The sequence below is a fragment of the Brachypodium distachyon genome, chromosome 2 (assembly GCF_000005505.3).
Source record: "Brachypodium distachyon strain Bd21 chromosome 2, Brachypodium_distachyon_v3.0, whole genome shotgun sequence".
NCBI lineage: Eukaryota > Viridiplantae > Streptophyta > Magnoliopsida > Poales > Poaceae > Brachypodium > Brachypodium distachyon.
In genome coordinates, this window is record NC_016132.3 from 13,415,993 (window position 1) to 13,485,273 (window position 69,281).

The 69,281-nt window shown below is 44.6% G+C and overlaps 6 protein-coding genes across 14 annotated transcripts; 2 read left to right on the forward strand and 4 right to left on the reverse strand.

Moving 5' to 3' along the window:
- Positions 1-5,315: 5,315 nt before the first annotated feature.
- Positions 5,316-12,679, forward strand: LOC100829893 (auxilin-like protein 1). The gene is made up of 8 exons (XM_010232671.3): positions 5,316-5,957; positions 7,697-11,033; positions 11,149-11,194; positions 11,416-11,486; positions 11,567-11,632; positions 11,721-11,810; positions 11,920-12,096; positions 12,260-12,679. Exons 1-8 carry the CDS (start codon positions 5,527-5,529, stop codon positions 12,293-12,295), a joined length of 4,254 nt encoding a protein of 1,417 aa, XP_010230973.1. The 5' UTR covers positions 5,316-5,526; the 3' UTR covers positions 12,296-12,679.
- A 977-nt stretch (positions 12,680-13,656) lies between these two features.
- LOC100824186 (glucose-1-phosphate adenylyltransferase large subunit 3, chloroplastic/amyloplastic) lies at positions 13,657-18,760 on the reverse strand. Of its 2 annotated transcripts, none has more exons than XM_003567769.4 (16): positions 18,605-18,760; positions 17,083-17,308; positions 16,859-16,978; positions 16,304-16,474; positions 16,120-16,209; positions 15,907-15,993; positions 15,774-15,829; positions 15,582-15,675; positions 15,362-15,474; positions 15,219-15,291; positions 15,010-15,090; positions 14,772-14,858; positions 14,583-14,687; positions 14,377-14,483; positions 14,226-14,286; positions 13,657-14,129 (listed from the first exon to the last, which is right to left on the reverse strand). In XM_003567769.4, exons 2-16 carry the CDS (start codon positions 17,302-17,304, stop codon positions 14,028-14,030), a joined length of 1,569 nt encoding a protein of 522 aa, XP_003567817.1. In that variant the 5' UTR covers positions 17,305-17,308; positions 18,605-18,760; the 3' UTR covers positions 13,657-14,027. The 2 variants fall into 2 exon arrangements, with proteins under 2 accessions (XP_003567817.1, XP_024313995.1); XM_024458227.1 differs by lacking the exon at positions 18,605-18,760 and adding an exon at positions 17,471-17,812.
- Positions 18,761-21,412: 2,652 nt separating this feature from the next.
- On the reverse strand, positions 21,413-24,971 carry LOC104582581. Of its 5 annotated transcripts, none has more exons than XR_002962801.1 (5): positions 24,354-24,958; positions 23,373-24,225; positions 23,020-23,299; positions 22,019-22,120; positions 21,413-21,937 (listed from the first exon to the last, which is right to left on the reverse strand). XR_002962801.1 is itself a non-coding variant. In XM_010232673.3 (5 exons), the coding sequence occupies exons 1-3, from the start codon at positions 24,676-24,678 to the stop codon at positions 23,021-23,023; spliced, it is 501 nt and encodes a 166-aa protein (XP_010230975.1). In that variant the 5' UTR covers positions 24,679-24,971; the 3' UTR covers positions 21,413-21,937; positions 22,019-22,120; position 23,020. The 5 variants fall into 5 exon arrangements, 1 of the variants encoding a protein (XP_010230975.1); XR_001405847.2 differs by having other exon boundaries at positions 23,373-23,503; positions 24,354-24,950; XR_002962802.1 differs by lacking the exon at positions 24,354-24,958 and adding an exon at positions 22,513-22,685 and having other exon boundaries at positions 23,373-24,347.
- A 6,829-nt stretch (positions 24,972-31,800) lies between these two features.
- Positions 31,801-38,253, reverse strand: LOC100830197. 4 transcript variants are annotated; one of them, XM_024460277.1, is made up of 9 exons: positions 38,008-38,253; positions 37,883-37,924; positions 37,299-37,433; positions 37,062-37,142; positions 36,555-36,801; positions 36,116-36,265; positions 35,724-36,070; positions 35,472-35,644; positions 31,801-32,198 (listed from the first exon to the last, which is right to left on the reverse strand). In XM_024460277.1, exons 1-7 carry the CDS (start codon positions 38,013-38,015, stop codon positions 35,843-35,845), a joined length of 891 nt encoding a protein of 296 aa, XP_024316045.1. In that variant the 5' UTR covers positions 38,016-38,253; the 3' UTR covers positions 31,801-32,198; positions 35,472-35,644; positions 35,724-35,842. The 4 variants fall into 4 exon arrangements, with proteins under 4 accessions (XP_024316045.1, XP_024316047.1, XP_024316044.1 ...); XM_024460279.1 differs by adding an exon at positions 37,521-37,652 and having other exon boundaries at positions 35,724-36,265; XM_024460276.1 differs by having other exon boundaries at positions 35,724-36,265.
- A 4,524-nt stretch (positions 38,254-42,777) lies between these two features.
- LOC100824495 lies at positions 42,778-44,185 on the reverse strand. The gene is made up of 4 exons (XM_003567770.4): positions 44,043-44,185; positions 43,770-43,929; positions 43,335-43,528; positions 42,778-43,238 (listed from the first exon to the last, which is right to left on the reverse strand). Exons 2-4 carry the CDS (start codon positions 43,917-43,919, stop codon positions 43,040-43,042), a joined length of 543 nt encoding a protein of 180 aa, XP_003567818.1. The 5' UTR covers positions 43,920-43,929; positions 44,043-44,185; the 3' UTR covers positions 42,778-43,039.
- Positions 44,186-45,254: 1,069 nt separating this feature from the next.
- Positions 45,255-54,641, forward strand: LOC100824802 (sister chromatid cohesion 1 protein 1). The gene is made up of 20 exons (XM_003567771.4): positions 45,255-45,419; positions 45,620-45,688; positions 45,786-45,844; positions 45,937-45,981; positions 46,077-46,096; positions 46,206-46,282; positions 49,492-49,588; positions 49,746-49,827; positions 49,911-49,989; positions 50,106-50,266; positions 50,978-51,015; positions 51,116-51,268; positions 51,368-51,536; positions 51,623-51,675; positions 51,770-51,917; positions 51,984-52,080; positions 53,335-53,465; positions 53,579-53,663; positions 53,754-53,866; positions 54,221-54,641. The coding sequence occupies exons 1-20, from the start codon at positions 45,367-45,369 to the stop codon at positions 54,301-54,303; spliced, it is 1,812 nt and encodes a 603-aa protein (XP_003567819.1). The 5' UTR covers positions 45,255-45,366; the 3' UTR covers positions 54,304-54,641.
- Positions 54,642-69,281: the final 14,640 nt, after the last annotated feature.

Genomic DNA, 69,281 nt, shown 5'->3' on the forward strand with positions numbered 1-69,281 from the left:
ACTAGCTAGCTTAGTATAAACAAGACGAAGACATGTTTGTTGTGGAATACTACTTTGTTTGCTCGCACGTCATCAAGAACCGAACATATATTTTATTTCAGCCGAGTCATAAACAAATTAACCTGACAAGGAGGAGGAGTAGGAGTAGAAGAGGAATTACGTATAGGTCAGCATGAGACCAGAGATAGGTAGGTGGTCACTTGAATAAGCTAGCCAGGGAAGAAGCATGTGTAGGGCCTTGAATGATTAGGAGTGGTGGGCTGCCTGCTTAATTATTACTCTCGTCGTCCTTAGCCTTTAAGCATAAGATGTTTTAAGTTTGTATGAAGTCTAATTTCTTGAAGTTTCAATAAGTCTGTAGTAAAATCTATCAACATCTATAATTTTAAATCAGTTTTCTTTAATCCATCATGATATATACATTCACAGTGTATTTATGTGATATTGTAGATATTAATACGTTTCTTTATAAATTTGGTCAAACTTGGGAATTTTGACTTAAAACAAAGCTAAAATACATCTTCTTTAGGAACTCAGGTAGTATTAATCTCAATGCAAAGACGTCATTGGAATTCATTTGCAATCCATAGTTATCCGTTAACCTCCGTGGTAAGAAAAAGTGAAAGCCCAAAACCAGGGTCTTTCTCCCGGTTACTTTTGAAGAGCTTCATGCGTTAGCCAACGCAATCAAAAGATCGATCTGATAAAAGAGGTTAAACAATTCACTTATATTTCAACACTTCCCCTCACGTGTGGCTCCCTCAGGTCTAAACATGGATCGAAAGTGCGGCGCAATTTAATTGCGGCAACCGGGTCTCGAACTCGAGAAGAGTTTCATGCGCTAGCCAACGCAACCAAAAGACCAATCTGATGAAAGAAGTTAGGCAATCCATTCATACTTCAACAACTTTAAGAAGAATGATCAGATTAAAGGAGGAAATAAACACGTAAAATCCATCCAGATTCGACATCAGATGATCTCCCTTTATCGATTGATCTCCCTCCTGTCTTTGCTTTCCGTATTCTTTGTATCTAAGGCATATGTAGATTTCTGTAAAGCGACGAGGTTTATATACTATGCCAAAGGTGATTAATGCGCAGCAGGAATCTCAAGCTTTTGATCAAATCAGTGTACAAGTGAACTCACAAGAGATCAATCAAGCCGGTGCTAAAGATTAGTTTCCAGCTCGACCCTTTCACTTTTCCAATACCCATTTACACACCAGAGGGGACGGCATGATAATTAAAGTACTATAATATGATTTTGTCATGTTGATTTTCTTTCAAAGATAATATTAATTATAGCCCAGTTCTGCATGCAAAACTTACTTTTAGCTGGACATACTTTTCAAAGAGTTCTGTAGTGAGACAGGTGCGACGCAGTACATATAGCTCAAGGAAATTAAGGCAGTTAACCGTGACACTAGCCAAGGTAGGTCACTGTCGAGTCGATCATCCTTTTGTCGGTTGATGGATGGAATGAGCTAAACTGGCATGTGTAGGAGGAGAGAATTCGCTCACATGACATGCTGACAAAATTTGGGGCTAGCTCCATCACTGGTTGAGACAATTCTTGGTCCCTAGACATATAGACATAGACATGACAAGAGCAGTAGCTAGGGGAAGATTGATCTGATGATTAGCTAGGGCTGCTAGGCAGCAAGCTAGCTCCATTCCAAGGTGAAATGGTTGGTCCAATATATCCATCATGCATGCCAAGGCTATATATGCCTTTCCCGCGAGTAGACGTAGGCACGTTGTCCGGACAAAACTAAACTAAACTAAACTAAACTAAACTGATCCAGATCGAGGAGGCTAGCCCAAGAGACGTACGGTTAGGTGCCAACCAATAAGAACCAACCAACGAGCCTAACTGAAGCCATAAATAAATAACCTAAAAATAATCATGGCACAAATTTATCTTGGCCCCAAACAAACCACTCTACTATACATGAAGAATACTCTCTCCGTTTCATAATTCTTGTCGAAATATTACGTGTATGCAGACAATTTTTTTGATACATTTATTTTGAGCAAATTTGAGACAAGAATTATGAAACGGACGAAGTACATGCCATTGGATAACCATTGGCTCATACTATTGCTACGTATCATATTATACATTATACATGTATGTCTTGGAGCACATGGATACGCGTATAAGCTAGTCTTATATATATATCGATGACACACGCTATTTTGCCCACACGCACGGACAATAAATTAATACATGGACCGACAGCGATTGCATGTTTGTTTTTGTTTTGTTTGGAGAGACATGCATAAATTGGAAATAGCTGGATTGGATGGAAGGACAGATGGACACAGAAACAGCTAGCGACTGTTAACTAATCAACGGAGAGAGGAGGACGACAGGGACATCATGGGCGTGGTAGCTAGCAGAAACACATGTATAATAAGAGCTTGCTGCTAGTTCGTGTTGTCCTGGCCGGAGAGTGGGAATTGAAGGGAATGATGGGGAAGGGACAGCGGAAAATTTGGAAAGGGGCAGCAGCCAAGGGGGTGGTGGCCAGTGTTGGGCAGGGCAAATCATTTCTGCCGGGGAAAACTAAGACACACTTGACAATGGCCAATGAGATCGATCACCAATGAGATAGTGTCCACCGTACGTTCTCTGGCCTCTGGGGCCGGCCGGGGCTTGATCTTTGGCATGCGAAAAGTGTCATAGCGCTAATTATCAGTGTTCTTGTCTCATCTCCATCTGATCCAGAATTACCATGATATCTTGTCTAAAAAATAATAATTCACTACTACAAAACAGTGCATATGTGATGAGTCATCAGTGACGGGCGGCCCGTCACTGATGCACATCATCAGTAACGGGCGTACTCACGCCCATCATTGATGATGTGTCATCAGTGACGGATCACTGTCGGTTGCCCCGCCCGCCAGTGATGTACAATACATCACTAGCAATCAACTAGTGGCGGGCGGCCCACCGTGCTCTTGGCCTTTTTCGCCCGCCGCTGATATGATTTTTTTTAGCAGTGATTTACCGGGATATTTATTTGCAAGAGTGATCCGACATGTTGCGTTGCGTGCATGCATGCATGGCCAGGTCGCTTGCTTTGCTTGCTTCCGTTGCATGCATGGCCGGCCATGCCTGAAAGCAGCTGGTTAATTTCTGTCTCTGGTTTTTCTTTATTTCCAGGAAGCACGACTAGTATAAGGCTGCACACTGTAAAATACTCGCGCGTGCGACTTCTTGTTTTCTTTTCTTCTTCTGTTTTCCCTGAATAATGGCTCTTTCACTTGCTGTCAGATGGAGTCAGGCTGTCGCTTGGACGCGAGGTTAGTTTAGTTTTAGCGTGCAAGTGATATCCATCTCATGTGTCCCGTCGAGTGCAGGTACGTACGCGATCGATCGACCCACCACCGGATTCAGCAGCTCGCATGTACATTTGCCCCTGCACAAAAATATTTGGTCTATTTTGATGCGCAAATATTTACAAAATGATCGAGAAAGCATTTTGGTGTGATCCTGTGTATACGCAAAAGAGAGGGCGTGACTCCTGAGTTTTAAAATAAAATGTTAAATCTCAGTCGACGGTATTAGAGCCGTCGGATTTGTATATGGACACCGTTTCTACACTCTCATCTCCAAATCTTAAACCACAAGCTAGATCCACGGCTGAGCAATCGACTAGTCTCTGACCTAAACAGATGATCAGATATAGCAAAACCGAAAAAGAAAAATTGACCCTGTCGGTGTATAAAGCTCAACAGTTACGATTGGCTGGATCCTTTAATGTTGAGTAGCTGCATGCCGTATGTCCCATTTAAGTTGCACACACCTCGACTGCATGTGCATATCCGACCGATCGAGCGAGCGATTACCTGCATCCTAATTGGATCGATCGCGTGCATAACCGGGAGACAGATCATGCAAGTACGACCATGCGAAAATAGTTGTTAATTCTCCATCATCGATCATCGAACGATTAGGGAAGATTACGTGTTATAATTAAATTAATAATTCGTTTCGGCGATCAAATGGATCGGTATATACAATAGTATATGCATGATCGAGCATTCGAGATAGCTAGCGTTTCTTGTACAATCGAACGCGGATCCCCGCACGTATTGCACCCTAACATACATATACATGCATGGGGTGTTAACATGCCGGTGACCCACACGTTAAGGTGCAATGCGTCAGGGACCCTTTCCTTATAGGGTCATAGCCGACATAAGTTGTTTAGATTGAACGAAGGAATCGGTGATACGGACCTACGCTGACATCGAGCAAAAAATAAAATAAATGAAATGTCGACTTTCTTATCCATTGTGAAAATACCTCTCTTCCAAATAGGGTTGTCTAGTGGGTTCAAGTGGTAAGTGGTGCACGGTGTTTCATTTGGCACACCGAACCGGTAGACGAGAATCCCTAGCTCCGAGTGCATGTCCACTCTTGTGGACCGTGTAGGCAGAGTCGAAATGGGCCACAAGATGATATCTTCATGCACATACATACGTGATACACGTCGTGTTATCTCTAGCATGCACTTGTTTCCATAGACCGCGAATAGGAAAAAAAACCCACAAAGCCATCTTCGTCGTAGAAAACCTCGAACGTTAACAATTTAATAAATGTAGCAACTCGTGCACGCCGTGGCTCCAACACTTCATGTGAACCGGCTATATATAGCGAGAGCCGTACGTACGTAGTGCGTCGCAAACCTAACCTTGTTTCGTCGTATTAGGGTTTATATATATTTGTCCGCGAGCATGCGACATCTACGACACTAAATGAATTCCATTAAATCCGTCACTACATATATCTTGACAGTGCATTTATTTTGATGTAGTGTTTTTTTTAGAAACAAGTAGAAGCATACTTATTTGACATGTTACTGATGTTAGCACTCCACTGGTACATTTTAGGAGCAAAAAAGGAAGGCAGTAACTAGCGGAGTGAGTGTTCCGTGTTTACCGAAAGACGAAGCATATCATCCGTTGTGAGTGTTTGGTGTTTAACCGAAGGAAAGACGGTGGTTTAAGTTAAAGCGGGCGCGGTGGGAAGGCGGCTGTTGCGTTCATGCTGCTGTGGGCAGGAAGCGACAAACCGCCGACGACGCGCTTCCGTTTCCGTTTCCGTTCCAGCCAAGCCAGGCTCACGACACTCTTTTTCCTTTGCTGTCAGTCACGCGCTCCCGCACTCTACCCTCGCTAGCCCCTCGGTCCCATCGCCTGCATACCCCACGCCCACAGCGACCCTTTCCATTCCATCCGCACTTCCGCAGCCCGCAGGAAGAAGAAAAGAGAAAACAAAAACCATTTTCTTTCTTTCTTTGAGCCTCGCCCTCGTCTCGCTCGCACTCCCCCACCTCCTCGGTCTCTCTGCCTGTCTGTCGTCTCGTCCCGTCGACCCCCCAAACCCAAACCCCTACCACCCGACCTCCCGCCGTCCCGCGCCGCGAAAACCGAGAGCGTCTGTGTGTTCGGGTGCCTGGGTGGTGGAACCAACCCTAGACGCCCGGCGGCGGGTGTCAGGCTGCGGCGGCCATGGACGGGCCGCGGAGGGAGCGGAGGCACCACAGGAAGCAGCCGGGGTCCTCGTCCGGGGACGGGGGACCGGCCACGACGGCGGCGTCACGGGCGGCATCGTACGGGGACGTCTTCGGCGGGCCGCCGCGGTTCGGGAGCTCTAGCCCGCCGCTGGACTACGCCGAGGTGTTCGGGGGCGTCGCCGCCACCTGCTCCATCCCCTACCTCGACCTGCCCCCCGTCTCCCCCGCCGCAGCCGGCTTCTTCTCATCCTCCTCCTCCTCCTCCGGCGGTGGCGGCGGCCGCGCCAAGGCGGCGGACTACGGGGAGATCTTCGGCCGCTTCGACTTCGGGGATTTCGCCGTGCCGTACGAGGACCTCTTCGCCCAACCGCCCCCGCCCGCTCCCGAGATCGCCGCCGCCGCATCCTCGTCCAACGGCAGCTCCAGGTTCGTCCGCCCTTCTGCCTGCACTACCCCGCTTCCTCATCCGCACTCGTTTTAATTTCCTTGCGCTGGTGCTGGCTCGGCTGCTTGTTTTCCGACACCCACGCCCCGTTCCGGCACGGGGATCGGGAGATAGAGAGCGCCGCCGCAATTTCCGATTCTGTCCGTCTCGACGAAATGTATTTTACTGTGATGGCATGTTATTCCTCCTGGTCTGATTGATTTTTTTGGTGTGGGAGGATTTCTCAACTTCTTATTTTATTTCCCCTTCTTCCTCCCTTTTCTGCTCGTAAAGGTTTTTTTTAGTCTGCGCTGTTAGCTTTGCTCATTATTCTGAGCTTTGGAGGTTGGAGATGCTACTTATGGAGCATCAAGAATTTCCCAAAGTACTATGGAATCTCTTGCCTGATTCCTAAAGGTGGGTTCTAATGCGGAGAAAGTGGCGTATAATGGTGAGCTTTATTTAGACATGGTGGCATTATAGATTAGCACATTTGCTTCCCTCCTGTGCTTATAGGGTATTCAGGGTATGCTATCACTATCATGTACATTCCCTCTGTTGGGATTAGGATATCTCCCTGTGTTGATTGGAATGCATATTCGTGAACCATCATGCCCTGGTGATGTTAGGTGGCAATATTTTCCTAATCGAGGTTCTCTTATGGTTTCAGGAATTTACTTGTCTTATTTGTTTACGTCTATAAATATAGCTGTATCCTCAGTAAGTTTGATGAGCTGACAGAAATATTGACTGGTCACTGAGGATGGCACTGGTCGGATTCGAAAGGTTCTTAGGGAACAAGCTTGCTGCATGTAATTGGGCCTCTGCTTGTCGCAAGCGTATGCTTCAGATTGATGTCAGCCTGGCATGTTGTCGTGGAGCAAGTGTATGCATCGGATATGTGACAGCTAGGCCCTAGTGACAGCATCACAGCATAACTTCGAGGGCTAAAAAGATGACGTCCCCCCATCTGTCGTTTTGTGATACATCTGACTCTGCAGCCAGTATCCAGGAGTCCCTTCAGCTTCCTGCGGTCGGTTAGATGGTCTACTAGTAATATTGTAACCGACGATGTCCGTATTCGATCTATATTTGTAACCGACACTATCCGCATTCGTATCTAGTACTATCAGAGTCCGACTCAGACTCCGAGAAAAAAAGTGGTTTAGGGTAAATGATATCCGTTTGGTTTTGTTGCTGTTTTCTTTAAGCTAACTGAGTTGTGGAATTTATGGCATTGGCTATCTTGGGGAATATGCGATTATCGCATTAGTTGGACATATTGTCTTAACATGGAATGCATTTACTGGTCATGGAGCTCTACGTATTGAAGTCGGTGGACTATATGCTGTAACGTTAATCTGGATGGGATGCTAATGAAGTTGTGAATAACATTTTATGTTATGGTTGTCATGTTCGCTATATCTGCTCTCTGCAATCAACCTATGCATGTGCATTCTACTTTTGAAGTTTCAGTTAATTTTTTATGCTAGTTTCTTTCATTCATGGCATGCTATAAGTGACTTATAGATGTACATTCTTTACATGCATTTGTAGTCCCTTTTCTCAAGTGCAGTTCTCTGCTACTTTGGCAGTCCCTTTGGTTATCACTTATTTTTTTGGTGTACTTGTTCTACATTTATTCATATTTGATAATCTGGAACTTGCTTTGATAGTTAAATTAAGTACATAATTCATTTTCATCTCTATAGTAACAAATCACCGATTTCATATTTAACAGATCATCGATGAAAAATGAATCTAGTCGATTGGATGCTGAGTTACCTACACTTCATCAGCACTTCAAACAGCCTGAGTGTTCTCCAACCTCCGCCACTCCAGACAGTCAGGAATTCAGCATGTCATATTACAAGACTAACCAGACGAGACCAAATGATCTAGTTGAGATGACTACAGTTGATTCTTTGACGGATGATGTGGTCGATCCTTGCAATCTGTCACATATCCCAGCAACTAATCATATTTTGAAAATGAATAGTGGTGTAATGGCTAATGGAGACAAAGGGAAGAAGTCCCCCTCAACCACTTTTACTGCTAATATGAAGAGTCCTGAGAGTGACTTCATTGTTAATCAAAGGCAGCACATGCCAGCATGTCCACCTCTTTCCGGAAATGTTTCCGCAAATGAAAATAACCAGAACTCTGGCTGTCATGCAATGCCCAGTAATGGAAAACCTTCTCCAGATTATGCATTTATGAGGGTATCTAATGGTAATATGCAAACACAGCCGAAAGTATCACTACCACCTTTGGGGCAGCAACCTAAAGTGCTTAACAAGAGAGAAAGTGCAGCAAAAGGAGAGAGCAATATGCCTCGTGCTGAAAAGAGAGCTGATGCTACTTCGTCTAACGCTGAGACCAGTATCAGTTCTGCTGCAGCTGCTATGAAGGAGGCAATGGAATATGCCGACGCTAGGTTAAAAGCTGCAAAGGAACTGATGGAGAGAAAAGGTGATAGTTTTAGAATTCGGAAGAAGCCAAGTCATCATAGCAACTCAAGATCTGTAGAAATCAAGGCTCCCATAGAAGCATATACATTTGAAGAAAAGCTGCCAGTGAAAAAGCCAGCAAAAGAAAACAACTCTGAAAATTTTATGTTGGACAAGCACCAACAAGTTAGTGCAGTTAGATCAAATCATTGTGATGACACTGAAAAGAAGGCACTGCCATTGGAAAAGCCTCAGCGGACGAGGCAAACCTGGACTGTGCCCTGTCAAACCTCTAGTAAAGTAGAGAAACTAGGCAAGTGGAGGTCAGGTGAGGAATTTTATGAGCTTACTGAAGATGATCAGAAATGCCCTACTGATACAGCCACAGGAGAGGAAGATGGCTGTGGGAGATCAAAGCCTGTCACCAAGTCCAGCAAGGGCCAAAAAGGTAGAGTTGAAGTTACCGCACTAGACTCTGACCTGGAAAGATATGAAGAAGTGTTGGATGTTAAAGATAGCAGGGACATGGGAGTGAAAGATATAGATCAGAGAGAAGATAATACAGTTCCAGTTGAGAAAGAGGAAGATAGGATGTCTACAATTCTGGAAGTTCCTACAGAAGCTATGGCACGCAAAGAAAATGATAACTCCCATTTTGATGGGCTTGTGACCACCAAAGGAAGCCATGATGATGATGGAAGTGTCGAGCTTCCTTCTATAAGTGAAATTTCTGCAGCACCAGACTTCATCAAGGATGTTCCTAGTTCATTCTCAGTGGCTTACTCATCTGAAGACCATGCCAATGATCTTAGAGATCTTGGTAATAGTAATACGAGGGGAAAATCAGTAGCAGGAACGTCAGAGGAGCCCAAAATCAGTGAACTGAATGAAGGACATGAAGGACTTGAGGCAGCCTGTGTTGATGAGATGCAATACACTTCAGGGAGTAGTAACAAATTACAGGAACTTCCAGAAGTTGCTAATGTTGGTAATGTCCAGGCAAGTCAAATTAAATCATTAATTTCAGAGGAACTTGAAGGATCTTATCCAACCGAAGCTTTCCCAAGGGTCAAGAATACAGCTGGGCTCGATGATGAAACCTATGGAAGGGAAAAGTTTAGTTTTATCGGTGAATCGTACCTGCATAATGAAAATGATAAGGTATTTGAAGTGACGTGTGAATCACTAATTTCTGAAGTAGCTAAAGTTGGAAATGAGGTCGAAGTTGGTCCTGTCACACATTCTGAAAAGTTAGTTCCAGGCCAGGAGGCTGAGCATCCTGAGGAGATTGATATTGCTTCGCGAAACAATAATTTGGTAGATCATGACGTATCAACTGTACTGAACGTATTTGAGGTAGCCAGCAAGTTGATTAAAAGAGACCTTGATCAAGAAATTCAAGGTTCATTAGGGCCCAGCGAAGTGGAAAATAGAACAGAAGCGACTGATATACTTGTCTCCGATAATAAAGGCAAAGAAGCAGAAGATACCCCTTCAGAAAATAATGAGAAGACAGATACTGAGGAAGAATCAGCTCATGGTAACCAGGATGATCAAACAACAACCCCTTCAGAAAATAATGAGAAGATAGATACTGAGGAAGAATCAGCTCATGGTAACCAGCATGATCAAACAACATCTGCATCTGATGTTGACAAAGGTCAAAGTGATTTAGGTGCACAGGGTAGTATAGCAGTTGATGAAATGGGCACTGCAATATGTTCTGGCAACGAAGTTACCATCGAATCTGCTGATGATCGTCCCACCAGATTAACCATAAATTCAAAGGATGAGCCTGTTCCTTGTCCAGAAATGAGTCCTGGCATGCAGCACTTACCTCAAAATGCTGAATCTGCTACTTCGCAGACATGTAATGAAAATATTTCTTGTGTTAATAAGACTAAAGGGGGTGGCAAAGAAGCAGAAAGAGAATTACCAGCAGAAAGATCTACAACATTTGAAGAAGAGAAAAGTGGGATCATCAAAATGGGAAGAAAAGACCCCAGAGAAAGCATATCAAAGGCAGAACAAAAACATGATCAGCCACATTTGGAGAAGACTGGTAGTGTACCTAACTCTGTAGAAAGGCCATTCCCAGTTTACGCTGAGGTACCAAGAAAACAGGCACCTGCGGTTCAGAACACCAAAGATAGGGGAAACATAAACAAAACAGAGAAGGAAAGAGAGAACGGCAAAGAGGCTTCTCAAAGGCTGGAAGAAGCAAAACAAAGGGCAAAGCTACTTGAGAAACAAAGAGAAGACAGTGAAAGAAAAGAAATGGAAGAGCAGGAAAGGGAGAGGGAAAGGAAAAAGGATAAACTTGCTGTTGAAAGAGCTACAAGAGAAGCTCACGAGAGGGCATTTGCTGATGCTCGTGAAAAGGCAGAAAAAATGGCGTTGGAAAGGATTGCGGCAGCACGCCAAAGGGCTTCTGCAGAGGCACGACAAAAAGAAGAGAGAGCAAGTGCTGAAGCTAGGATAAAAGCAGAACGGGCTGCAGTTGAGCGAGCAACTGCAGAAGCTCGGGAGAGGGCAATTGAAAAGGCTAAGGCTGAGAAGGCCGCTGCAGAGGTAAGAGAACGGAGGGAACGATACAGATCCTCTTCCAAGGATAAGTCCGGCAATCTGGTAAGTGATTGTTTATTGGTATGGTACATTATCTGATATAATGCAGGAACTATATTTGTATCTGATTTTTTAATTCAAAATGCTGACTAGATTTAAATCCTTGTTCTGGATGCAGGATATTCGACAGGACAGTCAGTTTCACAGGGCCATTGCTAGCAAAGGTACTTATTTTCCACAAGTATTTTATTAAATGCATGCGGTATTATTCTTTTCTACTAAGAGAAGTGCATGGAAGTCCTAGTATCCTTTCTCTTATGGAATGGTGATGTAAGGGGTTTTGCATTTATGTTTCTAAAAATAAACACCGTTTTCATTGCATGACTTGGTGAGTCAACAACAGCTGCTCTTCTAGTTTTTTGCTTATGGTTTTTGTTGGCTGTAGTTGGCGAGACTGAGTCGGCTTTACGTCATAAAGCAAGAATAGAGAGGCATCAACGCACCACTGAGCGTGTGGTATACCCACTATTCTTTTATTCCTTTTACTTTAGTTCCTTATAGTAGTTATCTTGCTGATGGTCATTGCCAATTTGCAGTCAAAAGCACTTGCTGAGAAGAACATGCGCGACCTGATGGCTCAAAGAGAGCAGGCAGAGAAACATGTAAGACATTCCAGGCACTAACACAACCATCTTCTCACCACATCTACATTTTATTCATTGCATCTGGCGTTTATTTTTCATGTTCCAGAGGTTGTCTGATTTCCTGGATCCTGAGATTAAGAGGTGGTCAAATGGAAAGGAAGGAAATCTGCGAGCCTTGTTGTCGACATTGCAATATGTAAGCCATTTATTTCGAGTGCCACACATTTGGAAATCTTTTTATTCAGATAGGTAATTGAATGCAGAACTATTTTTTTTTCATTTTGCCTCTTATCTTTCCCTGGCAGATTCTTGGACCTGACAGTGGTTGGCAGCCAGTGCCACTTACAGATCTCATTACAGCTGTTGCCGTGAAGAAAGCCTACAGGAAGGCAACACTTTGTGTTCATCCAGATAAATTACAGCAAAGGGGCGCTACAATCAGACAGAAATACATCTGTGAGAAGGTTTTTGATCTTCTCAAGGTTTGTGCTCTCGACGCACTTTTAGTAGACTATCTGGTGCCTCGGTCCAGTTTTGAATCCATCTTTCAATTGCATAGTGCAAAGTATCCAAAGAGTGCTTTACTTTGCATAGTTGTAAAATCGAGCAAAACGTGCTCACCGGCTGCTCCTCCTACTGTTGCAGGACGCTTGGAACAAGTTCACCTCGGAGGAACGCTAGGGTAGTTGGAGGAAAGCGTGAAGCAGCCAGTTCATTTTGCTAGTCGATCAATTGCATAGTAGCCCATTATCATTAGTTCCTTCATTCAAAATATATTGGTGTACATAAGCAGTTGTAGGGTAATGATGCCATGGTGGATGGTATCTTGTGCATGCGAGATGAGATGACAGTGCATGCCTCTCCTTAATTAGTCCGTCCGTACCTTAGACTCCAAGCTAGTGATTCAAATTGAAAGAGCTCCGTTATTCCTGTGTTACCGTTTGGGAATCAGCTGTTTATCCAGTAGTTCCTGGGATCCAGATGCTGCCGATGTGTTTGTTCTCCTGGAGGTCGTATGACATGATGCCCGTGTGGGGATGAATGTGAAAAATGAGGCTCTGTGAACTCCGCGTTTTTCTCCTGCGATTTGTGCTGACTGAATTTGAGATGAGTGGTTGTGCCATTTAGTCGTTGCGGCAGTCGTTGCAGCGCAGGCCTGCATGGACAACTCAGCCGCTGGTCTTCACGCAGTCTCATCGGCCCCAAGTCGTTGCGGCAGGCGGGGGCCTTGCTGCTGCTCGACGGGACGGTGCCGTCGTTGATGTTCGCGTTCTCCGGAATCACCGGCGACCACTGATATCTGATGTAGCATCCGACCGATGAGAACTCAGAAACATCCCAATGGCCAGGCCAAGGCCATCGCGAGGGAGAAGGGAAGAGGAACGACTGGAAAAGGGACAATTCTGCGTCTCAAATGTGTATTCCGCCATGGCTCTCTCCAAACCGCCGCACTCTTCCTCTTTCCTCCCCCGTCCCTTCCCGGCTCCGTCGAGCCCCTAGCTCCCTTCTACCCTCCTCTTCAGAGTGTTCTTCTCTCGCCCTACACACACAGCCACACCGGCCGCTGGCAATGGAGATCGAGGATGGCGGTGCTACAAAACGGAAGGGCACGGCCCCATAGTCCCAAACCTACAGCGGAAGAGAAGGACACGCCATTGCCCGTTGCCGCCACCGGCAGCTGCCTTCGGCTTCTCTGCTGCAGCCACTGTATCTTCGAAGGCCAGCGGCCGAACTTTATTAAGATTGGAAAGAGAGTACAGAGACAGGTCGAGTCCGAAGTGCAGGAAAGAGCCCCACACAAACAGCAACTAAAACTGCACAATGCAGCCAGCAGATCTCCAGGCCTGAAGGTCTTCAAGGATGAGCTGGAAGACTCTGCCAATCGAATTCGCCTCCTGCTGGAAGATCCTGGCGTTCCTCTCCTTCCAAATCCTCCAATGGAACTGCTGCAGCCATTGATTGTATCGTTCTCCTGAGCCTGGATTCTCCTGTTCTGACCATTGACTGAATTTGACATGGGAGGTTTGCAGACAGACTCGACGAGAATAAACAAACCATGTTTTTCTTTTGTTTGAAGATCTCAAGGTTTATTTACACGACAAACCGACGATCCCCTGAGGGTTTTGGCTGCGACAATTTACCTCAAACACGCAGCTTATTATTAAAGGGGAATTTAGGACAACAACAACAACAACAACTGGTTCTCTCTACTTGCCACTACTGAATTACTAATGCAGCCTCCGCCACCTCTCTATCATCCTAAGCTCCCAACGTCTCCGGGGGTCCTTCCTCTTCTGAAGACTCAGTTCAGTTCGGTGCAGCGCATCTCCGGAACCTTTCGAGAAGACGGTGCTGCTGCGGTGCAGGTGCGGAACTTTGTCGTTGCAACGGGGTCATGCCACCGGCCACGGCTCTACACGACGGTGCCGTCCTTGATAGTCGCGTTCTTCAGTATCACCACGATTCCTGACCTGATGTAGTACCCTTCCTCTGCCCTATCGGCTTCTTCGACGCCCTGTTTGAAGCAGCCCAGATGACTTGGTTTTGTGAGCAGTGTTGGTGATCAATTTGTGACAAAAGAGTTTAACTCCGGAGAAGATGTTTATCTTACCTCGCTGTTTGCGATGATCACGTCCCTTCCGATCCTCGCGTTCATGTCGATGATGCAGTTGCTACAATGTATCCACAGAAGGTCTTTAGATTAAGTGCTGTCTGTGTCAGACAGTACATATTGTTTCAAGATCAAGGCCAATCTCTCTCACCTGATCTTTGCGTTCTCCCCTACACCAATGGGGACCTTGCCCTCAGACAGTAGCCTTGAGATCTCGTCTTCTGTCTCGTACAGATCCGCACCCATCATCATCGCATTCTGCAAACAAACACCATTTGGAAGAATGACAGTTATTCTAACAGGACTTGAAGTTCAGTACACACATGACTTCAGTGGCTGGTGAAAGTGAGGATATACCTTAAGCTCGCACCCAGAGTTTAGGCGTGAACGGACACCGACGATGGAATGCTCGATGGTACATTCGCGCAAGAAGCATCCGTGCGAAATGATTGCTTCTTTGATCTGCACAAATGAGCCCAGAGCTCAGATAGGTGTGGCTTATATGTAAATAGTTTGAATAGCGGGTTCATTCCATTTGACACGTACCCTGCACTTGTCTGACTTGGTTGGCGGTAAGTATCTAGGAGAAGTGAAGAAGGGAGTTTTTGGATCATAAAACTCAAACTTTGGAGGCTGCAATGAAGAAATATGTCAGAGAAGATTGAAATTGTATTAATTGAACAGTCTGCAATGGAACTTTATCATTCATCAGATGATTCGAGTCCAATTACTTCTACAGCTACAGCATGTCAAAATGTGGAAGCAGCCTAAAATTGAATGTCACCTGCTCGCAGAGGGCCATGTTTGCATCAAAGAACGATCTGATTGTTCCAATGTCCTCCCAGTAATCAGTAAAGACATATGCCTGACAACAATAGAGTCAAATGAATTGTCAGTTCGTGCCTCACAGAGGATATAGAAACTGAAATAGTGCGAAATCTGAATATTGGGGGCAACATTTAAGAACGAATGGAGCTCAAATAGCAATTTCACCTGTACATTGTGCTCATGTAGAGCTCTCGGGAGGATTTCAGACCCAAAGTCATGTAGTTCTGCATATCTTGACCTAAGAATGCCAACATTAGAATACAGAGCTACAGGAGGAGAACCGTATCACCACAAGAGCAGGTACTTACTTTAGAAGGTTTAAAAGAACATCTCTTTTGAAGACATAAACTCCCATGGAAGCAATGTAGGGGAACTTAGCTGGATCGTCTATGGCAAAATTGAGAAAGCTGGTATCCACTTTCTGCAATGAACAATGGCTTAAATCTCAGATACTGAACTTATTTGAGATAAGTTCTATCTGTTTATTGTAAGCATATATCTACTCTGTGAGCTAAGGTGAGTGCTAACCATTGCTTCCAAGTCGACACCCTTCGGCTTCTCAGAAAATTGGATCACACGGCCTGAACTGTCGAACTTCACTAGTCCATATTCAGATGCCCGGCTTTCAAACAAAGAAAGCAAATCAGGACGCGCTGCATCTTGACAAGGAAGAGACACTGATAAAATAAGGAATTTGGGATATAGAACAATAGGTAATACCTCTCTCCAACAGGAGCACATGATAAAGTAATGTCAGCATTGTCATCAACATGTTTCTGTAAGTGATTTATGTCACAGGGGTCAGCCAGTTCAAACTAAACATACAGTACGCAGGTCAAAGGGACTCACAAACCTGCACAAGCTCCATGTAATCCATACGATAAAGCTGATCTCCTGACAAGATTAATATGTGCTCTATAGATTTATGCTTATAATAGTCCTGGAGAGTTACATGAAACATAAGAAACATGAACTTAAGAATACAAAATGTACTTTGTTTAAAAAAAAACTAATATTAACTGCAAGAAGGGCCATGTGACCATGTGCTCCTGAATAGTCTTCTCACCTCAAGTACCCAGATAAATTTTCTGACGGCGTCTGCTGTTCCTCGGAACCATCCAGCAGCCTCGCCAGGCATTTGGGTTGCAGCCAATACCTATTTGTTGGAAAAAGGGAAGTCAGTCAATGTGTGGTGTAGCTGGTCAAAACGGCAAGACACCAAGATGAAAATCATGAACACGAAGAATTACCTCAACAGATCCATCAGTGAAATTGATTCCCCCACCGAGGTATGTGCGGTGAATGTGACGATTAAGAGAGGCTGAGTTGAACTGAGTCATGACGAATATCTTGTTTATGCCACTGTTGAAGCAATTGCTCATAGGAATATCAATAAGCCTGTAACATCCTCCAATAGGAACCTAAGCAATGCAACAAAAGGAAAGGAACAAGATTTAGGCTGGCGATTTGAAGATGGCTGGACGAACTACATTGATAGCCTTGAGGTTGACATCATGTCGGTTAAAGTGGATTCCATCATTGGGACCAGCTACAGAAATCAGTGCTACTAGTAATTTAAACACTATGCAGAAGCCTTGCTACTGAAGGAGCAATACTTTAACTGTCCCTAAACATTGCCATGTGCAGACAGCAACTGAAAGTAAATAGTGATTTGTGATTCCCGTCTACTTAAAGCTGTAAAAACATCTGAAACATTACAGCAAATGACACATATGGGTAAACTTGAAACTAAATAAAATAGGAAATAAACACCATAAAACTGGATGGTCAATGTGTCATCTTACAGCAGGTGTGGCCCTTGTGCTTGTGAGAGGGAAAAGCTGAGTCCCAGTGCCACCACCCAATATGACTGCTGCAACCTCGTTTGGATCAGCATAATTCCTCCTGAAGGAGGTTCGGACAACCTACAAGTTTTTGCAACAGAAAGTTAGAGATGCTAATAGTATCCCTACAATAAGGCAGACAGAAAATCACCAATTTGATCACATCTGACGACATGGAAACTTACAAGGGTGTCTGGGCTAGCATCTGAGGTGAGCACACACTGAGCGCCGCTGGCGGCGCCCCTAGCACCGAAACACATCCTCCTCAATGCCCTCTCATGCTTGATGGTGCTGCTGTCCCCAATCCTGATCCTCTCACTGCCAGAGCTCTCGACATTCCTCCTCAGTGGGCTCACACAAGCTTTACCCTCCAGGGGGAGCACGCTGCTGAACTGCATCCTAGACATTGACCTGCAAAGACCACAAGCATCAATAACCAAGCTATGTTAGAAGTTTATTAACAGTCTAAATAAGTCGAACAGAGGGGAACTAGAGTAGATCAAGGAAAGCAGCCGGCTTCTCTTTCGGCCAGATTCATGATAAACTCCCACATCAAGTAAAAAGAGCACTCACTTTTTCTCAAAGCCCTTAGTAAAAGGGATCAGAACAATGATCACTGAATAAAGGACATGATACAGAGCCGTCGATGCTACAGAAGCAGGAAGAGTTGGAAAGCGAAGGAAAGAAGCACAGATCAACAGAGAAGGGTGGTTGGAAAAAGAAAAAGAAAAGGAACAAGACTTTCTGCCTTCTTTTCAGGAGAGTCCCATGTGAATCTCACAAGATCCTGTCCTGTGATCTGGTGACTGGAATAATCTTCCTCCTCTTCTTCTGAACTCAAAAACGAAGCAAAGTAACTTGGAACTGGAAAAAGTTTGCAGACGAGTGTAACACCCGCAGCTGCAGAAGCGTAGTGCAGAGATTACTGGACTAGTTTAAAAGGAGAGCAATGATGGAGCGGAGCTGGTCAGAAGCTGCGAGATATGCGTAGAAAAGCAGTGCGCTCAGGATCCAAGGACGACTTTGATTTCCTTGGAAAAAAGGGAAGAAATAGTACTACTAGAAGAAGTGACACGTATTGCCGACATAGAGCCCCCCAATCGCCATGGAGATGAATGAAGAAGCCAGCTCTCTGGACACATACAGCCTCCCTGGGAGTGAGTGGGAGGGGAAACGCAGCACGAAACTGTAGCAAGATACTCCACTAAAACAGGGAGTAAAATTTGCCGCGACCAGTTGGATTCAGGCAACGAGAGAAGAAGAAGAAAAGGTGATCCTTGCCGGGGCCGGCAGCTCCCATGAATTCCCATACAGATCCGTCCTTGTTCCTCGCGTCTATAACTTACATCGCCGGCGCTGACGGGCGCCGGCGGTGAGGAACTCCCGACCTCCGCCGGCGCCTGATCCGCCGCCGGGCCCCGCGACGACAGGCTCTACTCTACGGCTACCAACCAACATTTCCTCCGTCTCAACAAGATTCTAAAAGAAAAATGCACGGGGAAATCGTACGCATCGAGGAGGAACAAAACAACGTCCTGGAGGAACGAATGGACAAGGGCACAAGCAGAGTGTGCCTGCCACCTTTGTTTCGGCCGCGCGCATGGACGAACCGAACTAGTACCAGCGAGCCACAAACAATGCATATACAACAATACGTACTGCAAAGGAATGAATGAGGTAAACGGAGAATGGGGTGGATTGAATTACCTGAGAAGAAGGGATCGAAGGATCGATGGAAGGAAGACGAAGAGGAAGAGGAAATGGAAATAGGCTTTGGCTGATGGGTGTGGTGGGGTGGAATGAAGATGGTCCGTGAGATGCGGTGGTGATGTGGCCGGGGCCGGGGGGCGCTTATAAAGCGGGTCTGGAGCCGATGGAGTCCCGGCGCAGCCAAAATGGACGGAGCGCAGCTCATGGTGGTCTTGTTTTTGGCGTCACGTACGTTACGTTAGCCCATGTGCAGGGACTCGAGCGCGGTACACCGTCCCCTTGCCTCTCACGGGTCCTCCCCGCTCCTTTCCGCCCACCGTCCGTGGTAGCCTGCCGACCGTAATTCCCTCCTCTCGGTTCCACTGTGCACGCTACCCACACCTCCACCGTCGGCGCTTCTTCCATGCACCGCACGCACACTTGACTCCATCGTGTCATGCACATTGTTGTTGTACGCCTTGTTGCTGTGAAAAGAAAACTGCATTGCACGCCCACGGCGCGAGTGCTACCGACCGTCGTGTCAACATTTCGAGTTTGGCCTCGCCTGCACTTGCATTGGGAAAGAGATCCATTGGAAAGTTCACGATAACCATTTCCGGCAGGTGCACACACACACAATAAAAAAAAGGGGGGGGCGTCGGGCCTCTCCTGCCCGTGGGCGTGGGGCAATACTGCACGAATCAGCAACAACAAACTTTAACCGATGGACCCTCTTTAACTTTCAAGCTAGCTTGTGCTCCTCGAATTCGCGGCTCACGCAGCTGCGACCTGCGGTTCGTTCGTTCATCGCACCTGGACCGTGGTCCGTTTGTTTGGTTTGCCCCGTGCGTGGAGCCACAACAGTTTGGTCCGTACTAGTAAACCGCTGGCACGACACATCACCCAGGGGAACCAACGGTGGAAATCGATCGCCACGTTTCGGTGCCTGTACTGCACTGCACCAAGGGCCGCGCTCGCGGTGTGGGGCTTTGCTCTGCCTCCTTGCCGTGCGTGGGGGACAGACAGATGAGAGAGTGATTGAGCATTCGAGAGTGAGCGAGCTAGGAGGAGAACGATCCTTCCTTCTTTGCTTGTCTCGCCACGCGCGGGCCATCGTGGCGGCCGGCGAGCAGGCGGGCGATCCGAGCCCTTGTCCGGACCTGCGGAAGATTCTCCCCTTCCATCTGCAGCACAGTCACCATCCATCGGCGAGTAGTTCAGAGAGGAGGGACGGAGTAATTAAAAATCAACCGCACGTGTGGGTTGTGATCGTGTCAACGTGCGCGCGCGACGTGTTATTACTGTTCTCTCTTAAAGATAGAGTTATCACGGCAAAAATTTGCCAATGTCTGTAAACACTTCTGATTCTAACGAACAAATTTTTTCCTTTTCAAGCAAAACCGTAACAATTACGGGCACAAAAGAAAAGAAATTTCCGGTTTTGGCATGAAAACACGACATGAGCAGGTAGCGACACACGGACTACGGTACGCATTCCAGGATCTACGGAGGCGAATATCCCTATAAAACCATCTCTACACTGTACAAAAGGTCGGTGCATTCCGACGAGAAATAAAGAATAACGAGCACCGCGGAAAAAAGTTACTCCCGATCCTAAATTCTTGACTTCAATTTGTCCAAATATGGATATATCTATTCTTAAAAAACATCTAAATACATGTAATATTTCGACAACAATTTAGGATCGGAGGAAGTATCTGATTTTGGGACGAACCACAACAAAGAAAAGATATCGGTATACAGTACTCACCAGATATGGCGCTCCAGGAGTCAAACAGGAGTCAAACATGCAAATATCCGCCAAAACATCTCCGCCACTCTACGAGAAATCTTTTCTAGCAAAAACACAAGAATGACGAAACGAGGAGTAAATTCAATTTCAACACGAACCGCGTCAATAAAAGGTAGCGACACACGCGACTACTTGTCAAAGATAACGCTCCGGGAGTTACGGACGCGAATATCCGCCAAAACCATCTCCGACACTTCACGAAAGGCCTCTCTTCCAGGAGTTATGGAGGTGAGTATCCGCCAAAACCATCTCCGCCACTCTACGAGAAACCTTTTCCAGCAAAAGAACAAGAATGACGAACGAGGAGAAAATCCAATTTCGACACGAACCACGTCAACAAAAGGTATCTACACATGGGACTACTCGCCAAAGATGGCGATCCAGGAGTTACGGAGGCGAATATCTGCCAAAACCATCTCCACCACTCTACGAAAAACCTTTTTCAGCAAAAACACAAGAATGACTAGATGAGGAGTAAATCCGATCTCGACACGAACGATGCCAATAAAAGGTAGCGACACACGTGACTGCTCGTCAAAGATAACGCTCCGGGAGTTACGGACATGAATATCCGCCAAAACCATCCCCACAACTATGCAAAGCCTTTTCCGTTGAAGACACATCAGTTTCTATCTTTACAAATGCTCCACGTGGCGTATACGAGCTGTCCGCTTCGCACACGGAAAGTGAAATTTGAATTTCCCGCCATGGTATATTCATGCCATTAGTTGGCGGCCTCAGATTTTTGCTGGTATGGCGTCGTTCAGCTATTTACCAAGCTATTTCTCCAGTAGTTATGGACCCAACCTGTTAGTAACACAGTCAAATGCCCTAATCTAGTTTGGGTTATTTCAGAAAGATTGTCCAAAAAGTGATGGTTATACGAGACAATTAGCGACAACTATATATATATATACAACTATTCAGAAAGATTGTCCAAATAGTGATGGTACGCCAGATTCTATACGCTGGGATTTTGTATCCTGTTAATCTGTTAGAGGGTACGCTGGGAATTCCTTAAAATGGGAGACAATTTCAACATGTAAGATGTAACAAGACAAATGGTTTTTTATGTATATGTTCTGTGTCCCTCTTGCTTCTTACGAACTGACAATTTCAAGAATACAAAAAAAAAAGGTTTTGAAGTATATTTCCTGTGTCGCTCTAGCTTCTGTGATGCCTAAGTTCCACTTGAGTGAAAGTAAACGGACATAAAGTACTTTCCTTTGGTTGAGAACTGAGAAGTAACTCAGCACAGTTAAGTAATTTCGGAATAGGTATTGTGATCACCTTCCAATGCCAACTACTCTGAAAGAGCCGTGACAAATTGCAAGAGCTATCTGGGACCCGTCTCCTGAACTTTGTCCATGTGTTAAAATTTCTTTGCATCTATAACAATTTGTTCGGCGGATGATCTTTGGAGGCCTTTTTTGACGAGATTGTAGTGTCTGTGCTCCATTTGCAACATTCCCTTCTGAAGCCATAAGTAAAGGAGTGCTAATATTCTCAAGAAAAAAGCCACTTTTGCCTCATAAGATCTGAAAAGATGATTAGCGCTTGTAAATTTGTGATCAATCTGAAAGACAGATAACATAATTAGCCTGGCCACTATAAATCACCTGTGCTTCAGAAAGACCATTGCTCCAGAAAAATCATGGCGTGCAGGGCCAATCCATCCGTAGTTTTGACACTCCCTTATAACTTCTCCATAAAATCCATATCTAGAGGCAGATTCCACAAAGCATCAGCCAAGCAATATGCAAAACAACAATCTGCATGGGGTTCATATACTGATATACACTAGCACTAACTAGGTAGTTCAGAAAGCAAAACAAAACAAAGAGGTATAATCTTGAGACTACCTATGCTGAGTGCTACTGAAGAAGAAGCACAACACACTGGAGTAATCTCTTTGTATTCATAATTACACCAGGTGTGAGGTCAAGCTATCAGACCTCGCGCACACTTACTTCATTTATTCAAAATAATCAGATCAACATGGATAGAGAGAACATTTTCAGTATAGTCTAATGCTCCCTAACATGGTATTACTTGGATCCCAGTGAGCCATCAGGTGGAGGGATTGAAACTGTTAAATAAAGAAACTACGTACTTAATTAGAGTAGTAGTGCATCTGTAATCCAAAGTCTAGATCTTGCCCCCATCTGTACATTTATATGTAACACAGCAGCTGGATGATCCACTTCCAGTCTCTGTCTTGTACCTTTCTTCTACTTGGCTGTTTTCATTTTGAAGCAGTACGTACTTGGGTGCTTTCTGTTGTATCTATATAAAAAATAATGCATCTCTAAAAAAAATGCACTAATTATATATTTCCTATGCAAGTCATTTGTTCCATGCGTGAATTACAGAAGGTAAATTACAAAAATTGCGTAATTCAAGCACTATAAACATTTTGAAAATATGTTTTGTTGCACTTTTGCCAATACAGAGGACACATTCACATAAGCAAAATACATTGCATGGACCAACCTAATAAGCCATAACAGTAGGAACACTGTGGTTCAACCAACTTAGCAAGAAAGCAAAAAAACATCTTAGAAACGACATGTGGGATTATTAATAGAAACCATTTTGAAGTGCATAAGATAACCGTTACCTCAACGGCTAACCCAGGCGATGCGTGAAGAGCTTCCTCTGCTATTGATGAAGTGGGAGGGAACATCCATACCCTAAGGATTTTTGACAAAACAAGTAAAATAGAGACAGGAATAAGTGACGGGTTTCACAGAAGGCATCATGCGTAATGTGTATATGCATATCTATTGCCCTTGCCCCTAAAGTGCTGCAGCCACTCTTGCATATCTTCCAGCCCTCGACGACTTCACACTTCATGCCCATGGTCAGATCCATGGACAGGACCACGGATCTTGGTTGCCCTGCAACACCAAGACAACATTAGCACACACCTACCACCATCACAATAATCACCATAGATTCCCACCAAATCACCTGCCATGAAGGCTGCTCTCTAGCTGGAATAACGCGTTTTCATAGCCAGTGAAATCTGACCGGTCTGAATAGTTTTTCCCCTGTTTACGACAGACTGGACAACCTCGATCCTACAGCACAATTCTACCCACCTAGTAGTATTCAGTAAAAACTGGTGTGATTACATATCTTGTATACAGCTTGATGAAATTAGCTTGCACGAACAAGTAGAGTAATTACTAGTTGTAATTAAATAATCACATCAGGCTCTCGAAACAGTTGTGCTAGAAAATAAGAAGACAACATCTTCCAATGTTCTATGAATAGATAAAACATAGTTCTGACGTGTTGTTTGAGTTTAGGTAAAAATATTGGTAAATGCTTTTAGTTTGAGATTACAAATAGATCCACGAAATCTACTCAGTCTGGAAATAAATAAATAAGACATACATGTACACAATAGCCTAAATTTCATAGCAGGTCATATATGCAGATCATCTTGCAAACAGGAAAAGATTGCCTCTATTGCGTTCCCGTTTCTAATGGAATCAGAACCTGATTCCCCAAAATAGACAACGAGCAAGCCTCCCAAGGCCAGAGCCTTCCTATGTCATTGAGACCCTTTTTTTCAGTCATATATCATTGAGAATCATGGAAAATGAATTTTAAACACAGTAAGCATTGCATTCTTGATAATCTAAACATAGTAAAAACCAGTGGAAATCCAAACAATCTATTAACAGGTGGAATCATGGTCAGTAGTGCGCAAGCCTGCAGTATACCCAAAAAAAAACACTCTCACAGGCATTCCGAACAGGTGCAAGACAGCTTGATCCAACATCAAAGCACCCACTGGTAATTGCAATATCAAAGCCTGCAGTAACTGATTCCATTACGCAGTGAGAAGAAATCACGAAACCAAAGTGTTTCTGGCTCCTTTTTCACACTAGGGTGGCACACATCACAGAATTGGGACTACGGAGTAGATCGTTTCGTTAGTACCTTGGAGATCAGGGATGGACTGGGAGTGGCGGAAAAGGAGCAGCTGCGAGTAGCCGGAGGCGGAGGCGGTGGAGCGAAGGAACCCCAGGAGGTTGGGCGCCCCCCTCGCGAGCAGGAAGGAGAGGTCGGCCATGGCGCCGCGCAGCCCCGTGTGCCGCGCCAACGTGCTCTCCCGGTACAGCCGCCACCGCACATGCGCCCCCGCCAGCTCGCCGTCTCCGCAGCTGCTCCCCTCCAGCTGCAGCGACGATCCTTCCCCGCCGCGCGCCGTAACCTCCATCCGGCTCATCCCCAGCATCCCACGAGCAAATAGGAGAGGAACCATTGGCGGAGCACTCTGGTCCGGCTCAGTTGAGTCGAGCTGCTCCTGGTTCAGGCCCTAGCGGCCGCCGCTCTGCCGTGGCCGACCGCGGCACCGCCGGCGCCGCCGCTACGATTGTGCTCTCGCGCGCCGTAATTCGTCTGCCGCCAATCGCCGCCGGCCGCACCGATTCTACCCGAACCGCACGCACACGATTTGGGGGTGGTGGGAGGGGTGGTCGTGTGTAAGATTTACGGAGGAACGGCGGTCGTGGCCTCGTGGGGTAAGATTTACGGAGGAACGGTGGTCGTAAAAAAAAAAGTTACGTGCGGGTTCAGGAAAATTAGGTCTGCTTCGCGCTGTAATCCGGCTAGTTGGACCCACCGGGCTGCAGAATAGTTATTCTACACCGCGAGTTTCTATATATAGATATATATACATATATATACATATACATATATGTAAAATATTCATTTGTGTGTACAATGTTACAATTGTACACACAAATGAATATTTTAGTAAGATAAAAAATATATTCATAAATCTTAGTAATGGAAAGTAAGCCACGTATGGAAGAAGCATGTTAGCTTGCAGTGACAATGTCGTCCGTAAAATAATAGGAAAAATGGAGTACCGGAAAAACCAAATATGTACTCACTCTGATTCTAAATTCTTGATTCAAATTTGTCCAAATATGAATGTATGTATTCTTAAAAAACGTCTAGATACACGTAATATTTCGACAATAATTTAGGATCGGAGAGAGTAGATACGAGGACAACAAGCACATAACCTTCTTCTGTTAAAAAAAACTGTTCAAAAAAAAGCACATAACCTTCTTTATGACGATAATTTTTCAATTTAAAAGGGATACCATTGTAGTGAGAGGTTAAGAATGATGCAACGAACGCAACGTAATGGGACTAGAAGTTGATTGACAAAAACTCAAAGCAAAACAAACCATGACTGGTATAAAGCTACCAAGCAAGAGCGCTCCAAAATCAGAAAGCATGTCCTTCCTACACAAAAAAAATAGAGAATTGGATATTGACATTATATAAACACAAATGACCCATCAAGTTACAGAAAACAAAAGGTAACCCATCAATCCTACTGCATTCCACTAAAAAAATGTATAGTCAGCTGCTAATGTTAGTAATAGCTTGCATGATCTTCTACGTACGGTAACATCGAAACCAACATTAAGGTATTTTTCTATTAGCATTTAACCGAGTGCTAGCATTCATAAAAGTTCCATGTAGAGCACACTAACAACCTTTAGTGTAGTATTAATTCATAAACAAGCATGGCTGGACCGTCTCAGCCATCGTTGTTTCTCCCTCACAAACGATATAACTCTACAACTCAAAGCCGGAGAGTCCTTTTCTGTCTCGCGTTTTTTTTTTCTGGATCAGCTAGGTGTACCGGGGGTGCGGTGAGACCTGTTCTCTGATTTGTGGGCCTTCGTTGTTGTCAGCGAATGGGCCGCCTGTTCGGCTGTTTCCTGGTGTGTGTTTGATGGTCGGTTGAGATAGAGTGGTCGGCTGCATATGGCCCATTGTCAGCGGGAGTGATTGAGAGATGGACATGCATGCCGACGGGTATCCTTTGGGCTTTTCTGGAGAGCCTGATCTGTCCTGCGACGTGTCCATGGCCTGTACTCTGGAGAATTCCTTTTCTTCCTATAAATACGTGCGTTTTGTTTGCTGCTGCGGTGTGGCAGTTGACAAGCTGCGCGATGGTGAAGCGGCTGGCTGGGTTGGGGTCGAGCAGCTTGGGGACGATCTTGCGCCTGCGCACATCCGTGGAGAACCACGGCGGACCGCGCCACCACCACTACATACCTCCACGCGAGCAGTCGCGTCCTCTTCCGGTGTGACCGCCAGCATGGCTGCAAGGGGCCCCGAAGGCGAAGAGCTCGCCGCCGCTGACGTTTCTGAGGGCCGGCGAACGCAGGAAGCCGCTGCGGAGGGAGACGAGCGCCTGGCCGCCACCCTCCTGTCCGCTGGCTCGTCGAGATCAAGCCGTGCCACCCATCCTGCGAGATCCTCCCGCTCGGGAGGACCTGCTCTCGTCCGTCGTTGCTCGAGATCGAAAGGGAGGACGCTGGAGAAGATGCAGCGACGCCGCAGCTGCTGCTCAGTGACCGTGGTGGCTCGGCGCAGATCACGGCGCGCGGAAGGAGGGAGGCGACGGTGGATTGTGCAGAGGGAGATGGAGGTCGTGCGGAAGAGAGAGAGACGCGTTCCTGATGATAGAGGCCAGAAGAACGTACCAGAACAAAAATCACCGACCCTCCCGAGCCAATGACGCATGTATTCCATAGTTCTAAATAGCGGCGGTAAGCCATTTAGCGTTTTTCTCAGAAATTAGGAAATTTTCATGAAAATTAGGCATCTATCATATATTCATATCATCTAAAAATATGACCAGAAATTGAATGACAAAAATAATTTTTTTTATAATAATTTTTTTTATTGAATAACCATGATGATCATAAGGGCATGACTGACTTGCCTCGGCCTCATCCTCTCCTTCCTCCGGTTTAACACCGGGCATGATTTCCTCCGGTTTAACACCGGGCATGATGACTTGGCCTCATCCTCTCCTTCCTCCGGCTTAACACCGGCGGTCTGTTCAAGGTTTCAAACTCATAGTGGCAACTAAACACGAGGGTTGCGCTCGTTGCGAGACTTAACCCAACACCGGCACGAGCTGACGACAGCCATGCACCACCTGTGTCCGTGTTCCCGAGATCGTAGCAATAAAAGGATTGCGTGAGTGCATATTACATAACTAGGTGCAACTTTACGTTCAAATCAAAAAAATTGGGCTATCACTATTTTCTGGCCCAATTTAACATTTTAGCGAGTTATTAGCGACATTTTCTATTTAGCGCTAAAAAGTTAAAAAGTCATAGCTTGGCGGGAGTGGTCCTAATCTTGAGATAGCGCGCTATTTAAAATCATGATGGTATTCTGGAAACCACTGAAGTGATAGCAGTCGTACAACACGTCCAGCCGTCCTCGCCAGCGACTCGTCCGGGTTGAATGGAAAAAAAAATAGCTCGATATACAACCGCCTGCGTGGGGCGACGAGGAGGCGAGATCAAGCTCGATATATGCGTGGGGCGACGAGGAGGCGAGATCAATACGGTCACGGTTCGAAATACACAAATTAGAAAGTTAAAGTCCAATTCAAACGTTACATACGAAGACAAAACTTAAAACGAACTATACATATTTAAGAGATACCCTCTGGCATTAGAGAATATTCATATGAAAGACCATTCCACCCACAATTAAGGCTTGCGCGACGGATTAACACGATTTGATTCATAAGCAAATATCCCGTGCAACCAATGACACAGCATTTTTTTTCCTCAATAAAAAATCAAGAAAAAAACATTTATGCGATAAATTCAGCAACAAATAAGCTCCGCTCGAATGGCACAGCCGCGCGGCAACGCGTGCGTACACATCTAGTTGACTTCAGTGCCGGCTTTGCTTGCTTCAATTCTTTTCTCCTTATCCACCGCTTCTCTTCTGGATTCAACCGAACAATCGAACCCGTGAGCATACTGAAGAGAATATTGTCGCCGCAAATCCACCATAATGTTCGAAATTCTTTATCTTCCGTAACGCCCGCCTACAGTTCAGTCAGATGAGCCATCTTTTTTTTAACAAAGAAAAAAAGAGAGGGAGTGAGAGAGCACATATTTTTGTTTTGAGTTATATACTTCCTCGGTCCCAAAATAAGTGACGTGAAATTGTACGTCACTTACAACTCGTTTGGCACCCATCATTTGGACATTTAAATTGTAGAATTCATTTTGAATTTCAGAAAACAACTTGTTTGGTTGGCACGGAATTAGTCACAGCAATTCAATCTCAAATTTCATAGAATCACACTATAACTAGTCTCAATTCCTCTCTAAAAGCCATCATTTCTCTAGAATTGTCTTTCACTCTTCAATTCCACGTGGTAGACAAACATGATTTTTCTACCGGAATTCAAATTCAACCAAATGAAATCCTATCAAAAATTAGATTTCATTTCATTTTGATCAAATGAAATGAATTCTTGGTTGCCAAATGAACTGTTATACAATTCCACGTCATTTATTTTAGGACTGAGGAAACATGATCATACCAGTTATTGTCATTGGGTCTAGGATCGATTTGGACGGAGAGATCCTGGCGCAGCAGACGCATTTCTCTGCCTACCCTGCCAGGAATGTTGTAGATGCTGATTGCCTCCGAGATCATATCGTACAGCTCCTCGCCCCTGTAATGGATTTTTTTTTTAGGGGAACTGTAATGGATCATATCGTACTTTGTGATGTGCCAGCTGTTTGTGAAGCATGACGTGGATTGTCGGGTGAGCTGAGTTTAACACAATGTAACCAGACTCCGTAGTTGCAAGGGATGGAAACAATTAATGGCAAAAGGTATGAACTTTGGTGAAGAAGAACAAAGTTTAAATTAGGTACCTTAGGCACATTGGTGCTTGCAGAAGTCCTGGAGGATGCCGACATGGCGACATGTGAAGACCAACAGGTCGCCACGCTCGGGTCCTCGTGGCGGCCGGCGATCCGAACCCTTGTCCGGACCTGCGGAAGATTCTGCCCCTCGATCTGCAGCGTAGTCAGATCATCTCCACGAGCTTTCCTAAAATTGGTTACCTAAAACCAGTTACAGGGATAGGAGAGAGAAGAACTTTTGCAAAAATTTGTGCCCTTCTCCACCAGTTTCCCTAAATTTGGTTCCCTATATACTCCCTCCATTTCATAAAAGTTGACGTATTTTGTTTCGTTAAGACAAGACAACGAAACAAAATAAGCCAATTTTTGTGAAATGCGGGAAGTATTCTTTAGATGCTACTGACGCGTGGATCTTATTTGTCAGTGATCCAATATCCCTACTGCCTTATTCCTCCCAACCCCGACCAACCCATCTGTATCCACTTCGTTTCCTCCATGCGCCTTCTGATGTCGATGCGCTGCGCCGCCAGCTGACTCCACGCCCATCCCCCGCTGCCTCCGTGCCTGTCCGCCGCCTCGCAAGCCCGGTTCCGAGCTCGAATCCGGCCGCCTCTAGGCTCAATTCCGAGCTCAAATCTGCCCGTGCCGCCTCCTCCTTGTCCCGCATTCCTCCCTGGTCCGCATCCTGCCGAGCCCCGCCTCCTACGCGTCCCGTGCGTCTCGCCGCCTTCTCCGCATCCCGCCTCCTCGCGGTACAGCAGATCGACGCAGGCGGCACAACACGGTCGGGATGGAGCCGGAGATGGGCGGCAAGCGCTGGGAGAGGGTTGGGAGGGGCGTGAGGCGACGAGAGACGGTTGGGTGGGCTCGCCGCGGCCGGAGTATGCCGGATTCGGCCGGCGGCGACGGGACGGGAGGGGATTGGGGAGAGGCAGGTGACGGATGGGAGAGGACGGGAGCGAGGCGGGAGAGGGGCGGCGAAGGTCGGGGAGGAGCAAGCGGTGCTCGCCGGCACCAGCGGTAGCCGGATTCGGGCCCAATGGCGGCGGACAGGACCAACCGGAAACTTCCGGGCAGCAGTTGGTCTCCCGCGCGTGGGGTTGAAGTTTTACCAAGGATTTTGGTTACCCATATTTGAGTAAAGGAGAGAAATTTTAGGTAGTTACTTAAAAATCACAGCCACGGCAAAGATTGCCCATATCCGTAAACACTTCTGATTTTTGAGCAAAATAATGACAAGTATGGGCACAGAAGAAAAAAAAAATCCGATTTTGGCATTAACACCGCGCCAAGAACATGTAGCGACGCAGGGACTGCTCAGTAAAGATGGTGATCTACGGAGGCGAATATCCGTCAAAACCATCTCCGTCACTTTACGAAAAGTTTTTTCTAGCAAAAAAGAAAGAATGCTAGGCATGAATGAAATCCGATTTCGACATGAACCATGCCAAGAAAATACAAAAGAAAACTACTCGCCAAAGATGACACTAAGAGTTACAAAAAAAAACCCTTTAATAGCAACGAAAAACAAGAATGACAGAAGAGGAGAAAATTTAAATTCGACACCGAACAAAAGGTAGCAACACACAGGACTACTTGCCAAAGATAGCACTCTAGGAGTTATCTGAGTATCTGCCAAAACCATCTCTGCCACTCTACAAAAAGCCTTTTCAAGCAAAAAAGAAAGAATGTCAGGCATGAATGAAATCCAATTTCGAACCACACCAAGAAATGGATATCGGGCATAGACAAATCTTGCACCATCTTAAAAAATTTGTAACCATACTGCCCTTCTTTTCAATATGAATGTGGATTATAATGCACTCCTGAACTTCTCCCCCAATCTTTTTTACCACAACAGCCAATGTGTATTTATACAGTTTTAGTACCAATGAAGAGCAGGTTCCCTTAAATGTTTAACAGTAAAAATCATTAATGTTTACCTGTAAAAATCATTATAGTTTGATGTTTTGAGTTATTCTACAGTAATATCCAATATCCAGAAAGAATTTCTTTTAAAAAAAGTATCCAGAAAGAACGTTCATCTATTATCAAATCTGGTGTTGCCAACAATGGCAAAGAGTTAGCAACCAATCAGCGAAAGTTCAGAGCTATCGTATACCTCAAACAACTTGAGAATAAAAAAAAGAATAGTTTCCACGAGTCCATGACCATATACTGAGCAAGCTGATTCAAATTTGAAAACAATAACAACCTTTTGCAAAAGCTTCAATTAAACAATACTTCAACCAGGCCATGAGCAACAGAACAAGCAGTCGGTCCTGCTGCTAACAACCGGCGATGACGCTGCGAGGCTGGAAGTAGGCGACAAGGCAGAGATCCATCAGAGATGCAGGGCGGCGTATGCTGTGGACGCGCGGTGGCGACGCTCGGCAGTGAGGAGTCGGGGCTGCGGGTGAAGAGTGCCGAGTGTTTCAGAAAGAATTAAGGAACCTTGGCTTCGACAAAAGTTGAGATCCGACAGTCATGGAGGAAAGTATCCGCCAAAACCATTTTCACAGATTAACGAAAAGCCTTCTCTAGGAAAAAAAGAATGACGGGCACAAAAAAAATTGCGATTTCAGCACGAACCAAGCCAAGTAGACACACGGCCTACTCCGCCAAAGTTCTGCCAAAACAATCTCCGGAAAGAAAATAAAGAATCACGAGCACGAAGGAAATCTGATTAACCACACCAAGAGGAAGGGACACGGCAAATATCCACCAATGTTATTAAAAAAAGCCTATTCCAGGGGAAGACGCAGAAATTGTTTTTACGGATGCTCGACATGGCATAGACGAGGTGGCCGCGTTACACGTGCAGAGCAAAATTCAAATTTCATGCCATTAGTTGACAGGCTCGGATTTTTACTAGTGTGGGTATCGTTGCTGGGCCAAGAGAACTATTGAACTAGTAGATTCTGAATTTCCAACAGTACCAAAGAGTGTGTCTTCATCAAGCAGAGCCGACAGAACCAAAGAGGCCAGCATTGTCACCACAGCTTCCTTCACCATCAAAGCATCGTCAGTAGTTGTTAGGTTACCGTCTCTGAATGTCTATCTGGAAGAATATACAGAGCTGCTTAGCAAAGAGTAGCATTGATTTGACAATTCTCAGAACAAAAGCATACAAATTAAAAACTTCTTAGAAATTCAGAAAACCGCTGACAAACTTAGGAGACGTAGCTTCACTACTCAGTACCAGTACGAGTACTTATGGTATGCACATCACTAAAAAGCATTCTAGATTTCATAGTTTCACTGAATCATTACCTAGGACAGACATAGCATATTTTGATTATTACAACCGGTAAGTTACTCAAAATCTGCTCATGTAATAACACTAAACTAAACAGCCAAGGCTATATTGACACTACAACGAGACTCATCTGCAGCTGCTACTATGAAAATATAAGCTCAAAAACCCTGACATGAACTGAGAATCAAAATGACTACAAGAAAATGAATACCAAAACTGAGGTACAAGAAAATGACTACAAGATGATAAAATCTAAGACTAAGGCATGACGACTAATGGACTGAGACATATATTAAGACATGGCTGATAGTAAAAAGATGATAAATCGAAAAGAAAATAAGTCAAAAACTGAGGCATAAAATAAGCCTACAACAATGACCTAACAGGGTGGTACCGAACATGGCTGATACTAAAAAAATCTGTTAAACAGAGAAGTAACTACCTGCCATGTATATTTCTCAGACAATTAAAACACACCGAAAATACACCGAGACTAAGAAATCAGGTTAAAAAATTACTTAACCAACGCTCATACGGAGACTGAGAATAATGGCAAGGCTGAAATGAAGAGTACATCTAAACTAACTGATACTGACAATTAACTAATGCAGATACGGATACTGACAATAATGGCTAAACTGATGAATGAAAAAGAAAAAAAAAGAGCAAAACTGACAATAAGAAATCAGGTTAGGCCTGAGAATACTAACAAAATACTTAAACTGGAACTAAAAATCAAACTGAGCCTGAAACTAAAACTTACTAAGATATATAATAGACAGTTAGGCATGGTGTGAAACTGAAAAAACTTAAACTTAAAGTGAACCTGAAGGATAAATTCAAACTGAACGTCAAACCCTATCTGTGAATTTGGTAAAACTGAAACTGAAATGAGATAAGATGATGGACAGGTACGATACGACCCCTAAGTTTTGATCCTAGTTTTAGCTGAGACTTGTGGAGAGTTTAGTACAGCTAATAAAAAACTGACAGTAATGAAGTGACAGAATACTGATAATAACGAACCCTGCACTAGCAAAAACAAAAAAAATCCTTGACCTTACAGTCATGGGCTGGAAAAATAATATATATCACAATAGTATGCTCAGGACAAAGAAATCTATCAAACTGACCTGACATACTACTAGCTTTCTGAAACAAACAATAAGGTGCTCAGGAACTGGCAGAAAATACTTTCTGAAACTAACTGAAATATTATCTATCTATATTATCGATCAACTAAATAAAGGAATACACTTGTATAGAGGCGCGACAAAACAAGAACGCTGTATTGTGCTTTACTTTCTCTTCACTCAAACTTGTCTTAAAAAAATAACAGAAGACTACTACACAATGCATTGTACTTATCTAATGTCATCCAGTAAACCTGGCTTCCCCCTCCCCAACTGCTAGCCCTCTTCGCCAACCAATACAAAAACACAAAGCTCCCGGCCCACAGACAACTCCCTAACTCCAGGGATGGAAATCCACTAAACAAAAGCACAACATCCCTGGCTCAGTGCACCAGTCTTGTTCCCCCCACCACTCCATTAGCTTGCTGCGCAAGCAGAGGGTGCTCATAAATCTACAAGTGGTTAGCACATACCCACCATTCCACCACCGTAGAAGCAACAATGAAGCGCACCTCCCACCCCTTCTCAAGCAACAAACAGCAGAGCTATAGCAGCACACACAACCCATAAAAAAAGCAGCAGAGTAAAAACTAACATCTGGGGACAGGAAACACAAACCAAGCAAACACTTGCCATTCACTCTCACCATGCCAACCACAGGGGTTCACCTAGGAAACACACCACCCCCGGACAGATGGGAAGTCACCGCCCCATTCCTCCAAGCAGCGCCCCCTCCCGCCATGGGGCCTGAAAAGCTCCGCTTTGCCTATGGCTCTGCCCCGTCTCGAGCTTTCTAGCCATATCTCTTTCAGACGAAACACTCGTAACCATCCAGACACACGCGGACGGTGAACACAAAAATAAGAAAAGAAAAAAGCAAACAGCACACAGACCCAAATCCAAAAATTAGGGCCCAAAAAGTGAAACGCCACGTAACAAAAAAATAGCCCGCGCCGCAGGTTAGCCATGGCAGCAAAAACACAGCACGCGGGTCAGACACAACAAGATTCATGCAGATAATGAATTGACGGGCAAAAAAACTGACTAGAGTTTAATAAAATTCAGCTAGCTAAGAGGTAGCAAATCTGTAAAATAATAACTAGCAGGTGCGCCCGCACGTTGCTACGGGTCAACAAAATCACAAACTATTTATTTTTATTTTCTGTGTAGGCAAATCATGGCGCCGTTGAGGTCGGCATGCGGGTGTGGTGGCGTTGGTTGTAAGACGGAGTAGGAGAAATCGTGAAAAAAACTGGAGGAAAAGAAAATAACAATCAGTGGCATATTGATTGTAGTTTTAACGAAGTTAACCTACGGCGGCAACCGTAACATCACCAACTCCAAATTAATATATTGGTATAGATTATGGATACTAAAAACTAGACAAATGAACAAGAGTATACAGGCACGGATGCTTAGTGATGACCATGATTTTTCATTTACAGAGAATACCATGGGAGTTAATGTTCCTCCAAAGATACAAAAAAATGATACAGCCATGCAAAGTATTGCTAGACACGCATGAACAGAGATAACATAAATGTTATAAGATCCTGACCTAGCAAGAGTACTCCACAAACAGAAAGCATGTGCCACATTCCACTCTCAAAATAGAGACGATACATAGAGTGCCAATCAATTCTACTACATTCCACACTCAAAATAGTAGCAAAGGGAAAACATGAAGCAGAAGAATAGGATATACCTTATATAAATTACCAAAATGTTGATCATGTAAACTACAAAAACAGGTAACATCTAAACCAAGAGATGGGGAGAAATTGTAGAACAGTAAGACACACACAGGTATTAGATGTGAGTAAGTAAAATGGTTGTGTTACAAAGAAATATACAGTATAGACATCAGTAACCTAGTACACAAATTAACATTTTAGCAATATTCAAAGATCTCCATGAACAATCAACAAGGTAATAAACTTACTCTTCATCATGCCATTTCTTCATCTCCTCCATGGCTCTTCTGGAAACATTCAAAGCAGCTTTAGCAAGATCGGATACATGTTCTAACATAGAATCCCCAAGCGCCTTATTCTTAGCAAGTGTCTTCTTGAACTCATCAAACCGCTCAGGCATCCTTACCATCGAGTCAAACAGCTTGAAAAACAAACAGAAGTTGAATAAGCATAAATACACCAAACTGAATAAGCATAGTGAATAACACAAAACCAATTACCTGGCTATACAAATTTCCAGTAGTAACTACATCCACAGCCTTTCTGAACTTCAACACTGTGACATCAGCCTTCTTTAGACCTGCCTCTTCCTCTTCTGAAAACTTTGCGTTGTCAGATTTCAATCTGCACTCCTTCTCTGCCTCTTCTGAAAACATTCTGTTGTCAGAGTTGTGAGGGTTGACCTTCCGCGTGGACTCCTTATCGGCCTCTGCCTCTTCTGAAAACTTCCCCTTGTGGGACTCCTTAGCGGCCTCTGCCTCTTCTGAAAACTTCCCCTTGTGGACTCCTTATCGGCCTCTGCCTCTTCTGAAAACTTCCCCTTGTTGGACTCCTTATCGGCCTCTGCCTCTTCTGAAAACTTCCCCTGGTCAGACTCCTTATCGGCCTCTGCCTCTTCTGAAAACTTCCCCTTGTCAGAGTTTGCCTTCTTCACAGCGTCAAGATACAAATCCCAGAGCCTGTCTAACTCATCCTTTGAAGCAGCCAGGCTTATCTCCTTTTTCTCAGCACGAATATCCCGCTGATCAAGACGGACATCTCGCTGCAAAGAGACAATATAACCATTTTCACTATGATGGCAACAGCTATGAATAAATAAACTGTCACACATACATACATAGGTGTACATCCTAATAAATGAACAGCACGTATATCATGAAGCAACAGGAAACATCATCCGATGTATATCATGAAGCACAACTAACAAAAGTAAACGTAACTTTTACACAATCATTTCGGTGCAAATCATGTAGAGAACTTTCTAAAATACCAGAAAATAATCTTACAGTTCTGTTACAGAAAACATCCTAAAATACCAAATAATCAGTTACCTTATCGGCACGCCCCTCACGCCCATCAACTCGAATCTCACGTCGTTCAACAGATAATTCCCTTCTTCGTAAAGATGCCCTGGCTCGGGTAAAACTTCTAACAAGGTTTGCTAGTTTGAATGACTCATTAGGAGACTCAACAACCACACTCTGGCTTGCTTTGAAGCGCTTTGCACTGGCCGCCATTCCAAAAGAACTGCAACTGCGTTTCCCACAGCCAGTCCTGTCAAGAAATCTTCCTTTCGCCCTGAATAGAATTTACATTAGCCAGATAGAAGGTCAATTCACTTGACCTGAGACAGCATTACTGTAATTCAGTGATTTATATAAAATCAATAAACATAAAGACACATCCAACATAGTTCATTTGTTCTGATATGGGACTACATCACTGAATAACCAATTATTATTACTTGATAAGAACACAAATTGTCTTCAACACGAAGCACTAGCAGGAACAACCAATCAAATCACATCAGAACAGAAACACTATAAGACAATACTTACGAATGTCGATCACCAAACAATGCAACGGTCAACGGAGAGGCCATCACAGCGGTGGAATCCCCAAACTCCACTGCGCCAGACCTACTTGACATGAAACAACAATTAGAACCAAACCCTACTGGCTACTGTAAGTAGCCAATACATCGGCAGTACAACATGGAACCAACGCGGAGTCGCATTACATCCGAACCCTACTACTCCAGAAGGTAGTACCGAAGATTGGCAGAGAAATCTTACTGGGAAGCCCAGAAGGGTGCAGGCGCCTTGAGCGCGCGGATGGGAGGAGGCTGGAAGAGCTTGAGACTGTCCGTGCAAGCCGATCCCCCGATCAGCCCCGCCCCGGATAGCGGGTCGGCATCCCCAGCGCCAGACCTAGCACCAACCACAACCAACCAGTTATGCATCGCAAAAATAATGATACAGCGAGATGTACAGGATCGGATCCAACCCAACCCTTACATTCTGGGCCGGCGACGGTGGCGGGGGAGGCGTCAGGTGGCGGGGGAGGCGGCGAGGCGGGCGATGAGAAGCGGTTGGGAGTCGGAGACGGGAGGGAGGTCGAAGGCGAACGGGTGAGCGACAGAGAGGGTTCTGCGTGGGGTTGGGGACGTTTATATTAGCCGTCGCTGGCTGGGCTGGCAATCGGGATAAAATTAGGCCGACGGGCCTACGCAAACTGGGCTTGGGCTGGCTTAGGTGAATTGGACATGATGGGCGGCACTATATGATGGTCTGGTGATTCTCAAAAAAAAAAAAAAAAAAATCTGATGGTCTTGCGGTGCACCAAAGCAGCAACTAAAAAAAACAGTTTCGTTTCGTACCGAGATCGGGATCGTCGTCGGTTTGTTCCACTGAATCTGAATCTGATAAAGAACAAGAGAGACTAAAAAGTGAGATACAACGATATGGGGCATAAGAAATATTAACACGACGGAAGAAATCGTACCGAAACATGCGAAGACACGACAACGGATCTTGAAGCTCCGGCGCTTCTTCTTTCGGGCATGTTTCTGTCCTCGACACAAGTCACAGAACCACATCGCCGCGGCTCGACGATTTCGGCCCTCGTTTTGGCTCCCCTTGCCACGGTGGTGTTTTTGCTGGTTGGTGTCATGGCATCTCCATGGATTAGAGGACAAAGCCATGCGCGAGGCTGCCTCCGTTACAGTACAGAGGTAGGAGGGCGGGGAAGTCAGGAATACTACAGACGAGACGGAGCACACGGTTCTATATATAGGCGAGCGACGGTGTTCGTTCGTTATCCCCGTGATTTTTTTGGCAACTACTTAAGATATCGATTTTGTGGTGGGTCGCCGTCGGTCGTACTCGGTGCTTGCGTACGAAGCCGTGCGGCTGACATGTGAGGACCCGCAGACAGGAGCAGTATAGGAAAGGAAAAGATCTGGATTTCACTCGGTCACGGCTTTTATTTAGCCGCAATTTACGAGTCGTCGCAGCGGCAGGGCACGGCGAGCGTATATGGAAAGAAAGAGCTCGGGAGGCGCACGCATCACGCCTTTCTAGACGCAGTATACGGAGCGGCGCACGCCATGCTCCGGTAGCAACCGAAACGGTCCACTCGCGATTCGGCTCCTGAATTTACTCCCTATGGCTCATTTTTTTTTTTTTGGAAGGGACTCCCTATGGCTCATTGGCTTGCCCGTTCTCATGACCAAGGGGAGGCTCTTGAATTTACTCCGTATGGCTTTTTTTTAAGCTTAAAACACTGCTTTATTAAAACATGGGCCTGCATGGAGCTCTACTCAGGTCTGCTTGCTAATGCCATCTGTTTTATTCTCCGGGATATTGAGAATTACCGCTGTAATTGGGCACTTGGGCTGGCAGATCGACAAACTCGGTGGCCCATGTTTTAGCCCAGTATGCTAGGAACAATGACTCATCCGGAACCTTGTTCGGTACAGTCCCCTGGCAATCTCAGGCCATGGAGGCTACTTCCTGTACAACCCTGGCTATCATAATGGAATTTTTTCCTTCAAAAGAAAAAAGCGAGTTGCATCATTCTCTTTCATGACACAGCATGTCCTATGGGCTGCTGCTCCTCTGATAGAAAAATCGATTGATTGTGGTTAAGTGGGCCTTTCTGCCTGCTTCCGAATCGAAGGCCATCTCTCTCTTGCGTCCGTTGTTCGTGCGCGACGAGGACGAGCGGCCCAAGATGGCCCACGACGTGTTCAGCGACGAGGTGCCGGGGGCCGAGATCCTGCCCCACGTGGCGGCGGCCTGCGACGGTGGGGCGTCTTTCAGGTGGTGGACCACGGCGTCGACCAGGCCCTCGCCTCCGACATGGCCATGCTGTCCCGCGACGAGAAGCTCCGTTGGCAAGAAGGGCGGCTTCATCATGTGATGCAGGCGCACGTGCTAAATTAGCTACAGTTTTGAGGATTTATGTTTCCCATGTTGTCATCCTTATGATTTATTTTCTCCTGCTGTTTGGTCTTACAACATTGAGTGGGTAGGCCAAGGAGAAGATACACATGCATGTGTCATGGTAACAAGTTGCGACTACTGGCACTCTGACCGTACAAACCAGAAAAGCCAAAGGCAGGGCAAGCAACATGCAGCTGATGGCACTCAATCGTAGCTGTGATGCCGTCTGACTTTCTTGTATTGGATAGGTAGCTATCACTTGAATCTTTTTTTGCGGGGAAGCTATCACTTGAATCAACTTAAGAAGTAGTAATGGGGATTTATGAGATCCCAATATTTCTCTAAGTGCAGTTTAGAAGCTTCTCTGACTCTTGTATATATAAATTATTCAACATTGCAATAAGCATATATAGTAGCCTCGAAGAACAAGCATTCAGTAGAGCTTTGAAAAAAGGTTGCAGTCGACACTGATGAAATAGTTGTGGTTTCAAGCACAAAAGATACTACTACTTGATACTTCCAGATCTATCATCCAATTTGACTTCACAGGGTATTATTTAGATTGTCTGAAACTTAGGCTCTTTTTCTCGAGATGATACAATTGAATAGATGTGCATCAAACTTCTTTGGTCAGAAATTAATCATGATGTGTTGGTCATTTCACCGATTGTTTCATATGCAAGTTACATGTTGATACACCCGCGTATAGAGTTGGTTCATGTAAATTAGTGCGTGGCCAGTTGCAGCGATGAGATAAAGTCCCTTCTGCCTTTGTTATATCTACTGTTGTTGCAGTTTATTAGAACCTTTTTTCCCATTTCAGCATGCAGGAAGACCTCGTGTATCATAAACCGGTCATTACGCACTACAGTTGATGTGAGTTCCAAGCTCTGGCGCCGGCAAACAAGTTGAGGAAAAGCAGACTGTTGTTCCTTATGGCAATTGTTGACTTAATTTATCCTCTTTACTTCTTTTATTATATCCCATTTCTATCATTGTTCTAATGGGTGTATGAACCATCAAATTATTCGTTTTGTTCCTTTTGTTTTACATGTTGCCTTCATTATGATGCAGGTTGACTTCAAGTCAGAAGGGAGTGGCATATGGTGTATGCTCCATGGACAAGAATGAAATTTTATCTCAAGTATATTCGACCCAAATTTCGATGTAGAATAGGTGAGCGAGACATGTTTCTAAATATCATTCTTAGTGATATTTGGTTATGGAGATTTTTGCTGCATGCTACTTAAGTGATTTGCAAGCATGCAAACCAACTCCATAGCTATTGTCTCCTGATGTGTTCTCTTATGTTCTCATGAACATAGATGCTTCTCATGTGTTGTCCATTGACTGTCTTCTAAAATTTACGGGGCACATCAACCACAGAAGATGAGTATAGGCAGATTCAAATAACTCAATTCACAAATAACTAGCATACAAAGAGCATCCAGAAATACTAAGGTATAGAAGGCAGTTTTTCTGTTAGGTTGCTGTTTCCAGACATGTTTATGGTTACACATATCTTCTTTATATTTTATTCTTTTGCAGGGACATATCTTCTTTATATTTGAAATAATAATCATTCAAAAAATTGCTTACAGTTCATCTTTCTGCACTGTTGATACTGCAGGTGGTTCTCTTGCTGAAAGTATTGAAATTGCAGGTTCTCCGGCAATCGTGCAATCTTTACATATTATATATAATGTTTCAGATTAATATATGAGCTGCCTTTAGTTATAGGTGCACCCATTGTTTATTTCCTGCAAGTTATCTTTTGTCCTTTGTTTTACATCCCAGTTTATCCAATGGAGTCTAATACTGGTTTTCATTTGAAGTATTTAAATGACTTGCCGATGGCCACCCAAATTTGCATATTGTTTAATTAATTACTTTAAGTTAATATTTTTAATAGCCTCATCATGTTATTTTACCAAAATTGGTTAAACGATCAGCCATGTTTTCCGAAGTCTTTAAAGGAGTAGTTGTTACGATGTACAGTTACCAAGAGAAAATTCCATAAGCATGGCCATGCTTCAGCTAATCATCATATGATACGTACATTTTTTCAAAATATAGACCAGTGCAAACCAATTTATGAGTTTTGAGGCAGAGCAATCAATTATCTTTATCAATTTGTAACATGATTAGACATTACTACAACGCATCTGAACATAATAGTTGTGCATCGTGCTTTCGTAGTAGAATTTTTTTAAAGATGGCAGCTCATGTATTTAGATTTATCAGGATATCTCTTTTGGTTGCAGGTTGTGCTATGAGTATTGGTAATACAACAAGGAGGTTGGGGCACCGGTGATGGTGAGAACTTCCATTGGATAATTAATTGTTATAGCCAAACATCCGTATGATCTGTGGTGTTATAGCTCAATAATGTACCTTTTCTGATTCTAAAGGACCCATTTCTGTTCTTAAAAAATTGCAGGTAGGCTAATTTTATGATTTCTTAAAGGTGAGAAAAATATCCTCAGATTCCATGACTAATCGTGTCCAGGTTAACATTGGGAACACTATACAGCTGGTTTCAAATAAGTCAATCACACATGTAATGAAAGAAGTTACTTTTTTCCTAAGGTATGCCCTTATTTGTTTCATTATTTTGGCTTGTTGGTGAATGGAAATTGTTGCAGCTATGGAGAAATCGAGACTGACTTCATGAGAGGACATGTGGATCAATTGCCCTCAAACTTATCTGGCTAGTATGGTGTTTTTCCTTATTTGTGGTAATATATCACAGCCTGACAGGAACTTTTATTATATATATGAGCTGGTTTATGGGCAGTGCTATTTCTTATTAAAGTCAGCTTTTAACAAAAACCTACGAGTGTTAACATGCGGATTGAAGATTTTGGCATTGATGCAAATTTGGCTATAAAACCGTTCTGAAACATGCTGGAGGCTTATATCTTGTTCGTAGTTGTAACTGAAAACCCATCATATTTGTGTCAGATTAGAACATGTTGTGAGTTTATTTCCTTTTGTGAATATTTTGATGACTTATTGTGTTTATAATATTTGTGTCAGATTAGAACATGTTGTGAGTTTATTTCCTTTTGTGAATATTTTGATGACTTATTGTGTTTATAATTCTTACAATACATCCAACGAGTTCTTTAGAGTGTCGATTCGCAACAGATTGATAAAATTGTTTGGGAAGGATTTCTCCTTTGAGATGCAAGGGTTCAAGAAGAGATATTGTTATCCTCTTCTCAGTTTATCGTCATGTTTCAGATTTAGAGCTAACATGTACCATTTCGTCAAGTACATGAGTTAGTTTATGCCAATTTAACATCATGTTTCATGATTCTATATATTACATACATGTTCATCATTCTATTGGAGTAATTGACCAGCACAGCAACGTGCTCCGTCAATGGGGTGTATAAACAAGACCGTTTACGTCAATTCAGGATCAGAGTGAGACCGAATGAGCACACATGGGTACATAATTCAAACTCTTCACAAACATAAAACAGGGAGACACCAGAATTGATAGCATAACGTAAGTTAACTTGGTACTTCAACAAGACCATGAGAACCGCCCATAAACAGACATGGCTAGACCGTCTCAGCTATCATTGTTTCTCCCTCAGAAATGATATGGACTTCACTCCCCTTGGTTGCTTGATTCTTTTCTCCCGGATCCACTCCTTCTCTTCTGGATTCAACCGAACAATCGAACCCGTGAGCATACTGAAGAGCACATAGCCAGAGAATATCGTCGCCGCAAATCCACCATAATGTTCGAAATTCTTTATCTTCCGTAACGCCCGCCTACAGTTCGGTGAGATGAGCCAATGAAATCTTTGTAGTACAAAGAAAAGGAGAGGAGTGAGAGAACATATTTTGTTTTGAGTTATACGATCATACCATTTACTGTCATTGGGTCTAGGATCGATCTGGATAGAAAGATCCTGGCGTAGCAGACGCATTTCCCTGCCTAACCTGCCAGGAATGTTGTAGATGTTGTTTGCCTCCGAGATCATATCATACAGCTCCTCGCCCCTGTAATGGATCTCCGCTAACAGTTTCAAACGTCTTTCATGCTCGTCACCGGCGAGACCCTGCAGCAGGTTTTGTACGCAAAATGAGTTCCTAAAAGCAGGCAATGATCGTTTCGAAGAGAAAAGATCAAGCGAGTTGGGTTCGTTCAATTTTGTGATGTGCAGGCTGTTTGTGAAGCATGGCGTGGATTATCAAGTGAGTAGTGTTTAACACAAAACAACTAGTACTAGTTGCGAGGGATGGAAGAAACAGTTAACCGGCAAAAGATATGAGCTTTGGGTGAAGACCCTAGCTAGGTACCTTGGGCACATTGGTGTTTGCAGCAGTGGAGGAAGTCGATCTAGTCGGTTCGTGGAAGAGCCTTGGCAAGAGCCGGCGTTGCGCCTCTTCAACAGCCGCCGGCGTGCGGCCACCGACGAGCCTCCTCGCGGCGAATCGAAGCGCCGCCATCAACCGTCTCCTGGCAAAACTAGGGATTAGGCGTGGTCCGTCGCCGAATCGTCTGCTCCCCACACTTTCGCTTGCTACGGGGGAAGAATCGCGAGTTATTTGAGCGGATTTCGGGGATCGTACCTTGCGGATCCGCGCGGTGTAGTCCTTTAATAGGTTAGGGTTCCTCGCTCGCCTTCCGCCGCCCCCGACCCCGACTCGATCTCCAACTCCGGAAGGGAAGGGGAAAAAAGGACGAAGACGCGAACCGCTTGTCCGGACTATCCCTTCCGGCTCATGGCGTGTGGATTGGGCTGCGCCCGGACTACGTCGGGCGCTGTGTTGGGCCGGCCCAGTAACAGGAAAGAAATGATACTCGGATTGGATCACACGATTAAAATTGGAAAAAAAAAATATAATTGAACTTCTAATCCTGATGGTAAGAATTAAGAATTACTCCCTCCGATCTAAATTGTTGTCGAAATATTACATGTACCTAGACGTTTTTTAAGAATAGATACATATATATTTGGGCACATTTGACTAAAAATTTAGGATCGGAAGGAGTACAAATCAATTCCGATTCAAATAATTGTATGACGAGCGAATGGCACACTAGAATTGATACAAGGTCAATTTCAAATTTTGTTTGCTTTAGACCTCCACGGAATTGCCGTATAGACAAATATGTTCACGTATATAAGTATGTATTATTGCATAAATAATAAGTACTTTACACACATACAAAATAATATATTATACATTTATCATATTTTTAGTTGTTTGAAATTAGTTTTTACAAATTTATTTATGTCTTTCATTATATACTTACACGTATGCACTTATGTAAGTATGGCGTTGTTTTTTTACAAATTTGTTTATGCCATCCCCCGGTCCGCCTCGCTTAGAACATCCCTCGGTCTGTGTGGGTGACGTCACTTTTTTTCGCCCCGCAAGACAAAAGCCATGTCGCGCCCCCCCTGGCGCAATGTTTCATGCTGCTTTCCTAATCCATGGCAACTCGATGTGTGATTGTCGTCACCGGTGCGTGCTGTCTTCAAATATGTCCCCACATGTAATGCAGGGCGCGGTATCGGTATGGCATGCGGTACACAAGATCCCTGCTCGCACTGGAAGTGATTTGGGCCAATTCGTTTCATGCGCCGCGGGCTGAGCTGATGGGCCGAAACCTGTGTTGTCCATCCAACCGAGAAATATGGGCCGCAGGGGCCGTGCCGGGCCGCACCTCAAGGGGTTCCGGAACGGTGGATTACCGATATCGCCCTCGTTGCAGAGTACTGTTTCTCCGATCTACCCTCTCTGTCTTCTTCCCCCACAAGCCTTCTCCGTGTGAACCGCAACCCCTTTCCAAAACCCCCACCCCACTACGCTTCCTCCTCTCGAGCTCTCCGCAGCGCAGCGTAGCGCCTCCTAGGCTCCTACTCCTCCTCCCCATCTCCGCGCGAGAATGTTCTACTCGCACCAGCTCCTCGCGCGGAAGGCCCCGCTCGGCCAGATATGGTGCGTCTCCTCCTCCATCATCGCCCCCGTTACCTTGCCGCCGATTTCGCGTTTTTCTCTTTTCCCCTTGCTTCCCAATGCGTTTGATTCCGAGCTTTTTTTTTCTTCTTCCGATGCTTTTGCTCCAAATGCGTGTTCCGTGGTTGCTTCGATTCGGCTACTGACGGACTGACGCCTTCCGATTCCCGTGTGACGCGCAGGATGGCGGCGACGCTCCACGCGAAGATCAACCGCAAGCGGCTCGACAAGCTCGACATCATCAAAATCTGGTGAGCAGAGTTTTCTCGACCCGATTCGAGCGATTTTTCTCTAGACTCGCGGATTCCCCTCCTTGATTTTTTTTTGCGTGTGTGGTTTCTGGTGTAGCGAGGAGATTCTGAACCCGTCGGTGCCCATGGCTCTCAGGCTCTCCGGGATCCTCATGGGTGAGTCGAATTCTGCTCTATTTCCGCTGGGAATTTTTTTTGGGGATCGTGTTTTTTTTTTGGTTTCATGTGCGTCTGGGTTGCGTGAACAGGTGGTGTGGTGATCGTGTACGAGAGGAAGGTGAAGCTTCTCTACGGTAAATTGCTCCCTGCCTTTCGCGTTGATTGCTGCACTTCTTTTTGTCGAATTTTGGTTCTTATCGTCCCAAATTGTGTTCTCTCTTTCTCGCAGATGATGTTTCGCGGCTTCTGGTAAATTACGAGTCCGAGTTTCGCCCAATTCTTTCTTGACGCTGCCTGATCCATTCGCTTATGCTTGGTAATTTGGTTCGAGTCATGCTTGCACTAATTTCTTCTGCAGGTTGATATCAATGAGGCATGGCGGATCAGGCCGGTCGTGGACCACACCGTCCTCCCAAAGGGCAAAGCCCAAGCCAAGTATGTTGCTCTCTCGGTCCATGCCTTTTTAGAAGTTTCTGGATGTTGGTTCTTGGGTTGGGATTATGTGCCTCTCCATTTGGGAGAGACTTGGGGCTTTGTGCTGTTGTTGGCAATGTTCAGGAATTCGCAACTGGTAGCTGCTCTCTCGGCTTGGGAGTAGCGATTAATTGCTGAATCGGTCTATTAACTGGATTAATCGGTAGATTAAATAGGTACATGACAATATATTGCCAACATATATCTAGTTTTTATGTATTATACCATGCTCCCAGCTATGTAACATACTAAAATATCTCTAGGCATAGTCGCATCACAAGCACAACAAAGTACTAGCAAACTAAACCAACAAACAACACATCACAGCAAGCAAGCAAAATGAGTTCGCAAGTTCTTATGGTAGGTTATAGATTGATGATAAATAGCTCAAGGCTGTGGGAGGTGCTCCTTGTCATCATCCTCTTTGGTTGCCATCATCTGACTCGAAATCAATGTCATCCTCCATATCCATCCCATGATCAGATTCATTATCATCATCAGAAACAAATTCTTCAACTTCATGGAACTCTTGCACTCCTACTAAGCTCCATAGCTTTGGTTGCCCCCATTGCTTCATCAATGATATTCTATGACAGCCCCGCTATGGAATCAATCTCCTCATCAATGTTGCACCTTGACATATCCAATCTTGTGCTTGCAATGCATCTTCACCAAGAAGAACGTCACTAGAAGAGGATAACTTCTTTCTTTTATCGATCATTGTCGGGGGGATGACCTCGGGTAGGGTCATGGCGACACAACCCTAGCCGAGATGACGGAGATAAAGCTGGCATAGTTATGTATGTTGGCATCGTAAAGTCAAACTAACGCTAAGCCGGCATCCCGGGCGTATGCCAGCATCGCTATCTTGTCTTATGAGTTTGCAGGATAAGGATGAGCACCTTGATCTCGGTGATAGCTAAGATCTCCCAACGGTCTTATCATGACCACGCGGTGCAAAGTAAAGCATAGCCATCATCATCTTAGAAAAGCAGTCAGCGCCTGCGTACTGACGCTAGACGACTGCAGAGAGGAAGCACCGAAAGAGAATCTCTGACGGAAGCCGGCAGAGGATAGCGGTACTTTCTGCAGGGTGCCAGGGAAAAGTAAAGCGGTCTTGTCCCCTACGGTGCTACCGGGAGGGAACCAGGCCGCGTGCCCGGCGAGGCCCAAGGAAGATGGCGTTAGACTCGGCCCGCATGTTAGTGTGACATGCCCGGCCTATAAATAGAACCTCACCCCTCTGTAGAGAAGAGAGAGGCACTTAGACATCTAGGGTTTTCCCCTTTTTCTTCTTCTTCCTCAAGAACACAGCTCGAGGAGCGCCATTGTAGAGCTTCTCTATCCCGGCTAATACAACAAAGCAGGAGTAGGAGTCTTACCTCCGCAAGAGGGCTCCGAACCTGGGTAAACCTGTGTGTGTTTGTGAGTTTGTGCGTGTTTCCCTTCACGTCCTCCCTCCTCCGGTTCCTCCATCGTCCATCGGCCCCAAGTTAAGCCATCCCATGGCATCTGCCGTGACACCACCACGACAATCATTCTTCCATTGAATTGGACATAAGCTAGATTGTCCCTTTGGACCACACCTTTTTATTTCTCTCTTTGCATCTACCTACAAAGTGCAGATGGGAGCCTGGTTAGAATTTTTTTTGCGAGAAGTAAGAATGTTCAGATTTGACTAACTGATTGAGATTGACTAAGAGTTACTACTGGAGTTATTTCTTCAACTTCATGGAACTCTTGCACTCCTATGAGTACCATTTAAAAAATGCTCCATTTTCTTTCACATCTGGATGAACTTGTGGTCAAGTTGAGTATCCGTATGGCCATTTGTTGCAATGCAGGAGTTTGTAATCCATAAGTTGACCACTACTTAGCTACAATTTGAAAAAAGAGAAGTAATATGCAACCAGCCTATTAATTTCACAAATGCTATTAATAATATTTTTGCTTCGAGAACAAGCTTACCGGCATTGAAATTGTCATTGCTAATTGCTTTCATGGCAGCCACGTTCCCAAACATGGCATTCTTCTTCTTAAACTTGGTGAAGTCAATGTTAAGCACTACATTTTGCATGCTGTCATCATCATAATAAAATATCTCCATGACTTCCATAAACGCAGCCACTATCACTAACATCCTTAAAGATGCTTGAGTCAGCATAACTATATTTGGGATTTAACATGTATGCTGCCATGTGTAATGGAGAATCCAGCCTCCCTCTCATCTTGGTATCCATGGCATTAGTGATCACCAAGTAGTCTTTTTCTGAATTTTCAACAGCAACCATGATTTCCTTTCCTTTTTTTTGCGCTTATTAGTTCTCCATACATAGAGGCAATGGATGGTCCATCACTATCAGCCAACCGAAGCACCTTCACCAATGGTTCAAAAACCTTGCATTGCAACATAGAACTTGTACAAATATGATAAAACAACCCCAACATAGAACATATACAAGTATGATAAAACATCCCCACAATAATCCATATACAAGTGTGAGAAAACAGCATGAACATATACAAGTATGAGAAAACAGCCCCAACATAGAACATGCCTTGATGCAAAAGGGAGACACTTTTCCAAAATCCCCTACTCATTATTGTGTCCTTAGCTGACTTTCCTTTCTTTGTTCGTGTGTGCTTGCATGCTTCCCATTCATCACTGCAAACCATTCCCCTTAGTTCCTTCTTCTTAGAAACCAAACTTTGCAGGTTAAGAAATGCCGAAGCAAATCTTGTCACTCCTGGTCTAACAATGTCTCTTCAGACGGGAATGTAATAAACTAATCATAGCAGATCTGAGGGCTATGTGGTACTGAGAAATAATGCTATCCTTAGAGAGGATTTTACCACCTTAAAAAACTGATAATGTTTCTTAGCATCCCATCATGTTCAAAGGAGAGACTCTTACTGCTGTGCATCGCCCTGTGAAAGCTGGTTAGCACTCCATATGTGATATGTAACATCTTGCCACTGCGCCATGGTCATCAAGCTCAGCTAAAGAGTTTCACTCTCTTTGTTAGCTCTTTCACAGCCCGGACACATGTTCTGTTTACTTTTGTAAAAATTGCCTGGGATAGGTACAAAATGCTAGCATAGAGAATGATATGTTTGTGAGATTAAGAAAGCAGTGTGTCATGTTTATCTGAAAGTGCTACTTCTTGCAGGTACAAAGCAGTAACACTGCCGGAGAACATGATGGATATGGAGGTGGAACAGCCCATGCTTTTCTCGGATACTAATACTGCCAGGTTCCGGGGAATGGTAATCCTTCCCATCTATGTATTCTGGAATTTGAAAACTCTGATTAAATGCATACAAAGTAATCTAAGATCATACTTATAAACTATAACCACATCCATGGGATCTTCTGTCTCCTGAATTTTCTGTACTCATCTTATTGAAATCTATGCATTTGCAGAGCCTGGATGATTTGGGTGAACAATATTTTAATGTCAACCTTGATGATGATGACTTCTCCCGTGCTGAGCATCATCACCAAGGTATTTTGTTTCTGTTCTTGGGAATAATTGTGCTTTGTGGTTTCTTAAGAGCTCCTTTGTTTAACTCTAGTTTCTTATCTCAGCTGAGGCAGTCAACATTACCCTGGTCGATAATTTTGAGTCTGGGCTTGCCGAAACTGATGTCTTCAATCGTTTCGAGAGGTAAAGCAAAGTTACATTCTTGTTTAAGTTTATCATTCTGATATCTTGTTGTTGTGTTCTTTTAATTTTGGTGGCCAGCACCGATTTCATTGTGGAATAGTATCTTGTCACCACAGATTTGACATAGCAGATGATGACACCACGGTCAACATTACTCCCGATGAACACCCACAGGCTCCAAGTACACTTGCTCCCTCTCCACCTAAGGAAGACCCTCCTCAACAACAAGAACAGCATTATGCTGCCCCATCCCCTAACCAAGAAGAACCTCAACAAGGTAAAATCAAGCACATGCTATTTCAGAATATTTGATGCTATCATAGGAAATGGTTATCATCTTTTAAAATTGTAGAATATTTTGTTTTGATGCTATATACACTATTTTTAATCTCTGAGCCTGCGACAAATTCACCATGTTATTTCAGTTTAGGGAAAGTCCTATCCATATTTCTTTCAATGTGTCCTTTGTGCTATGTTTCTTCAGGGATAGTAGAAGTTTATGGTTCTGTGGGACAGCTAAAGATCTGCAGTAACCATACCATATTGTGTGCAATGACTATTTGGTCAAGTAGCTAAGAGATTATTTTCACTCAATCTGCCCACTGCCTTTGTAAATGGCCAAATGAATGTTGTAGGACCATATATTGTGGATTAAGCGGATAGGTAATGTACTAGCGATCGCAGCAGAGTTCACTATAGTTTTTTTCGGCAATTTCATGAAAGAAACATTGTGTATTTGCCACCATTCGCACTAGTCTCTAGTTTATAACTGATCATTACTTGCAACAATTATAATACTAAATAGGAAAATAAACTGTATTTGAACCTTCTAATTGATAAGCACAATTTGCATGTAATTTCTCCTTTTTGATAGTTTCTTTGTCTGTTGGCTAGTTACTTGATATATTAGAAGTTGCAATACTGGGCACAGTTTGGCTACATCTATACTATACAGCAAGTATCTTACTGCAATCTCCGACAACTGCAGGGGATCCATCAAAGGATCAAGAGGAGCAGAAGATGAAGGTCTGTATGATTTATCCAATGAATAATTAACTTTAGGTGAAACTCTTAGAAGGAAAAGGAGTTCGATGTTGTTTACCTGAGAACGCTTTTCGTAATACAGGAAAGACAGCCAAATAGACCGTCAAAGAGGAAAGCACGTGGGAAGGGCCCCCAAGTGACTATGGACAACCAGACAATGATCCCAGGGAATATATATCAGACATGGTTGAAGGACCCATTAAGCCTCATCTCCAAAAGGCGTAGAGTCAGCAGCGTATGTTGATCTCGTATTGCTCAAATACATATTTTCTTGTAGTTCCGAAGTGATGCATTTTACTTACAAAACCAATGTTTTGTTGTTTAATGCTTGCAGAAAATTAATCCTATCCAGACAATAAAGATAGGTGACCTCATGGAACTGCCCCCGGTTGCTCTAATATCTTACTCGGAGAAGTCACCCTTAGAATTATATTATCCGAAGCAGCTTATGCAGCTCTGGAAGGAATGTACTGAAGTCAAATCCCCAAAATCCTCATCTCCAGGTCACTATAAAACTTCATTCTGTGAATAGACTGCAAAGTTTTAACTTGCTAAGTGCTAATTTGTAGCTGCACGCTGTTTCATAAAGGAGGGAAATCGCCGTCATCACAAGAACAGCAGTCAAGAAATTCACCACCTCAGGTTGTTCCAGAGCTTTTATGTTTTTTGGGGGTAAAACTGACATGCTTCCATACTGAATTTATTAGCATTTACCTCATAAGTAATTCACTTGCAGCCTCAAGGAGAATATCAGGGTGAAATGGGAGCTCAACCGATGGACTTCACAGATGGCATTGAAAAGATCAGAGGAAACAAGAGTGGTGAATATGAAAGGGTTGATGATGCTCTGCATGGTGACCATAGTGTTACACCTGGAAGTCCTGGTAAGTTAGGAAAAGAAGTTCGAGTTGTCCTTATTTAGCCACTAGATGACATCAACCCTACTGCAGGGCTAAGTCGCAGGTCTGCTTCAAGCTCTGGTGGCTCTGGAAGAGGGGCATTTGTGCCATTGGACCCAGAAATACAATTTTATTCCGGAGGTGGAAGGTAACTGTTGATATTAATAGTTACCTGTGGCCTTTTTTTTTGGTTTTTTAAGGAACAGATCACCATTCCATTACAACACTAGGCTGGACATGTCGCCAGCTACAGATTTTTTTTACGAAAGCTGGGTATTCGCCAAACCACATTTCATAGTGGTCGGCTTCCATAAGTACACCATGCGCAGCACCATTACACATCCTTGGACAATTAACAACACTTACATCATGGAAACCAGGACGAAGATGAATCTAATTTCCCTAAAAATGGCTCCCAAGGAGGCTAGGTCATAATCTTCGGAATTGACAGCTTGCTTCAGTGCCACCGAATCAGTTTCAAGAATCACATTTTGGCAACCCATTTGAGAAGCTATGATTGCTGCTTTAGCATTGCTAAAAATCGCTCCCAAGGAGTCTCCATGCAAGCATTGCTAGATTAAAGGAGTGAAGATCTCTAAACCCCAGTCCTCCAATCCTTTTTGGTTTTGAGAGCTTACCCCAAGTAACCCAGTGTATCTGTCCTGAATATGCTTCATATTTCTCCAGGATATTATTTACTTCTTGGGCATTGTTTGAATTTGCCTCTTGCAGTAAAAGAGAGTCATCCGCATAGAGTAAATGATTAACACTTGGTGCACCCCTGCAGATTTTGACCCCCTTCAGCTTTGCTTTCCTCTCTGCATCATTCAACATGGCTGAGAAACCTTCTGCAGGCTGGCTTCAAGCCTGCCGTAGTTTCCTTCAAAAAGAAACCTTCTGCACATATTAAGAACCGTTACAGGGACAGGGGTCTCCTTGACGCAGGCCTCTTTGAGGGATAATAACATCTGTGGCATCCCCATTTACTTTAATTTGATATCAAACCGAAGTGATGCACTTCAGGATTAATTCAATCCAACCCTATCAAAGCCCAGTTTAACCATCATGTCATGCAAAAATTTCCACTCCACTCTGTCATAGGCTTTGCTAGTGTCCAGTTTCAGAGCAACGTAGCCTGCTGATCCGCTTCTTTTCCTCTTAGTTGTATACTTTTTTGAAAGAAAAAAAAGTCGGTAATCTAAGTTAGTTCTCTTTATACTAGATCTTCCATCTGTTTCTATGCTCTGAAGTCCAGAAAATGTTAGAGCTGTCTCATTGATGGGGTGTTCGGAAAATGGAAAAATCCAAATCATTGATGTTAACCATAATAAGTGTCAGCTTCCTATGGTTCTTTATGTCCTGTTTAGTTTCTTAGTATAACTGTCTGAGAGCTATTGAACAGGTCCAAGAGGAGGCAGCATTCATCTGGAAGAAGCTTGGGGAACCTTGATCCAGTTGAAGAGGAATCCCCACTGGAGCAAGAAGTGAAGGGCTTCAAGCTGAGAAGGCTTTCAGATATTGGACCAACACCTGGTTGATTGCATTTCTGACTTCATATCCTCATTTTAAACTGTTATATACGGATATGTATAGTGCTTCATGTTTCCTTCACGCAAATAGCAGTAACAGTTAAATTTTTGTTTCAGAGCTTCTGGAAGAAACTGAACTGACTCAAACTCCATATCACAAGCAACCCAGTCCTACCGACCAGGTCACTGAATCAATACACTCGTAAGTATGCCGAGCGGTTGCTGATAGTTCCTGGGTGACATAAGTTTGACTGAGGGACTACAAGTTGACGCTAGACTTAAATTCGTGCAGGTATCTTAAGCTACACTTTGATGCCCCAGATGCCCCCCTATCCGAATCGCTTAGTCAGTTAACTTATGGGATGACTACAGCAAGAGCTGCCCGGCTATTTTATCAAACGTGTGGTATGTGATACTCTACATTGGTAATAGTTGTAAATACATCGTGCATGTCTTATCCCATGATGTTACATTTGCTTTGCTGGCTTATTTGATTATTCATAGTTTGATGGACCATAAGTACAAATGATACACATCACAGTCCATGCTTGCTTGTTTTCTCATTATGCTGGTTTATAGTATTATAGCATGTTAACTCAGCATGGTGTAAAAGGAAGAAAATAAATGTCATAACATGAAAACTGGGGAACACTGCTCGATAGTATTGACAAAAGAAGCATGGCCGCTAGGATGTTCGCTGCAATCCTTCATATGGACGTGTTTCGACTTGTTGTTCACTGAGGATTCTATTTTGTGCAGTTTTAGCAACTCTGGACCGCATCAAGGTTACACAGGTCGAACCGTACGGAGCCATCCTGATCTCGAGAGGGCTAAATATGTGATACCCCTAATGTTAACACCCGGAAGAATTAGAGCCTTTTGCACATCTCGTGTTCATATATCTATAATGTTTACAGTTGCACAGGAAGTATTGTAGGTCATTACTTATGTCTGTTGATGAGAAGCAAGTGGTGGTGGTGCTGTGTTAAGCTGGTAGTTTGTGCAAGTTCTGGAAAATTTTGTAAGCTATGCTCAGGGGATTGATTCTACTGAAGCTTTGTAATTGGATCCGTATCTGCTGAAATGACTTGACTACTGTCCGCCCCTTTTTACAAAACTCTATTGTACTGAAGCCAGGATTTGATCAAATTTTGATGACTACGTACTACTCTTGCAAAGATAATATGCATACTTGGTCCCTTTTTATATCACTTGATTGAAATATGTTCTTGGGCTGTTTCTGTTTCTTCTTTGGGTTTGATCTCATTTGAACTCAGAAAGTCCTTCAAATCTTCACATAGCCCCTTGACCATGAGTTCGGCTTTTTTTCACCCGCAGGCATTTATGTTCAATGTCTTGATGACTGGATGAGCGTAATTCACGTGCGGTGTGTTCCTTTTACGCTTTTCTCACGCCTAGATATTACTGCTGGTCTGAGGCTCTTTGTAGAAGAAGCAAAGGATTTGGAAGCAAGCGAGTTGACTACTATGCAATGCGAGATGCTCCTAGTCTCCTACGTGTTTAAGATTGGAGTTGTTGAACAGATCAAGCCAGTGTTAGCTTACACTTAGATATTCAAAGGCCGACAGCAGGCCATAGGCGAAGTAGAGAGCGTGGCTGGGGATGAAGCCGGTGCTAGCTCTAGCTGCTGAGCTTGGTCAGTTGGTCGTCCTGAATCGGTCTTGCATGACCTCCATGGTGATGCTGCTCCGAACAACTATGGTTGATGCTGACACTGGGTGACTACGGTCGACGGAAGCTGCTTTCGTATATCAACCATTATAGTGCGACTATATGTGTTACAGTCCCTCCAACTTGCGTCGAACATCATTATCAGATAAGATAACCTAACAAATACAAGGTTTGCGCGCTTTGCCGAATCGTATTGCAGATTTGGCGAGGTTCGGAGGGATCAGTGAAAACCATTCTTAAAAGGACGACCTATAGACTATATCTCAGACGACGACGACTTAGCGTGTCTTATAGAAGCGTGTGACCCGACATCCCAAGAATCATCGTCAGCTCACCTTCGCCAAATTAATACAACCACGAACCAATGACAATGCGGACTGTCGATCGTCTGGATCCATGAGTCATCTGCACAGGCCCGGTAGCTGTACAGGGCGACGAAGAGAGCGTCGATTCGGCTCTAGCTGTGTTCGGTCGGCCTGCTGCTGTTGCATTGCCACTATGACGGGGACGGTGCTGCAAACAGCAACGGTTGATGACAGCATTGTGGACACCTACCGGTCGGCCAAAGCTGCGGAGCTAGCTAGGACAGGATATGGCACTAGATATTCACAGCCGTGAGTCTGGTTTGTAGAATTGTCTTGCTTGGATGTGGGAGGCAGTAAAAAGTATTTAGGTGCGGCGAAGTTTACATAAAAATAAGTTTAACAAAATCTAACATAGATCGGATTTTTTGGGACAATTTTTAGGTATGGGAGCCGCAAAACCTTGGAGTACTGGTCTGTCCTCTCCGGTGGTGTCTTCTTCGAGAGACACATTTAGGCCTTCTCTAACTAATATGATACAAAAGGTATAAAAATAGGGATAATGTGCAATTGAGATGTCATTTCCACTTAATCCTATTTATTGTCGAGTTGTTCGATTAAATGAGAGTAAACTGCACAAAACCACACTTCTTAAGGCAAGATTTTCATGGAGCCACTAATAATCTAACATAACCACCGTTTTTGGGGCAAGTTTTCTCACGGGACCCAACTCGGATAGATTAGGGCATTTGAGGGTATTTTCGATAAGTCGGACCCACATGTCATATGACACGTCGGACGGGTCAAACCATTTTGTTGCCATGTAGGAAGCTGACCCAACCCATTAAGACGTGGCAACAAAACGATTCGACCCGTCCGGCAGGTATGTCCTACTTGTAGGATTCTTATCAAATGACCAGCGAGATTTGGGGTTTCTGAGAAAGCTTGCCTGGAAAATTATGGTTCCGTGAGACTATTAGTGTTAACTGTGGCTCGGTGAAACCCCAGCCACAAGAAATGCAGTTTGTGAAATTTACTCATTGAATGAATATTTTCTGCCATGAGTTATGACCTTATGATATTTTTTCTACTCCATAAAATTGAATTGCATAGCTATATGATTAGTTGCTGAAGGACGCATGCATTCTTATGAATCAAACATGTCCTGCAGAACATTTTCCAGAGGGTCTCAAACCGATAGAAACCTTATGAATCAAAGAAGCTAGGGCTTTACCTTATTTTCTTTGTTTGGCGCAACAAAGAGGGCTTTACCATAGCACAACTAGACTCTCTTGAATATATTTTCACACACGATTCTAAAAAAAAAGAATATATTTTCACACACATGACTCCCTTGATATTCATCTGGACATCTACTAGACCGTAACTAATCCTCTACTTCCTGCCCAGTTTTATTTATGGGCTACCTTTGTTTCGTATAAAAATGTAGGGAGGTAGGAGGGGAATTTCTTTAGAGATGGTACAGGTAGAGTTAGTTGTACAATACGTCAATACATACGGAAATTGTATGGTAGATAAAGAGTTTGGTTGGCACAATATTACTCTTCGCTAATCCATAGAATCTATGTTATTTTTTGCTGGGAAATCTCAGTGGTAGGATGAGACGAAATGTCAAATCCATAGTTCTAGTTCTAGTCCTGAAGTATAGTGAGATTGATTTCCTACTTTTGTCAGATACCACATTATCAAATAATCTTACGGTTTCAAGTAGCTTTGCTGATTGGCAAGTGCCAGGGCAGGCCGCCGAGTTGGCGAGGAAGGCTAATATCCTTTGGCCGAGTTAGTGATCTTGGTATAGACTAGAGTAACCCACCTTAGACACGGTCGTAGGAGTGTCAGATACAAACCTGTGACCTAAAACCCAACAGCCTCGAAGGATGACCCTGCAGATTGTCGTGTGGACCCACCATGTAGGAAGTCGCACGGTGTAGAGTGATCAGTGAAGGCTCGTGGCTTTTCAAGCCTACTAGTAGTTCGGCGTACCAGTCTGGACGGAATAAGATGATGGACTACCGGATGAATCGATGACCAGTGTGTCCATTTTACGCAGTTAGCACATTAATGATCACAGTCTGATCTTACCGTAACCTACTATAGTAGGGATGTAAACGTTACAGATATTTTCCGCTGAGTCCGCATCCATTTTTTTAGATATGGTATGCAATTTTAGAAATCCACCGGATATATATGTGACGGATATGGTAATGCTAAGATCCAATGGATGTTGATTATTCGTTATTTTTGCAGAGTGTCCAATGTCCTCAATTAGGATTATTCCATAAAATTAGCCCAGTCTCCGGCCCCTGATGCCCAATTAATTAGTCCATTGGCCAGCGGCAAAGTTAGAACAGAGAATTATTGGGTTCAGCTTTGCTATTAAGGGTTAATCTTCCACTAACAAACCATGGCCCCTAAGCTAATTTTATGAAGGATTTGATGAATTTTGTTGGGTTCACCCACACCCAATGCTTGTATGTTGGCTCCGCCACTTCCATTGGCTCAAGTCCTAGGTTACCATCCGCTCCTCACTCCATATATGATATAATCCTTGTTGCACTACACAAGCACGACACGGTCGTAGCCACCACATCCAAAAAGCGTCACGGGATAAGTATCTTGATACGCCGCCGGTTGCATCATTGCCGGCATTGCTTATCGTGTCGTATTGATGTGAGCTGTGACTTTGAACGCCTGTTGTTACACTTTGCTTATTATGAGTATTTTGCGTTTATCGTGTGGAAATACATGCACCCGCACCTAGTCCTTGTATGCTGGCTCCCCCTCTTCCGTTGGCCCAAGTACTAGGTTACCATCCGCTCCTCACTCCATATATGCTATAATCCTAGTTGAAGCGCACAAGCGTGACACGGTCGTAGCTACCACATCTAAAAGGCGTCACAGGATGCGTATCTTGATACGCCACCAGTTGCATCATTCCCAGCATTGTTTATTGTGTCATGTTTATGTGAGCTGTGACTTTGAATGCTTGATGTTACACTTTGCTTACTGTGAGTATTTTGCTTGTGTTGTTTATCTGGTGGAAATACACCCACACCTAATGCTTGTATATATGCTGGCTCCGCCAGTGCCATCGGACCAAGTCCTAGGTTACCGTCCGCTCCTCAGTCCATATATGATATAATCCTAGTTGCACCACACAAGCACAACATAGTCGTAGCCACCACATCCAAAAGGCGTCATGGGATACATATCTTGATACGCGGCCGGTGCATTATTCCTGACATTTTTCATTGTTGTCATATTGATGCGAGCTATGACTTTAAACACTTGATGTTACACTTTGCTTATTGTGAGTTTTTTGCTTGCTTTGTTTATCTGGTGGAAATACAATTATGTTGCCTCCTGTTATTTATCCGAGACTAGTTTTCAGAAAACCACAGTTTTTTGGGGGTAGTCATATCGTTGAACCACTCTTATCGCAAAACCATCTGCAGAACGACACATTTTGGGAGCAGTTTGTATCAAGTAGCCATAGACGATAACCATAGTTTTTTGGGATAGTAATATCGCCGAACCACTCTTATCGCAAAACCATCCGCAGAACCAAACATTTTGAGACAGTTTGTATCAAGTAGCCATAAAACTAGTGGTTTGGCATTTTCACGTGATTCCTTGTAGGTGGGGCCCACCTAACATAAGACACCTTGGGCGGCATCTATGGGGTGTGGCGGTTGAATGGAGGAGACGGCAGATGAGAGGAGCAGCAGGAAGGAGAAGGAGGCCAGGGGTTTAATCGTGGGTTAACGGGTCGGGTCGGATCGATGCTGAAGTGGCATCCGACATGACCTGTAAGGAATCATGTCAAACTGCCAAACCACTCGGTTTTGGGCTACTTGAGACAAACTGTTTCAAAATGTGTGGTTTTGCGGACGCTTTTGCAATAGGTGTGGTTCAGCAATACGATTTCCCTAAAAATTATGGTTTTCTAAAATTTACTCTTTATCCGATTATATTTGTCCATATCTGGTCCAACTCCGCTCCATTTCTGCTTCGAATCCGTAGTCCAAAGTAATCCGGATTCGAATTCTCGCATCCGGTCCTTGTCCGTTAGCTCCACTCCGAATCCAACAAAAAAATAAATAAGGATACGGAAAGAGATTATCCGATCCGACCATATCCGTTTACTTCCCTACCTACTAGGCCGTCACACGCCTAGTTATTGGTGCGCTTCTTTTTCGTGGAAGGAGCAAATTAAGGAGCCTGGGGAACGACCGATTTGAATACTGTACAATGTGAGATATGCGATTTAGATTGGAGCTGTTGAACAGAAGCCAGGGTTGCACCTAGATATTCAAAGGCCCACAGATGCCAACGTACGTAGAGAGTGCTAGCTGCTGTGCTCGGTCGCCTTGATGCATGCTCTTGCATGACCGCCATGATGGTGACGGTGTCGCGAACAGCTAGCTATGGTCGATGACTTGATGCTGACACTTACACGGGTCGACGGCAGCTGTGTGCATCAATATAGAGAGACTAATTATACTAGTCACTCACTACGGCTTGCGTACAACAACATTATCAAATAATCAAACAATAACAAGTTGCTTTCCCGATCTATACATGTACTACCATCAGCTTGGATGAGGACATATAGTGTTTTAATTATAGAAGCCTGAGTAGAAATCCCGCGAATCATCAATCATCAACCGTCGTTCCCACGAGCGAATGACCATGCAGACTGTCGTCTGGACCCACGAGGCATCCGCACGGGGTAGCTTTTCACAGGGCGATGTAGCTAGGCTCCGAGGTTGCTGCGTCCGGTCGGCCTGCTGCTTCTGCTGCTGCTGCATATATTGCCACTGTGATGTGATTGTTACGGTGCTGCGAACACCTATGGTTAGTTGATGACGGCATTGTACATGGACACATATGGTTGACGACAGCAGCTGCGGAGCTACGACAGGAACAAGCGTTTTACTGGTCGGGCTTTCAGATTCTTCTCGTGAATGCATGGCTACTCCGTTGGCTGCCTTCTGCAAGAGACCCATTAATCGTACCATGCAGATACGGACTGTTGTGTTGAATCTGTTGTCATAATTAATATTTGGACGCCATTGATATTCTTTTTGGACTTTCTACTCAACCCGTAACTCATTCTTTGCAAATTAATCCTCCAGTCTACCCAGATTGTTTATGGGCTGCGTTGCCGTGTACAAAAATGTACGGAGAACGGGAGAAGGAAGTGGATTTTTAGAGATTGTGCATATGTGGGTGTACGGCAGATACGTAAACTGTATGGTAGATAACGTGTTTGATTAACGAGTTTATTCTATTTTGAACCAAATCGTCTTTTGTGACACAATACCACATTTAAAAAAATTGGACACTTTGCACCACATTTTACAATTTTCGGTGACACTTTGCACCATATCTAAGAAAAGAGAGGCTGCTAACACAGCTGCAACCTTACAATTTCTAGCATAGTATTTAGCAATCTCTGATGTTTCGACCATCATTAAATATGGTTCAAAATGTCACCAAAAGTTAAAAAAATGTGGTGCAAATAAGTGTCCCATTTTCAGAAATGTGGTGCAAAGTGACACTTAGACCATCTTTTATGGTTCAGAGTGTAATACACTGTTGATTAAATTTGACACAACATTCATAGGCGCAATCCATAAATCTATTTTTTTGGCTGGGTGATCTCAGTGGTAGAATAAGACGAAATTTCATCTCGATGATTATGGGAATTAAAGTATATCGGTCATTATAGTGATTGACTATTACGCTATTTTTTTTTGAGTAAGCACCAGGAGGAAAGTCTCCCCGGCCCACCTAAATATATTAACCCAAATCGAGAGTTTACAAGAGTGGGGAAAGGTAGTAGTCACGGACCGACGTGTACCAAGTAATCCGATCTCGATAACCGAAAAGCCTAGTAAGGGAAATACAGAAACAAAGTAGCGCTTAATAAAACTACATAGTCGGACAAAACAGCCTAGAAAACTTTCACTGTAGAAACGATCTACATCAAACATGAGAGGAGTATCTTTGACGTCGTTGAAGAGCAAATCACTGCCGAGTTAGCACCATTTGCATAATCTCCGCATCATCTAATCTTACGATAACAAGTTGCTTCGCTGGTTGGTAATGCTGGGCTACCGAGCAGCTGGTGAGGATGGCTAAAACGAGTTGGTGCGCTATAGACTAGCTAGAGTAATCACGTTGGACGAGGTCCTAACAGTGTCTGATACAAGCCTGTGACCTTAAGCCTAACCGCTAGCGTCGAACGAACGACCCTGCAGACTGTCACGTGGACCCACCATGCTGCATGACGTATGGTGAAGGCTCATTGCTTTTCCCACGTAGTTTCGATTGGTTGCCACCGTTCCCTTTGTTCGTGTAACTTGGCCCTATATATTCCCCTCCTCCATATCCGTACTTCCTTCACACACCAGACATAACTGGACGCCCCAATCCCTCGTCGCTGCTTCTTTACTTCGTCCGGTCCATCTGCGCATCAAAGGTGAAGTGCGATTCTCAAGATATTTTCGAGTTAACTTTCAGTTTGATGCTTCGTGCTATTGGGGTTTAATTTACTGTAGATTTAGTATGTATGATTCTTTCGATCCTTGGACGCCAGTTAATTCATGTGATGCCTACTCTATAATAGGCTGGACCGGACTCTTAATTTAAATACTCCCTCTGTTTCAGAATTCCCGAAACGGAGGAAGAACTGAAATATAGCTATATTTTGTTTGCAGAAGATGTGTTTTGAATTGTGGGGTGGTAGATCGGGACGACAGCACGGAAATGTTCCAGGTTTGGGTCTCCACGAATTTCATGAAAACTGAAATTTACAAATTTAATTGAAAACTGATACTCCCTCCGTCCAACAAAGGATGTCTCAACTTTAACCAAATTTGAATGCATCTATACACTAAATCATGTCTAGATACATCTAAATTTTGACAAAATTGAGACATCTTTTGTTGGATAGAGAAAGTATATGTATTGCAATCTTTCAATTGTTTTGAGAAAAAGACTGCAGGGGAACCCTCTAATTTTTTTTTTGAGAAAAAAACTGATGGGCGGAGTCATGCACCCACAGCTCCACCACCACACCAATCACCACTGATTCATCTTCTATATACTTTAGGGTCTCTTTGGATCACACGAATTGACACATGAATATGAAAAATATAGGAATATGATGCCATGACATGTTGAATCATACGGAAATTCAAAACTTAAGAATCAGTAGTACAAGTTGTTTGGTTGCACCATAGAAAAAATGCAGGGATTTTATATAAACATTCATGTGAACCATACTTGTCCTTGACACATAGGAATCTTTTCCAAGAGGTCAAACCTCTTGCTAGAATTCCCATGGGAATAGGGTGTAGGAAACAAATCCATAGGATTTTGGGAGGATGAATTCCTTTGAACCAAAGATTCTCTATAGAAAAAATTCCTATGGCGAGTAAAATGCACCCGAGGTCTCTATTCTTTCGTAAAGGTGTCAAGTAGGTCACTAATATTTGAAAATGCACGTTTAGGTCCTCATTGTTTGTTAAGTGGTTCATCCCAGGTCCCTCGCCTGTATGTGCAGCTCTGGCCGCATGACGTGGCTGCCACCTAGGCTTTGGGCCCACACGTCAGGCGACGACATGGCGTTGCAATCTTACAGAACCCCCCCCCCCCCCCGAACTATTCTCCTCTCATTTCGCGGGCCTCTCTCCTTCTCCTCACCTCACTGGCGTTCGGCGAGGGGACGCTAGGCGGCGGAGGGGGCCACCAGAGGGGACCGCCAAGCAATCGCGCCGGAGCCGCCAGCCCCCTCCATCGCCTACCGTCGCCTCGTCGAACGCCAGTGAGGTGAGGAGAAGGAGAGAGAGCCACGAAATGAGAGGATAATAGGTGGTGGTGGTGGTCGTGGGGGGGGGGGGGGGGTTCTGTAAGATTGCAACGCCACGTCGTCACCTGACGTGTGGGCCCAACACCTAGGTGGCAGCCACGTCATGCGACCGGAGCTGCGCATACAGGCGAGGGACTTGGGATGAACCACTTAACAAACAATGAGAACCTAAACGTGCATTTTCAAAGATTAGGGACCTACTTGACACTTTCGCGAAAGAATAGAGACCTCGGGTGCATTTTACTCTTTAGAATCCTACCAAAATGCTATGAAATCCTTCAATACCGTGTTAGTAGTTTTTAGTTGAAGGATCGGATCAGATATCATTTTCAAAAAAGAACCCGATAATAGCTCCAAATTTTAGCACCCTTGGATCAGCAAGCGTATCTCCTGAGCTTTCTCATGAAAATAAATATCTAAAAATGTCTGCTCCTTCGTTGGACCTTTTGGTCGATTCTGACACAACCGGGTGTTCATACTCTTGACAGTTCTATGAACGACCTTTAGATATATTGAACTTATGGTAATTCTTAATATCAACTTGATCAGTAGTGGGTTACTGGGACAACGCATAAATTTTGCTCCACGATACTGATATCCCTTCTATTTTGTTCTAAGAGCTTGTATTCCCTCCGATCCTAAATTGTTGTCGAAATATTACACGTATGTAGACACTTTTTAAGAATATATACATCCATATTTAGGCAAATTTGAGTCAAAAATTTAGGATCAGAGTGAGTATTTCATTAACCATTGTGGCTATCTTCAGGGTGAACTCCCCAACACTTATGTGATTGCTCATCCTGTGTCAAGCTCTCCAACCCGCCTTCTGGACTCAATCACTGCCTCTCAAAGAGGCCCGGTCCTGAAATCTTGGGAGCCCTGAATCGAAACCCAAGCGGGGCTATAATATAAATATCGAAACAAGAATTTCACCAATAATCATGCATGAAGTAAGAAGTTGTCGGTTATAGATCTATTCAACCAGTCGCACGTGTATCCTGCACAATTGTGCAAGCACTTTTTAAAGAGAAAAGTCTATTTTAAACTCTGAACTTGTAGAAATCGTCAGAATCAAACCCTAACATTCTAATCCTGGGTTTCCGGCCCCTAACTTATCTAACCTAGGTCAATTAACCTCTTAAGGGCTTGTTCGGTTGCAAAAATACGGGTGGGGATTGAGATGGATTTGAGGGAAGTTGAACTAGAATTTTAGTTTTCCCCTTCGATCCCCGCACGGCGGTGGGCGTAACCGAATTAGGCCTAACCCGAGAAAACCTGTTTTGCTCGATTGGGATTGGTGACTCAGCGAACTCGAACCATCTATCCGACGCGGTTCGTTGGCTTGGCGTCGCACCGCCATCGTCCAGCCATAAGTCTGTCTCCCGGCCTAGGATTCGTCCGATTCAGGCACACGATTTCTCACATTCTTTTTTTCCTTTCTTTTGGTTGCCCCATTTTCGGTTCCGTGATCTGCGTGTGATGCCATCGTGGTTGCCTTTTTTTTATACTTAAACTATAAGAGTTACGCGATTGCAGTACGGCAGTATATAGATATATAATTTTTACAATGTTAGAACCAAAGTGAGACACACGTGGCTGACTGGCCACCTAAGCTATGGCTGGTTCTCCGCACGGTTGCCTTTACCAAACGACGAATTGGCATGAACAATGGCAGCACGCTGAAGCGGCGGCGCACGCGGTAGGGATGAGGATGCGTCGCTGCACGAGCTAGCCGTCCTTGTCGATGATCCCCACCATGTTCTGCCCGGTTCAATTTCGCACCGAAATACAGATTCGGTTCCCCGCATACGCGTTTTTGCGGTTCAGATTATGCGGGATCTACTGTAGACGTTCTGATGCAAGTGTGGTCACATCCACAAACACGTTCGATCGGCGACCGGCCGCCTTTGCGCCCCCCTTCTTTCCTCTGTGAGGCGGGAGCCAGAGCCAATCAGGCTAAAGATGAGGCGACTCTGGCGGTGGTGACCGGGAGCTGGAGTATATATGCGATTTGTTTCCCTCTGTAGCTACCTGGCCCGCGGAAGTTTTCTTGGTCCCCCATGTCGAGGCTGCACAGCACTAAGCCACTAACCCAACACTCTCAGACCCAAATCCACTTGAATTGTTGCCAACATGGATAATGGCCCCCATCTAGCATTGCAGTCTCCTTCACCCAGCAGGATGGCATTGCTCTCAAGCAGTCAAGCGCCATCAGGGCTCCTTCTCCATATCAGGTACATCCACCTAGTCCACGACAGCACGACTTCTCCAAAGAGGATCGACATTCTCCAAAGAGGATCGACATTAGATTCGTTATGTCATCGTGATAGAAGCCGATCCACTCATCAGAGCTTGTGAGACAAAAGGGAACGCTCGCGTCGCTCCCAGGGGCGGCTCGGGCGGAACCCTTGCCGCCGCCGTCCCCCACCCTCCTCGAGCTCCCATTGCCGTCGCCGGATGATGCTGTCGAGCGAAACCCGTATGGCGGACTGCGCCGCGGGGTGCTCGGGATGCGGCCGCGGTCGGGCGATGTCGGCGGTTGGCGGCGTGGGCGCACGGCAGGGCGTGGCTGGAGGCGTGGACGCGCGGCGGTACGCAGCTGGAGGCATGGCGGCCTGCAGAGCAGCGTTGGTCGCGGTGGCCCCTTCGGGCGCTGCGGCCCGTGCGTGCTCTCCGACGGCTTGGAGGTGCTTCGGTGGCGCAGATCCGGCGGCTGTGCTTGTCGGTTGGGCTGGATCTGGCCGGATCTAGCCCCGGATGGGCCTTCTGCCGGCGGTGCTGGTGATGTGTGGGTGGTCGTCCGTGCTTTCGGCGTGGCGGTAGACGGCGGGTCGTCTACTTTGCTAGATGTGCTCTCTGTCTTCCCAGCTCGCGTTGCTGGCTGCTTCCTTCCGCTGTTCTTGCAGCTTCGAGGAGGTTCGGCATCTGCGGGTTGGGTGACCTCTGTGGCTATGGCATGGGGCGCCGCTCCTTCGTGGGTGTGCGTAGACGTGTTGCAGGTCTGGTTGGCCGCTGGTGTGTGGAGTGGGTGGAACAGGTCTCGGTGAAAGCCGTGCTCCGAGCTTGGTCAGGGCCGACGATGGCAACGCCTGTTGGCATCGTTCACCTCCTTGGAGGCAGCGTTGCAATGGCCTTTTCTGCTCCTCTCAATGCTGGCCGAGCTTCGGGGGAAACCTCAGATTCAGTGGCTTGGATCGGCGATGGCGGCGCTCTCTGCGTCGATTTCCTCCTTGGCGGCGTCGATTTTGGAGTTTGCAACGGCCGTGGGACCAATGGTTGTGGGGCTGCGTGAGGTTCGTTCGCGTCTTTTGCGGCTGCGACGACGATGGTGAGAAGAGTTTGGGCTGCATCGATGGTCTTGGTAGTCGGTCCAATCCGGCGTGTTCGGCAACTGTCCACTGTCGATTTTTGCTTCGTCGTTGGGAAGTCAGAGTCGCCAGCTCAGAGGAGTGATGTATGATGACGATGGCTTGCTGATGGGTGGTCCGGTCGGTGGGTGTTCTGTTTGACGTAAGCCTTGCATATTGCCCCTTTGAAGCTCACCATCAGAATCATGCCTCTTGGTCACTAGCATGATGGTCGACTGTTTGGCATGGGCTGACACGAGCTTGGGTGCCTGGAGTTGGGGCCTGTTCGTGGGCGCTGGTGGAGGGAGTCGGAGTCGCCAGCTCAGGAGGAGTGTTTGTGTGATGACGATGACTTCTGCGTACAATCTAGACGACGGCTTTCTTTCAGTAGCGTATGGAGTGAGTGTGGGTGGCCAGGTCGGCCAGGGTGTCCTGTGTGGGGTCTTTTTGATTGTGCCATGGACGTTTGTTACGGTTTTCGTCCGGTTTTCCGTTCAATTAACTGGGCAATTGTCTTCATCTTAATTAATAGATTGAGACTTTCGGACACAGGTTTGAAAAAAAAGAGAGCTTGCGAGACTGGCTAGCTGGAAATTCTCATCTTCTTTTTCTTTCCAAAATGAATGGAATATTCGATTCAGTTCAAAAATAACAAAAGTTACTCTTGTTGAAACTAAAACAAATAGAGATGTGACGAATAGCGAACTGAGCTAACTCAGGTGGTTGGTTTCTTGTGGTGGAACTAGCCCACCCAGGTTCAACTCACTGACTTGACATGGGAGCTCGCATTTCCCTGGATTTATTCCAGGGTTTAACCGACGTTGTTCTTTCAGTGGGAGCGACGTACCCGTCAACTACGAGGCGCATGTGGTGCCTTCGTCAATCTCAAGATGATCCGCCAGCAGCTCAGTCTCTCGGAGGTGCTCATAGGGTAGGATGTGCGTGCGTGCGTTCATAGGGGTGAATGTACGTGCGCGTGTGTGCTTGCGCCTGTACTGCTGTACTGTGTTTCCTTAAGAAAAATGTGACGAATAGGTATACCACAGTGTCGACCTATCGAGAGTGGAAGTGTACATAGAGATCTGGCCAATATCTTAATTTCACCTCCATTGCAGATATGTACCGCCTGGTAAGATTTATGAACGGGCTTAGTCTTTTAGTTGGTGATGCGTCCGTAGTACTTTCTCAGATCCATGATAAGTGTCTCAGATTTTATACTAACTTAATACAAAGTTGTACTAATTTTGAGACACTTATTATGATCGGAGTGAGTAACTGAAAACTTTGTGTTGCGGTCCTGAATGCAGAGCATATGCAAACTCTTGACTGACCATACTTTCGCTAGCACTCTACTACTTCACGTACGCTGCATTAGCCCCTGTCAAACAATAACGACACACATATTGCGCGTTGAAATCTTCACCGCGACTTGAAATGTACATGCACCAGAATGCAGAGCATATGCAAACTCTTGACTGACCATACTTTCGCTAGCACTCTACTACTTCACGTACGCTGCATTAGCCCCTGTCAAACAATAACGACACATATATTGCGCGTTGAAATCTTCAACATGACTTGAAATGTAGATGGTCCAGAATGCAGAGATTATAAACTCTTGTTTGACACTACCTTACACTGATAGAAGTAGAGTTGTGGTTACCGGGCGGTAATTTTGGTTACCGCCCGATGACCGTGTTTACCGGCTATCCACGGTAAATGGTGTTACCATGCAAAAGATATCAGATCTGTTTGATTTTTTTTAATTTAAACGACTCAAAAGAGAATATTAGGTTTGTATGACGTACTAGACATGATCGAGCTGTTGGTGCCCCTTGAACCTTATGGTCGTCCATTCGCAACAGAGGTTACGAGTTCGATTCCCCATCTAGCTTTTTGTTTGCAAAAGTTTGAAATATTAACACTAAAAATGGGAACTCACACGAGTCGAACGCGGGAACTGGCGAGATGCCTAGCTTGACATGCCTTGCCTCTGAGATAGAAGCATTCTGATATTCTATTGCGTAGAAAGAAATTCAAATTCAAATATTTGATTTAAATTTGTCTACCCTCCCCCCCCCCCTCCCCTCCCCTTTGAAAACCCCCTGCTCGGTAGCCAAAAGCTTAACTTCGTTTGGTGCTTCTGACTGTGTGTATTTTGATAATCTGCATCGAAGAATAAAGTATAGTGAGTTGAGCATTTTTGGGATATTATCAAATATGCATCAGCTGAGGTTGTTGAACATTTTGTATTCTGTTGTCTTTTTGATAGTGGAATTTGATCCGTTGGATCGCATGGAAAAGCTGAGGGAAATCATTAAATCTCTCAGTTGTATATGCACTGCGAGCTGACTTAAGTGTATTTTCGCAGATCCCAATCGACGAATCAGGCATCCCACTCGAGCACGGAATTTTCGAGGGCCTCCGCCAAGATGTCTTGATTTTGGTAAGTAGAAATCCCCGGAATTTTATAAACCTAACTAGTTGAAATTATTTATCATTAGCATGGCATGCCATCATAATTAGCATAATTGTTTGCTCGCAATCAAAACTTGTGCATTACTATTAACTAGCAG

Coding starts and splice junctions, on each gene's coding strand:
- LOC100829893 (XM_010232671.3), top strand. CDS start 5,527: ATGGACGGGCCGCGGAGGGAGCGGAGGCACCACAGGAAGCAGCCGGGG. Junction 11,034..11,148: donor AGGATAAGTCCGGCAATCTG/GTAAGTGATTGT, acceptor TTCTGGATGCAG/GATATTCGACAGGACAGTCA. Junction 11,487..11,566: donor AACGCACCACTGAGCGTGTG/GTATACCCACTA, acceptor GCCAATTTGCAG/TCAAAAGCACTTGCTGAGAA.
- LOC100824186 (XM_003567769.4), bottom strand. CDS start 17,304: ATGTCTAGGATGCAGTTCAGCAGCGTGCTCCCCCTGGAGGGTAAAGCT. Junction 15,676..15,773: donor TGTGCTCCTGTTGGAGAGAG/GTATTACCTATT, acceptor TTTGTTTGAAAG/CCGGGCATCTGAATATGGAC. Junction 15,475..15,581: donor GTGTCGACTTGGAAGCAATG/GTTAGCACTCAC, acceptor TGTTCATTGCAG/AAAGTGGATACCAGCTTTCT.
- LOC104582581 (XM_010232673.3), bottom strand. CDS start 24,678: ATGGTTCCTCTCCTATTTGCTCGTGGGATGCTGGGGATGAGCCGGATG. Junction 23,300..24,353: donor GTCCATCCCTGATCTCCAAG/GTACTAACGAAA, acceptor TTGGTGTTGCAG/GGCAACCAAGATCCGTGGTC. Junction 23,093..23,195: donor GTGGCTGCAGCACTTTAGGG/GCAAGGGCAATA, acceptor AAAAATCCTTAG/GGTATGGATGTTCCCTCCCA.
- LOC100830197 (XM_024460276.1), bottom strand. Junction 37,434..37,882: donor CGACGACGATCCCGATCTCG/GTACGAAACGAA, acceptor GGTTGGTGCTAG/GTCTGGCGCTGGGGATGCCG. Junction 37,143..37,298: donor GCACCCTTCTGGGCTTCCCA/GTAAGATTTCTC, acceptor CATGTCAAGTAG/GTCTGGCGCAGTGGAGTTTG.
- LOC100824495 (XM_003567770.4), bottom strand. CDS start 43,919: ATGGCGGCGCTTCGATTCGCCGCGAGGAGGCTCGTCGGTGGCCGCACG. Junction 43,529..43,769: donor CAAACACCAATGTGCCCAAG/GTACCTAGCTAG, acceptor AACCTGCTGCAG/GGTCTCGCCGGTGACGAGCA. Junction 43,239..43,334: donor AGACCCAATGACAGTAAATG/GTATGATCGTAT, acceptor ACCGAACTGTAG/GCGGGCGTTACGGAAGATAA.
- LOC100824802 (XM_003567771.4), top strand. CDS start 45,367: ATGTTCTACTCGCACCAGCTCCTCGCGCGGAAGGCCCCGCTCGGCCAG. Junction 45,982..46,076: donor GAAGGTGAAGCTTCTCTACG/GTAAATTGCTCC, acceptor TCTTTCTCGCAG/ATGATGTTTCGCGGCTTCTG. Junction 49,589..49,745: donor CTGCCAGGTTCCGGGGAATG/GTAATCCTTCCC, acceptor ATGCATTTGCAG/AGCCTGGATGATTTGGGTGA.